This window comes from Panthera uncia, chromosome X, assembly GCF_023721935.1.
Source record: "Panthera uncia isolate 11264 chromosome X, Puncia_PCG_1.0, whole genome shotgun sequence".
NCBI lineage: Eukaryota > Metazoa > Chordata > Mammalia > Carnivora > Felidae > Panthera > Panthera uncia.
Genome location: NC_064817.1, coordinates 113892871 through 113964959, shown reverse-complemented (window position 1 = coordinate 113964959; position 72089 = coordinate 113892871).

The following is a 72089-nucleotide window of genomic DNA, read 5'->3' as shown; positions in this document are numbered from 1 at the left end:
TCAGCTAGAGTTGGAAAGTGGCATTGAATGGGATTCCCTAGCTATGAACCCTATGCGCTCTTCCTTCCGATTCATACCATAACTAAGTAATTGGTCGGACAAAGCACTCGGGATTGCAAGTTAATAAAATTCAAATGAATCGAGGGTATATCTCAAGAAGCAAGTCAGTCTGACACAGAAATTAAGCAGCCCCCGTGTAGTGGTACAGAGATTGATCTTATAAATGACAATCAGAGCAATATTATGAAGTCACAAGGCAGGCCGCTTTCTGCCAACGGAAATGAACAAAATAAAAATTACCATCTATGGCACGGTGATTCCTATCGAATCCCTCAGTTCATGTATGACTTATAATACGACTTGGAACTGTCTTCCAGTTTAAAGGAAACATCTTTTGTTGTGGTGGCCTCTGAGAAAACGTGTATCTACCTAGGCGTGTGGGTAGCCAGTCTTGACCAAGAAATGTCAAAACGAATTTACATGTAAATTCAGAACTTTGAATACATATTTCAAAAAGCCACCTGGGTTTATTTGTGACAGAAAATTTCAAAGCGGGGACATTTGAATTACATGTAGGAATCGTTCCGATAAATATATAACCCCTCTCAAAGCTAATTATGCTAGCACTACTGAAGAAAGTGTAAGTCCTATCTTGTCATCGGTGGTAAATAGTCACTTACTGAGCATGTGCAGCATCCGTGTGCCAAGTCTTTCTAGAATAATATTTTTAGAAATACATGAGCGCCATCGTTAGCTAATTTTCATTAATAAAACATGAACCAAGGGGAAATTTTACCACACAAAATAGAACATTTTTTTTCTCGTTTGCATATCTGCTTGAAGAATATCATCATTCTTAATTTAATATTTCAGAACCCACTCAGGATGTGTGATGGTACTATTAAAGTAGCACATCATTTATTACTAATTACCTTCACTACTTGGTAACTTTACTGAGTTCCTAGGAAGTTAAGTCAGTCCCTCAAATACTCTAATACATTGCAGCAAATTGAGAATTCAGCATGAAAGGGATTCTGCGCTCACTTGCTCTGTCTTAAAAGTGCTTCATGAAATGAACACATACCTGCTCTCTGATTCAGTACTTTCTAGAATTTTTCCCTGACCTGGTCAGAAGATAGATGTTTTTAGTACCTCTTCTGTAATTTACTAGCTAGATGACAGCTTTTCTGGGACACAGTTTTTAATTCTGTAAACTAGGACTAATAATGGCTGCCTAACTTAGAGCATTGTTTTAGGGCCTCACAATCAATGCAGATGAATATACAATACTTATAAAACAAAGTGCAGCAGGGCTTTGAATTTATAATACAATCGTGATCGATACATTGGCCAAGAAGTGAAATTAACAGATCACTTTCATATAAAGCGTCTCATTTTTTTAAGCCTCACTAAATCCAACGGGAGCCACATAGATCTGCATCCGGCCCCGGCCATCTCGCAGGGTCGTTGGGGAGGTTACATGAGAAAATACTGTACTATAAATACAATGCGTTATTGGTCTATAACATATTTTATGAACTGTTTGTTTACAGCTTCAAAGATGTTTTCTCCTTTCCTTTTTTTTTTTTTTTTTTTTTTTTTATTTTATTTTTGGGACAGAGAGAGACAGAGCATGAACGGGGGAGGGGCAGAGAGAGAGGGAGTCACAGAATCGGAAACAGGCTCCAGGCTCCGAGCCGTCAGCCCAGAGCCTGACGCGGGGCTCGAACTCACGGACCGCGAGATCGTGACCTGGCTGAAGTCGGACGCTTAACCGACTGCGCCACCCAGGCGCCCCTCCTTTCCTTTTTAACAAAATTGCTACAAAGTCTATTTATGGGAAATGCCAGAAATTTTCTGTTCCTTCCCTTTTCTGAGAACAGCGACCACTGAAGACAAACCTACATCAGCCCTCTTCTCCCTTCTTCCTATGCCAGGTGCCAACAGTTGAGTAATTAACACATTCTCCCCCTCTATTGACTAAGCCACCGTCCTGAATCAGTCCATTTCTTGCAAAGAGGTGGTTTTCACAGGTAGGTTACCTGTGGGCTCAAAGCCAAAACACATAGATTCAACAAGCGTTGTTGAGAAAGAGAAAGAATGTGCAAGATGTCATTGTTTTACATTTTCAAGACCTTGTGTTTTTGTCAAGAATACAGTATTTTTGGGGGGTGCCTTGGTGGCTCAGTCACTTAAGTGTCAGACTCCTGGTTTCGGCTCAGGTCATGATCCCAGGGTCATAGGATTGAGCCCCACATCGGGCTCTGTTGGTGGGATCGAGCCCCGCATCCAACTCTGTGCTGACAGCTGGGAGTCGGCTTGGGATTCTCTCTCTCCCTCTCTTCTCTGCCCCTCCCCACTCAAATAAATAAGTAAACATTAAAAAAAAAAAAGACTACAGTATTTTTGTATTAAAAAATTACATAAAAGGTGTTATGAGTATTATGGCTTTGGATGTTTTCACTCGGAGCTGTTTCTAAGATCTACCCAAATGGCTCCAAAAAATCTAATTTACTGCTTTTACTGCTGTATTTATTCCATAGCACGTATCCGCATTTTTTTTAATCCACTCTCTTGGTGATAAACACCTTGGTTGCCTCCACCTTTCAGTACCACAAACAACTCTGTGGTGAATATCCTTGTACATAACCTTTCATTTTTTTCAATTAAAATGTCTTTCATTTTATTTATTTCAGAGTGAGAGCAAGCGAGTGGAGGGCAGGAGCAGAGGGAGAGAGAGAGAGAGAAAGAATCTTAAGCAGGCTCCACACTCAGCATGGAGCCCAATGTGGGGCTCAACCCTATGACCCTGGGATCACAACCTGACTGGAAATCAAGAGGTGGACGCTCAACTGATTGAGCCACTCAGGCGCCCCATCTACATACCCTCTTATGGTCCTGCAACGTGAGTTTCTTTAGAGTGATATTCCAGGAGTGGGGTTTGGCGGATCATGCAGAGCGTATATACTTAATTCCGCTAAGTACTGCCAGATTTTGCTCCCCAGAATGGCCACACGAGAGTACGCTTGGATGCACACGCGAGGGCGTGGTACCTGCCAACGCCTCATATCGGAGTTTCACATTGTTTACGATAGTATGGAGGTCAAAGTGATAGGTCATTGTTTAATTTGCATCTCTTTGGTTAGTGGTGTTGTATATTCAGTTTCGCGTTTCTATAGATTGGTTATTCGTATGTCTGTCCGATTTTCCTATTGGGGTCTCAGATTTTGCTTTGCTGTTAATTGGAATATCTTGCACAGTCTAGATATTAATCCTTGATCGGATTCTGACAATGAACGTTTCATCTCCTAACCGGTTACCCACTTGTTAACTTTGTGCATCTTTTGCTGAACAGAAGTCCCCGTTTTGAGCCATTTTATCAAACAAACGCATCACTAGACGATATTCAAAACACACAAAATAATTTGTTATGCTTTTGTAAATCGTGAAATGTGATGATCAAATGAGCACCCATGAATCCACCACCCAGTTTAAGAACAGGAAATTACCAATAATGTTTAAACTATCTTTATCCTCCGCACCAATTCTGCCCCGCAGCAACCCCTTACCAGGGGTAACTGCTTGATTTTTCTTATGTTTATTTATTTTTGAGAGAGAGACAGAGAGACAGAGAGACAGAGTGTGAGCAGAGGAGGGGCAGAGAGAGAGGGAGACACAAAATCCGAAGCTGGCTCCTGGCCCTGAGCTGTCAGCATAGAGTGTGATGGGCGGCTCCAACTCACGGACTGTGAGATCATGACCTGAGCCGAAGTCAGACACTTAACTGACTGAGCCACCCAGGGGCCACCACAGGTAACTGTTATTTAAAAAAAAAAAAAAAAATTTCTGTATTCTCTTGCATGCTCAATTTTAACCAGTATTTTTTAATTAATTAATTTTGTTTTTGAGAGAGAGAGAGAGAACGCAAAGGTGGGGGAGAGGGGCAGAGGGAGAGAGGAGGGAATCTCAAGCAGGCTCCAGGCTCAGCTTGGAGACTGACGCAGGGCTCAATCCGATGACCCGAGCCGAGGTCAAGAGCCAGACGCTCAACTGACTGACCTACCCAGGCGCCCGTAACAAGTTTTTAGATACATCTGTAAGCAGTGTGTTGTTAATTTTTTCCTGTTTTAAAACTTAATAAAGTGCTGTCAGTCTGTGTCTATTCATGCTTCTGACTGCTACGTCATGTTTCTAACAGTCACCCGTGCCAATGTGTGAAACTGTGGCTCATGCGCTTTCACTGATGTGTGGTATTTCATTCTGAATATTTACCACAATTTATATATGTCTTCTCCTGGTAATGGATATTCAGGGTGCTTCTAGTTTCCCGATTGTGTTGTTGGGGAGGAAGGTAGGGAAAAATGTATGATGCCCCTATGAACGTCTCTGTCTTACATACGTAAGACTTTCTCTAGGCTATATCCTCATGAACTGAATTACTAGATCGTTGGAGATGAGCCAGTATGATTTGAAGGATAATTCCAGGTTGCCTTTTCGTGTGGTTATACCAATGTATAACTGACCACGTCACAAACAATTCGAGTGTTTTCTTACGTAAAGCGTCCCTGCGTTTTTGTTCATTTGTAACTGGGTTGTCATTTTTATTAATTGTCACAACTTTGAAAATATTCCTGACACTAACGTTTTGCTGGTTATATGTGTAGCAACTATATTATTCCAATTGTGATTGTTCTTTTCAGTTGTTTTGTGTGCTTTTTTGAAAACATAAATTCTAAATTTTTTTTAATTAAAAAAATGTTAATGTTTATTTATTTTTGAGAGAGAAAGAGAGAGAGAGAGAGAGAGAGAGAGAGAGAGAGAGAGACAGCACAAACGGGGGAGGGGCAGAGAGAGAAGGAGACACAGAATCCGAAGCAGGCTCCAGGCTCCAAGCTGTCAGCACAGAGCCTGACACGGGGCTCGAACTCACCAGCCGTGAGACCATGACCTGAGCCAAAGTCAGACGTTTAACCGACTGAGCCACCCAGGCGCCCCCCCCCATAAATTCTAAATTTTAATGTAATTTAATTTAGCACGCTTACCTTTGTGAATATTGTTTTCTGCCTGGTTTTAGAAAAATTTCCCTACCCAAGTTATGAAATGAAGTACATATTTAATTCAAAGATAGAGTTGTACATTTCATACTTAGGTATTTCATATGTCTTAAGTGGATTTTTATATGTGGTTTGAGGTAGTGCTCCATTTGCATTTCTTTGATGTGGATAAACAGCTGTTCCAGCGAAGTGTATTATAATTATTTTCGTGGTTTTCCCACTGATCTGCAATGTCACCTTTGTCATCTATCAAATTTTTATATATGTTCGGGCCTAGGTTTGGCCCCCCACCCCCACCCCGTGCCGCTGTGTCGCAGGCAGGCAGCCCCAGGTAACCACAAGGGCATGCTCTGGCACTACATTCTGGCCCCTGGCACTGGGTTTTGCTTTTTGTATTTCAGCTAAACCTTATCACTGCACCCATATCATTCATTTACCCATTCGTTCCTTCAACCCATACTAAGAATCCATCACGTGCCAAGTACTTTCCTAGACCATCGGATTCTATCAACGAACACAAGAGTACCTGGCCTTCTAGCGCTTCTAGTCTAGTGGAGGAGAGCATCAATCGAGTTATAAATAACTCAGAGGTATAAGCGTATCAAATGTCGACACGTGCCGTGGAGCAAAATAGAGCAGACAGAGGATAGGGCGTGTCAGTTGGCTCGAGGACTGCCATTTAGAGGAGAGTCTAGGAAAGGCTCACTGAGCTTAGTGGAGACCTAAAAAAGGTGACCAGGTGAGTCACACAGATATCTGAGGATACAAAATACCAGGTAGGTAGGGACAGCAAGTGCCAAAGCGTGAAGGGGGTGACCGTGCGAAGAGGCCGGTATAGCTGGGGGTGGAACGCACCGATGGGAGAGCGATTCAGAGAGATTGCGGTGGGGCCAGAACAATTATTACACCCCACTGTTTTAATTACTGAAATATGGTAGGGGCGCCTGGGTGGCTCAGTCGGTTAAGCGTCGTACTTCGGCTCAGGTCATGGTCTCAGGGTCCATGAGTTCCAGCTCCGTGTCGGGCTCTGTGCTGGCAGCTCAGAGCCTGGAGCCTCCTTCGGATTCTGTGTCTCCCTCTCTCTCTGCCCTCCCCCACTCATGCTCTGTCTCTTAAAGATAAAAAAAAAACATGAAAAAATTTAAATATTATAAAAATCTTGGTGTTTTATAGATCACATCCACCCACCTTATCCTTTTACAGGAATATCTGGGTGACTCGGTGCTCCCAATATCGCCGTTTCTCTAAATAAAATTTAGAATCCACCTACCAAGTTCCTATAAAAGCCTGTCGAAATTTCAGTGGCATTACACTGAAACTCCGTATGAGTTTGGGAAAATGTGCTATCCTTTTCTTCTGTTAGCGAGAAACATGGCATCCTTTCATTTACTTACGTCTTCTTTTGTGTGTGTTTGGGAGTGCTTTACTAGTTTTCCCATCAAGTCGTGTACATCCATCGTTCATGGAAAAATCTGCACACGAGGCCTATTTGCCCCTTCCCTCACCCCCTGGTCTACACTATTTTCACCATCCTGCTCTTCCGTCTGTCCCTCAAGCACTCGAAGCACATTTGTACCTCAGGATGTTGGCCCTTGGTGCATCCTCTTCCTCCAGATCGCACCCTCACCATGCTCAGTTTCTCATCAAATGTTACTGGATCAGTGGGGCTTTCCTGGACCGCCCAACTGGAAATAGAGCCGTCCCCACATCTGCTATCTCCCTTTTCTCCATTTAGTTTCATTTTTATGGTATTTTTAGACTCATCAATATCTATTCAAGGTGTATGTTTCCCCCCCATAATTGTTCAGTTTGTGCAACAGATATAAAAATTCTTAGAAATTATCTGAGATGATCTGTGGGATAAAGCCATTGTTAGCAGTAAATGGAGACAGAGGAGTGAATAAATACAGTCCGTAGACTGAGTGGCTTCTGAATCACTGCTCTCCAAGAGAGCAAATCTAACAAGTTCTTCCCTCTCTCGGTCCAGTTTGGAGAAGCAAGCAAGTGCTTAGAGAACAAGGAGCCGGAAAATGAAAATTTCCACTGCTGCACATTGGGTGTTCTTTATGGCTGATTCAAGTTCACAGGATATCACCGATCTCTGGCCAGGGTTTTCATCACATTAGTGGAGGATGTTACTACATTGTATTCAAATATCTCCGTCATTTAGGGATTGCTTGGAAACTTCACCCTTTAACATAGTGTTCAATGGATCTATATCTATATCTATATCTATATCTATATCTATATCTGTATCTTTCTATCTATATATGTATTATATCTATATCTAACTAGTGAATATATATTCACTGGTGCGACATCTATTTGTAATATTGATCACTGAGATGTGAAAAGATTCCTTATTATAAGTGACAGTCTAAGAAGAAAGGATCTGAAGCAGAAAAATTCCCATCACATGTAGAAAGCATGAAATATTCAGTATCCTCTGATATATATTGATATCGAAACAGATTCTTCTGAGCAGATTCACCTTAAGTTGCATTGAGCAGTATTCATCATGGAAACATCTCAGGCAAAAATGCCCAGGACTTGAATTTTGGCATTTAGAGAAGGAAACATAATTGCCAAATGAGGGTAATAAATAGCAATATTGATAACATCACTACCTTTTCCTGAGTGCCTACTATGTGCCAAGACCGATGCTAGAAATTATGACGCATTATGTCATGCAATCGTCAAACAAGTCTGGGAAGTAGGTAATATTGTTTTTATCATACTAATAAGTAACTTGAAGCTCAGAAAGCTGAAGTGACCTGCCTGTGGTCACAGTCACATGGCAGAGAGAGGAGTAGCTCAGATTCCAACCCAGGGGTCTGGATCTGAAAACTACACTTTTGTCTACATCATGTTGTGGGCTACATCGAAGGCCGAAGAAACAGACCATTTATAACTATAAATATAGAATCACACTTTCACATCCAGACCACACATCTTCCTTGTAGGCCATATCAGGCAATCAGCTCACTGAGGGCCATGTGGAGAGGGTAGCTAAGGAAGTAATTTTTTATATGTATTTATCTCAATAATTTACAAAGTGTTGTTTCACATTATCTTCTTGTACTCATTATAATGGCAGGTATAACTTCCATTTTCCAACTGGTGTGGTGCAGAGAGATTCTTATTTGCCTGGAGCCATGTAGAAGCCAGGACCCCAGCCCAGATTTTCTGGCTTTCAAAGATGTGTTCCTGGGGTGCCTGCCTGTCAGTGGAGTGTGCGATTCTTGGTCTTGGGGTCGTAGGTTTGAGGCCCACATTGGGTGCAGAGATAACTTAAAAATAAAAAGAAAGTGAAACGTTTCAAAAGAAAGATGTACATGTTCCTGCTATCTGGTGTTCACTTGTTCTTTCTCCTCTGATATACACATTGGATGGGGAAAAAAAGAGTTTAAACCTTATTCTGAATTATTTAAATGGTTAGATAATTTAAAACTATTAAATCGATTTGTGTACGTAAAATTAATTACTGTTTGCCTTTTTCTATTAAAATTCTGTGTGTGTGTCTGTTAGCCATCTGGATGTCTTCTTTGGAGAAGTGTCTATTCATGTCTTTTGCCCATTTCTTCATTGGATTATTTGTTTTCTGGGTGTTGAGTTTGATAAATTCTTTATAGATTTTGGATACTGACCCTTTAATATGTCATTTGCAAATATCTTCTCCCATTCTGTCGGTTGCCTTTTAGCTTTGCTGATGGTTTCCTTCACTGTGCAGAAGCTTTTTATTGTGATGAGGTCCCAATAGTTCACTTTTGCTTTTGTTTCCCTTGCCTCTGGGGATGTGTTGAGTAAGAAGTTGATGCAGCCAAGGTCAAAGAGGTTTTTGCCTGCTTTCTCCTCAAGGATTTTGATGGCTTCCTGTCTTACGTTTAGGTCTTCCACACTCTTTGAGTTTATTTTTGTGGATGGTGTAAGAAAGTGGTCCAGGTTCATTCTTCTACATATCACTGTCCAGTTTTCCCAGCACCACTTGCTGAACAGACTGTCTTTATTCCATTGGATATTCTTTCCTGCTTTGTCAAAGATGAGTTGGCCATACGTTTGTGGGTCCATTTCTGGGTTCTCCATTCTGTTCCATTGATCTGAGTGTCTGTTCTTGTGCCAGTACCATACTGTCTTGATGATTACAGCTTTGTAATACAGCTTGAAGTCTGGGATTGTGATGCCTCCAGCTTTGGTTTTCTTTTTCAAGATCGCTTTGGCTATTTGGGGTCTTTTCTGGTTCCATACAAATTTTAGGATTGTTTGTTCTAGCTCTGTGAAGAATGCTGGTGTTATTTTGGTAGGGATTGCATTGAATATGAGGATTGCTTTGGGTAGTGTCGACTTTTTAACAATGTTTGTTCTTCCAGTCCATGAGCATGGAATCTTTTCCCATTTTTTGGTGTCTTCTTCAATTTCTTTCATAAGCTTTCTATAGTTTTCAGTGTATAGATTTTTCACCTCTTTGGTTGTGTTTATTCCTAGGTATTTTATGGATTTTGGTGCAATTGGAAATGGGATCGATTCCTTGATTTCTCTTTCTGTTGCTTCATTATTGGTGTATAGGAATGCAACCGATTTCTGTGCATTGATTTTATACCCTGCAACTTTGCTGAATTCATGAATCAGTTCTAGCAGTTTTTTGGTGGAATCTTTTGGGTTTTCCATATAGAGTATCATGTCATCTGTGAAGAGTGAAAGTTTGACTTCCTTCTGGCTGATTTGGATGCCTCTTATTTCTTTGTGTTGTCTGACTATAGAGGCTAAGACTTCCAATACTATGTTGAATAACAGTGGCGAGAGTGGACATCTCTGTCTTGTTCCTGACCTTAGGGGGGAAAGCTCTCAGTTTTTCCCCATTGAGGATGATATTAGGGGTGGGTCTTTCATATATGGCTTTTATGATCTTGAGGTATGATCCTTCTATCCCTACTTTCTTGACGGTTTTTATCAAGAAAAGATACTGTATTTTGTCAAATGCTTTTCCTGCATGTATTGACGGGATCATGTGGTTCTTGTCCTTTCTTTTACTGATGTGATGAATCACATTGATTGTTTTGCGGATATTGAATCAGTCCTGCAGCCCAGCCCTGCAGCCCAGCTATAAATTCCGCTTGGTCATGGTGAATAATTCTTTTAATGTATTGTTGGATCCGGTTGGCTAGTATCTTGTTGAGGATTTTTGCATCCATGTTCCTCAGGGAAATTGGTCTGTAGTTCTCCTTTTTAGTGGGGTCTTTGTCTGGTTTTGGAATCAAGGTAATTCTGGCTTCATAGAATGAGTTTGGAAGTTTTCCTTCCATTTCTATTGTTTGGAACAGCTTCAAAAGGATAGGTGTTAATGCTTCTTTAAATATTTGGTAGAATTACCCTGGAAAGCAGGCAACAACCAACAGATGTTAGCGAGGATGCGGAGAAAGAGGATCTCTTGCACTGCTGGTGGGAATGCAAACTGTTGTAGCCACTCTGGAAAACAGTATGAAAGCTCTCCCAAGAAATAAAAAAAAAAAAAACAAAAACTACCCCACAACCCAGCAATTACACTACTAGGTATTTATCTAAAGGATACAAAAATGCTGATTCGAAGGGGCACATGCACCCCAATATTTATAGCAGCACTATCGACAATAGCCGAAGTATGGAAAGAGCCCAAATGTCCATTGGCAGATAAATGGATAAAGAAGATGTGGTATATATACAATGAAGTATTACTTGGCAATCAAAAAAAAAAAAATTAAATCTTGCCATTTGCACCTACATGGATGGAACTGGAGGGTATTATGCTAAGCGAAATTGTATCATATGACTTCATTCATATGAGGAATTTAAGATACTAAACAGATGAGCATGGGGAAGAGAAGCAAAAATAATATAAAAATAGGGAGGGCAACAAAACATAAGAGACTCTTAAATAGAGGGAACAAACAGACGGTTGCTGGAGGGGTTGTGGGAGGGGGGATGGGCTAAATGGGTAAGGGGCATTAAGGTATCTATTCTTTAAATCATTGTTGCACCATATGCTAACTAACTTGGATGTAAATTAAACGATAAATAAAATAATTAAGAAAATAACTCTGTGTGTGTGTGTGTGTGTGTGTATGGGTACATATGTATGTATGTATCTATTTATTAAAAGTTCTTTAATCAAAGGGAAAGTATAGTCTTCTGGTTTAAACTTGTTAAGTTATAATAACAGTGGTAGGAGGGGGCACCACAGTGAAAATATAACATGCCGTCTCTGTTGCCATTCTTAAACACATCTCCTTATTTTTAAAATGTAGTTATGAAAAGCATTGTGTTAAATCTGCAACATATGGCACACATTAAAGATAATACATGTTTGATAGTGAAAATCGTACATTTTATTATTCAATGTGATTTCTATTTTATTATTTATTGTCTGCAGTTAGAAAAAATGCAATTATCTTATCTCTAGGCAATTGTTCTTTGCTTTAAGGAGACGAGGTTGCCTGTTGCCAACTTCATACATCTTTGGAATAGCTATTTTATATTCGTTCAATCTTAACATCTAGATCACAGCATGTATAATGTAGTGTAATGTCATTAGAAGCTCTAGAAATAAATGGTTTCTAAGAATATGAAAATATAAAACAAATAGAACAAGGGACCATACTAGTGGCAGATTTCAATGACATATTACTTTTATCATACCTTTCCCCACATTTCATGTTATAAAAAGATGTGTCATAAAAAGAATTTCTTGGGGCGCCTGGGTGGCGCAGTCGGTTAAGCCTCCGACTTCAGCCAGGTCACGATCTCGCGGTCCGTGAGTTCGAGCCCCACGTCGGGCTCTGGGCTGATGGCTCGGAGCCTGGAGCCTGTTTCCGATTCTGTGTCTCCCTCTCTCTCTGCCCCTCCCCCGTTCATGCTCTGTCTCTCTCTGTCCCAAAAATAAATAAAAAAAAAAACATTGAAAAAAAAAAATTTTTAAAAAAAAGAATTTCTTGAATTCTTGTTTTCCACTGCTATGGGCATAGCAAACAATATGTTTAATCACTGTTAATGTTTCCTCTCAGATTTTATTACTTTCCACCTAATTCATCATCTCATCATGCCCGTCGCTGCTTTCTGTTTACTTCAGTTTGCACATGTAGAAAGTGGGAATTCTGCAGTGTACTCTGATAAATATTAATAGCAAAGAAATTCTTCTGAGCAGATTCACCTTAGGTTATATCGAGCAGTATTCATTATGAAAAACTATCTTGTTGAAATGACAGTAACAACAAATTATTCTCTGATTGTGTTATGTCATGACTGATTAAAACCAAAAACATAACTCTGACCTCAGCATAATTTAATGTTCTCCTGCTGTTTCCCTGGACTTTTGACCATTTTCTCTAATGCATGGGGAAAAAAAAAAACAGTAATATTTTTTTCTTGTGGATATAGGTGTTCCAAGATACATTGACTTTACAATTTCAGAGATAATTGAAATAAAATATATAATCAAAGTCAAATTAAGTATAACTATATAGCCAAGCTATAATTCTTTTCTTATCAAAAGGAATTCCATTCTTAGGGCACCTGGCTGGCTCAGTCGGTAGAGCATGCGATTGTTCTCAGGTTGTGAGTTCCCACACTGGGTGTAGGGATTACTTAAAAATAGAAAAAAAAAATCTTTTAAAAAAATCTTAAAAGAAGAAGGATATCCATTCTCAGTAACCAGGGCAGTTTTTCAGAGGTATAATCAAGTGTGTGTGTGTGTGTGTGTGTGTATATGTGTGTGTGTTTACGTGTAAGGACTAAGATTGCTTAGAATTCAGTTCTGGTTCTGCTACTACTTGGTATGGCCGTGGGCAAGTCATCTCACTGTTCTAGCCTCCTTTTTTATCATCTGCAGCGTAAAGGAATTTGGCCTTCCTGATCACTAAGCTGTTTCCAATGTTGCATTTTCTTTGGTAGCCTATGTCAATTTCCATAGGTGGACTTGAACAGAAAAACAAGACACAGCTTTGACATACGATAGGTCCCAAAATATTTGTTGAATTAAATAGAAATAAATGCTGAAAATGGGGTGACCAGCCTGAGTTCTCTGCTCAGAACTGATTTGCCATTGGAAGCTTCCAGGTAGAGAGAGTAGTGTCGATTAACCGCTGAACAGGTGCTCATGACTGGCCATTATTTACTTTCTGATTTGGCTTGACTGAACCAGTTAGTCCTCCCCATAGGCTCCTGAAATTTGACTCCCGGGAAGCTTAAGGAGGCACCAAGGGATAATATATTCCCTCTTAACAGTTCTTTCTGAGAATTGAGAATTGGTTGACCACAGATTTCCTGATTTTTCCAATCTGCTCTCTCCCACCACTTGCCCTTCTCCACAAAGTTCCTTTTAGCTCTGCCCGCTCCTCCTTAGATAAGAAAAACCTTTCTCTGTTTGCTTTTGACTCTTGCAGATCCTGAGGTTGGGGTATTGTCCCTACTGTAATAGTCTCTTTCAATACAGTCTCTCCTTGCTTAGATTCAGGTTTGTTTCTGTTGGATTCTGGACAGGTGCCCTGATCGCCATAGTTAGGTTCAGCCTAATTCATACAATTAAGCATAAAGATGAAGCTATGAAGGGTCTCTTCCTGTATTTGAATTTCTCTGTTGCGGCCTCCGTCCTCTGACCTCACTGAAACCCTGCTTTGAATATCTTGTCTTCCTCCGGGTCAAACGTAGAATCGGGTCTACGCTATATTTTCCTTTCAGTATCTATAAAACTTAGATGCTTCTGACACATTCCTCTCACATGATCCTTTAACTTATATTTTCAGGATCTGTGTTTTCATTCTTTCCCCGTCATCTGGTTCTTGGAATTTGAATATATGTATCTAAGTACCTTGTTTTAAGCTTTCCTTTTTTAACTATTACAGTTTTGTTGTTTTTTTTTTTTTAGTTACTCTCATGGCTTAAGGATGCTTGCAATGATATATTTCCCATCCCTAAGCAGTGTATTTATTTCTATTTTCCCATGTTCTGGATTTTTTAAGTGAACAAAAATAGAAAAGGGTCGGATCTCTTTGTGGCCTAGTTGGGGCCTGTAGGACAATGAGAAGCCTCAGTGAGATCCGTCCACTTTGTGAGTGGGATTGGTTGAGAACTTCGAATTGAGACCTTCCCCAGCCCCTTGGTGTTTCCAGAAATTTCTGTAACTAAGTCGTGTGCTTGTTGACAGCTAATGAGATGCTCTTAGTAGGCCACAGCCCAGTATAAAACATAGTCACTGTCCCTCAATGGGCTTGTCTTCGTCCTCATTTCATCCGGGCTTGCACAGCCTTTGCCTTCACGGTTCACATGCATTGACCACTAACCAGTCACTTCACTGACCAGCAGGCATCTGAGCACTAGAGTAAACCTTGTCTTACTTTTTTTTTAAATGTTTATTTATTTTGAGAGAGAGTGCAGGTGCACAAGCAGGGGAGGGGCAGAAGTAGATGGAGAGAGAGCACAGGAGAGCACAGAGCCTGACGTGGGGCTCGAACTCATGAACCATGAGATCATGACCTGAGCCACTCAGGCTCTCTTGTTACTTAAATCTGTTAGACCTAACATTATTTTTTTTAATGGGGGAGAAACACCGCAGGGAAAGTGTGAAAGCGTATGTGAGAGAAAAGTGACGGAAAATAATACTGGAGAGAATGCCAACAAAACTAGGGCAAACCTAAGGTAGTGAAGGAACATAATGCAAGGCAGGAGAAAACACAGAAGAAAATACAAAAATGAAGTATAAACTGTGCTAATGCAGAAAGCAAGAGTGAGTGAAAACGAGAGACTGAGAAAATAGAAATTTATGAACAGGCAAGAGAGGCCAAAAGAATATGTGAAAATGAGAGAACATGAGAGCAAGCTTCGTGTGGGAGAGATGAGCCACTGAAATGAAATCTGAGAAGGAACAAATACTAGACAGCAAGAGAAACGTAGGGACGCCTGGGCGGCTCAGTCAGTTAAGAGACCGGCTTCGGCTTAGGTCATGATCTGGCGGTTCACGGGTTCGGGGCTCCACGCTGAGAGACGGAAGCCTGCTTGGGATTCTCTCTCTCTCTCTCTCTCTCTCTCTCTCTCTCTCTGCACCTCCCCCGCTGCTCTCGCCTTCTCTCTCGCAAAAATAAATACATAGACTTAAAAAGAGAGAAATGTAGAGGATAGGCTGAACATGTGACTTTAAACAGAACGTAAAATAACGCACAAGGACATTTACGGGGAGAAAAAAGGGAGGAAGCGAGGGATAGCAATAAACCAAGAGGCTTTGGTCGGACACAGGCAAATAAGAGAGCGAGGTAAGAAAAGAATCGGGAGCAAGAATGAGAAACCGGAATGGCAGAGAACTGGAACAAACGGAGAAGCATGAGATGCCCGGGGAAGAGACGCTGAGCCAGGCTGAGCGAACAGAGGGAGCGCTCGCGCGGAGACGGGAGGATCGGCGCCCCGCGACCTCGGCGCAGGCGCAGACTCACTCGGGGCGGGGCGGGGCCGGGCCGGGGCGGGGCCGGGGCGGGGCGGGGCCGGGTTCGAGGTCCGGAGCGAGGTCAGGATTGCGGTTCAGACGCGGGGCGCCGCGCGTGGCCAGACCTCAAGTCTCTCGGAGTCAGGTCAGAGAGGCAGCGGGGCGGGCTGCCCAGGAGGCTCCAGAACGTTCAGAATGGAGTGGGCAAAGCGGGGCAGGGCTGGGTGAAATTTGCCACTTGCCTGGAGCCTGGCGATTTTAGCTTTGGGTGCGTGGCGGGTGGGCGGAGAGAGGAGTGTGCAAACATTTCTTTCCTCTGAAGTTTGAATTTGTTAGACTTGGGCTGGCCTCTAGAGTCTCGCGGTTTGAGCTTTCAGAATCCAGTATCATTTCTTTCCCCTCACCTTGACGTTGGATTTCGTTTCCTGGGTTGTAGCTAATGGGCGGGAGAAGAGGCTTGTACTTGGTAAACGCCGGTCTGGTCTCGTCGCTTGCTGTACTGACATGGAGGCACTGTTGTGACCTAGACAGGGTTATTTTTCGGACACTTGGGTGTCCTGGCACTAGGGGAGGTCCCTTCCGTTCGGCGCGTGAGGGCTCCAGAAACTCTCAAAATTCCTGGTCGGTTGCCCTCCCTGTGTTTTGCACTATTTTAGGGTTGGGTCAAGTCTTTATTCGTCATTGCTTTAAAAGAACGCATTCTTTGTTTGCTTTATGCAATTGTTGGAAATCACTGCTAATCCCACTCTCAAAGGAATGTCTCAGTGGTCGTGTATTTAAATTCTATTTTAATGGCAAAGAGTAATGGCTTTTTTTTTTTTTAAGTTTCTTTATTTATTTGAGAGGGGGGAGGGGCAGAGACAGAGGGAGAGAGAGAATCAATCCCAAGCAGGCCCCATGCACGGCTTGAACTCACGAAGATCATGTCCTGAGCCAGAATCAAGAGTCGGGCACTTAACCTGCTGAGCCACCCAGGCGCCCTCCAAACAGTACTGATTTTTAGGGAAGGGGACAGAGCTGGTTCATCTTTACTGTGCTAAATTCAGAGGTGACTTTGGATCTTGAGCTAAGGATAAATCTTGTGTTCTAGGAAATGTCCGTAGTCTTGTGAGTTTTGAGATGTGAAACAGGTTATTAAAATTTCATATAAGCCACTTTTCAGAGAATATTCTGTATTCTCTTTTCAGAAGTTTTATGTGCTGAATGAATGAAAGTGAATTAGAAGGTTCTAGGAATTAGGCACGTGCCCGAACAAGTGAACAAAAGAGAATTTTTTTCTCCTAAACAAATGTGTACTCATGGTTACCATCTAAGCTAGGAATTTGCCGAGGGAAAAAAAATGCCTCAGGATGATTCAGCAAATCCTTTTACCATGCAGATTTTCCTCCATGAAAATTTCAGTTTCTTCATAGGGGAAAAAAAAAGTTACCTTGATGGGGGAATATATATATTTTTCTTGCAAAGACTAGAAAATTCAATGTGTAGTAGTAAGATCTATGAGGAACTGCTACTTCTAGCCAGGGGCTGGTTCTTGGCATCGCTGAGACACTTGGATCTGAGAGTTCTCTTAGCAAGTTAAATTCATTTTTTCCACCAATGCTTCCTTCTCCCATACAACCCATTCTTTTTTTTTTTTTTTTTTCCTATTAAGCATTAAAAAAAAGTCATTGTCAGTATATGGTGTATTTTCAAAACGAGTCACTTGCCTTCACATGCTGTCTTGGTTTCTAAAGTCTGCTCTTGGAAATTTTCTGTTAAAAGATTCCAACATGTTTCACATGGCAATCTTTCAAGATCTTGCTCTACTGGAAGAAGTATATATGCAGTTCAAGAAAATGCCTCTCCTCTGAATATCTTATGGATAATCATTTTTACATAATAATTCCCAGATAGGTAATATGTTTCTAAATTATTATATTTAATAAGCTAGTTTTGTTTCTACATTTCATTTTTTTAATGTTTTTGTTTATTTTTGAGAGAGAGAGTACAAGCGAGGGAGGGACAGAGAGAGAGGGAGACACAGAATCCGAAACAGGCTCACGGGGCTCGCTGGGCTCGAACCCGCCGACTGTGAGATCATGGCCTGGACCGAAGTCAGCCGCTTAACCCACTGAGCCACCCAGGCGCCCCTCTATGTTTTTTCTCATTGTAATTTAACTTGTAGATCTATTATTTGTTTGTCTGTTGATTCCTGTTCATTTTTACTCTTCAGACTTTTGGCTTATCAGAGAACGTTTGCATTAATATTCCTCTAAATTAATAGTAGGGGTTTTACAAACTACAAAACGCAAAGAGAGCAAATTATCCTTCAAATTGGACAATCCAAGGATTATTTAAAAGATGTTTGCCTTGTAAATGCAACGAAAGAATGTGGCAATTAGAATTGAACCATATAAATGTGGACTCCAACTGTGAACCCTAGAAAGGTGACAGTGTAATGAGATTTGACAGCGTGTAGAAAGGTGAAAACTCATTAGCAAGCTAGGATCTGCATGAAAAAAAAAATTGATTAGCATTTTTGTATTATGTAAGGAGGTTGCTTAGCATTTCGGGAGGAGGACAGCAGTTGTGTGGCATTTAAATCTACTCTGAATTAAAAATGATCAGTTTAAAAAAATTATAGAAAATTCTTATGCAAATGAAATGTAATCAAGCCATGCTTCAGACTCATTATGCATGATGGATATGCACTGTAACTTGCTTACTAATTCAAGGAGCAGTGGAATTGCAGTTATATTGTTTATCCAGTGCTGTGCCACACTGCTGGAAGTGATACTAAATTGATTACGATAAACGGTGTAAACCAACAAGATGGGTTTTCATCCAACTTGACGTTTATTTTATATGAAATGATGACACTCTCTTACCATCCTGAAAACCTCAGCTTCGTCGCTAATGGTGAAATCTTTCCGAAGTTCCTAAGGACATGGAAAATGAGCAGGATGAGAGAGAATCTAGAGCGGAGAGAACAACGCTTCGTAGTGCCTTTAGTAGAAGACATTTGCTTGTTGACCTAAAGGTCTGTTTGTACATTCGTGGTGTGTAATTAGAGATTTCCTTGAAGTATTTCTTTAGTGAGTTCATGTCTAGATGCGAGAATGTTTGGTGATGAAATGGCAAATTGGGCTAACCTTGGGAAGCTATGAAGTTCACCTGCCCACCTTGGTCACAGCTTCCAAGATGCCAACGATTCGTAAGTGTATCACAACCTACCAAATCCATACCGGTCCATTTCAGCAATTCTTAGCATAATTTGAGGAATTTGACAATACTGATTTGTTCAGAATAAAAGCTACAGTTGATATCTCAAAAGTGTTTGCATTTTTAAGTTTTGAGAAGACAGATTTAAAAAAAAATTTTTAATGTTTATTTATTTGAGAAAGAGAGCAAAAAGAGAGGGAGAGAGAGAATCCCAAGCATGCTCCACACTGACAGCACAGAGCCTGATGCAGGGCTGGAACTCATGAACTGCGAGATCATGACCTGAGTCGAAGTCAAGAGTTGGACGCTTAACAGAATGAGGCACCAAGGTGCCCCTCTTTTTCAAAATTTTAAGTGATCTGTACACCCCATGTGTGGCTTGAACTCATGTCCCTGAGATTGAGTTGCATGCTCTACTGGCTGAGCCAGCCAGGCACCCCCACCCCCGCTGCTTAATAAGACAGATTTAAAAATTTTATTTTAACATTTTATTTATTTTTCAGAGACAGAGCACGAGTGAGGGAGGGGCAGAGAGAGAGAGAGAGAGACACAGAATCCGCAGCAGGCTCCAGGCTCTGAGCTGCCAGCCCAGAGCCCAACGTGGGGCTCGAACCCACGAACTGTGAGATCATGACCTGAGCCAAAGTCGGATGCTTAACCGACTGAGCCACCCAGGTGCCCCAATAAGACAGATTTTAAATGCTCTTGTTGCTACTGTTTGCAAATTGAGTTAACCTTGGAAATCTATGATGTCAACAAGCTCAAATTTCTCACAGTTCAGAGTTTTAAAAATTAACTTTTGGTCGGGCGCCTGGGTGGCTCAGTCGGTTAAGCGTCCGACTTCAGCTCAGGTCATGATCTCAACAGTTTGTGGGTTCGAGCCCCGCGTCAGGCTCTGTGCTGACAGCTCAGAGCCTGGAGCGGCTTCAGATTCTGTGTCTCCCTCTCTCTCTCTCTGCCCCTTCCCTGCTCTCTCTCTCTCTCTCTCTCTCTCTCTCTCAAAAATAAGTAAACATTAAAAAATTAACTTTTAGTCAGTGGTTCAGGACAAAAGCCTATGTTGGCATATCAGAAGTGTATCTTATTTTGTAAGTTTTATGTGACAGATTTTAAGATATCTTTTTCATATTAATAACTTGTGATTTCTGATGATAAAAGTTTTTGCTGTTGGTAGTATTTTTATTGGTGTTTTCAATGATATTTAATTTTTAAGATTTTAATAGTAACGTATTTTCATTGTAGAAAATTTGAAAAACAAACTTATGAAGCAAGCAAAATCATGAAAATCATACTGAAAGGGAGAAGAATGTGTCAGTCCAAAATACGCTCTTTAGTATAAGGATTATTTTGAGCTGAGTACTTTTTTAAGAACCAGCAGACAAGGAAAAGTTCTGAAAATGAATAGTAGAAGTTACTCTTTTGTAAGAGACATTTACATTTATAAGCGAAGTCTCCATTTCTAAGGATGCCTTCCTCCCTGTACCTGGAAGAGGAAATGACCCTACATCTCTAGAAACCCTTTATCAAGGGGAAGGCAAGGACTTAAATCTATATCACGACCTCACCCTTGTTTACTGTGCTTTGTCTGGTCCCCTCCCATAGCTGGCTCTCTCCCCTCACTCTTCTTTTGTCTTTGGCTGGAAATGATATTTAGGTTGGTATCTTGGTTCATTTCTTGGAGTTATTCAGTTTTCCTGGGTGTTTAGCATGTAAAGAGGAGGTATCCATGTTATTAAATTTTGTTTTTCTCCTGTTAATCTATCTTTTATTACAGAGGATCTCAGCCAAGAACCTCCAAGAGTGGAGGGAAATTATTTTTCCTCCCCTGCAATATGTAATACTATAGCTTAGGGGTAACTGTGGTTAGCATTTATTTTATTTTCTTCCACTCTTTCTACTATGAGGGTTCTCCAGTATATATTAAAACCCACCATAAACATTTAAATGTTTAAATATTAGGAAACATAACTGAGACCTCAGTGTTGAAACCGAAGACATCTTATTTTTGATTTGAAATGTTTTGTAATACTCACACTAAAACTTTTTTGTTTCTGTATCTTGTTGTTTGTTAAGTAAGCTCATCCAGAAGGAGAGAAGATTTTTCCCTGGTTTCTGCTGGAAGTTGTTAGAAATGTGTGAGGTCAGAGATGTTTAGTATGGGGTGATAACCTCTAGAGCACAGTTTCTCAAACTCAGCACTGTTGACTTTTTGCTCCAGATTATTCTCTGGAATAATTCCAGAGAATTATTATCCCCTCCAGTTGGGGGGAACTGTCCCTACTACATTGTAGGATACTGTTGTTAACCTTGATGGAACAGAGATCAGTAGCACTGTTGTGGCTCGTTGTGACAACAGAAATGTCTCTAGGCGTTGAAAATTTCCCTGAAGCAAAAACATCTAGGCAAAGCATCTAGGTTGGGAACCATTGGGTTAGGTGGAGAATACTGGTAGGAAGGCAGAAGGGGGTGAAGAATAGTGAAAGTGCGTGCACAGGAAGAGAGAGCTTGCAAGAGGGAAGCACGGGGTGTAAGAGGGGTGGAGAACACAGGAGGGAGGGGAGGAAAGTGCAGGAGAGAGATGAGGAGGACTGAGATTGCTAGAAGCAAGGCGGGAGATTGCAAGGGAGAGCTTACAAGGATCCAGCAGCTAAGCTGAAGGAGTGTGCTAGGCCTGTCAACTTTATTGCAGGGAGTGTCAGGGTTTGTGGTGAGTTATTAAACGCACGATCCACTGGAGGGGCCACTCGTCCGCTGTTTCTCCCAGTTGTCCCTGTGTGGAAAGGCTGGCCGGGGGTACTGGATCCCCTTTTTTTCTAGGGAGACCAAAGATCTCTTTTGATTTAAAAATTGCAATATTTTAAGTGAAACCTCTGTTTTTAATTTCAGGCAAGTCAACTGGACATGTACAAAGTCAAGCGAATTGTACAAGGTCGGTCCTCTCAGATGTGGTAGGGCCCAAAATAGAGTTTCAGTTGTTCTGATCTCACTGCACCATGTGGTGATACGTGTGTGCACTTGTGTACGCGTGTGTGTAAGTGTGCTTGTGTGAAAGTGTGTGTTTGTATTTTGTTCTGTAGCTGAGCAGCAGTTAGATATTTTCCTTTTTATTTTTTTCTCTCTCACAGACAACCATATGTGTTTAGAATGGAGCACGCTTTATCTTTAAAGTGATATTATCTATTAGTAAAGAATACCAAACTGATGAAAGGAACAATACATGACCCAGCTGAAGAAATTACTGGGTGAAAGTAATCACACACACACACACACACACACACACACACACACACACACAGAAAGTAATCACCCAGCTGAAGAAATAAAACATCACTATAAAGTTAAAGCCTTTTATGTGCCCTTCCTGATCCCATATTTTTCTCTGCCCTTATAGGCTATAACGCATTTTTAGGGCCCACATATTTTTAAATGAGTACTTTTATCAAGTAGTAGCAGTTTAGATCGTGTCTAAGAATAATTGCATATATATATATATATCTGTATATATATATATCTGTGTATGTTCAGGTATACGTATATATGTATATAAACGTAAGCTTGATATTTCAGAAATTGATTTGCTATAATCTTTATTTTTTTTAACATTTTTCTAATATTTAATGTTTATTTTTGAGAGAGGGAGCAAGAGTGAGGGAAGGGCAGAGAGAGAGGGAGGCACAGAATCCGAAGCAGGCTCCAGGCTCTGAGCTGTCAGCGCAGAGCCCGACGCGGGGCTCGAACTCACGAACCGCGAGATCATGACCTCAGCCAAAGTTGGACGCTTAACCGACTGAGCCACCCAGGCGCCCCTATAATCTTTATTAAGATGAATAATAATATATTACATTTCTATAGCAATTTACATGTACATAGTAAGTTGAAATATTTCATCGCATTTTACTTTTATTAATTGACATTTGTACCTTAATCCTTTGGACTCGCAAAGTCTCTGAAAGTCAAATGGATATGCATGTGTGAGCCTGGTTAATGCAAGGTAATCACTTTCGATATTCTATATCCTACCCACTGTACATCTGCTAGAGAATAATGCTTCAGAATTCTGTTTTCTGAATAGGCATTAATGTGAAACAATTGGGTATTATGCCACTTTTGAGTTGTAATCAAATGTACCATCTATGTGCGTAAATGCATTTCAATTCACGCCACATTATTAGATATAAAACATGACATGTATTTGACTGAGAGCAACACCTGTAGGTTTCTTGGAGCGTCTTGACATTCTTTATTGACAGTTGTCATAGATCAAATTTTCTCCTATGGTTCCTTTCTTCTTTAGGGTTAGATAGAGCTGGATGACTGGCCTCCCTCTGTTTCATTCCTTAGCTTTTCCAGAGCCACGTTTTGCAGTGGAAAGGGGGAAGAAAAGTCGACTTATTTTCTTCTCAGACTCAGAATGGCTGCAGTAATTTTCTATAATATATTTTGGCCGTTATTCTCATCTTCCAAAGCAATTTATCATCTTTAACCCGTTTTTTTTTTCCCTAAGGCTAAATCATCATTTTCACGATAGGGATAACATGGCTGCTGGGGGAATGTATAAAGGCCCGAGGAATAGTTGAATTGGAAGGAAAGCAAAGTTGACTCTTAGCCAGGCAGCATATGCTAAGTAATGTAAGGAAATGAATGGAATAGAGTTGTGGCCCCAGAATCGCACGGGGTGGAAGGCAATCCAACCGTATTGTGTATTAGCAGAATCTACTGGACCTCAACAGAGAATTTAGTCTTGAGAACGTGGGGAATAATGACAGGTCCTGGATGAAGGCCTAATCCTGATAATCTGGTTTTGTTGCCTCGATTTCTTACGTTCCCAAGTGCAATACTTATGGTAATTATTATTTTTTGAAGAACTGATTACATCCATGAACCTCAGAGAGATGGTTCTGTTAGTCAAGAAGCACCAAACTGGTAAAAGGAGTAATACAGTGATTACCTGCGTACACATCACCCAGCTGAAGAAATTGAACATTACTTACAGTTCAAGGCTTTGACTCACCATTTCTGCCCTTTGGAAATCTGAAAATCTTGCATTTGGACTAAATTAACTCTCGCAGGGAATTGAGGCTATGAAAGAGATGATTTGTTCCACAGTGACTGCATGCTGTTGGGAAAGGCAGTGTTTCATATTCTGTGGATTCCTGAAGTTCCAAAGTAAGTAGAAGGCGCTCGAAGAGTGAGGGTAGCTCCAGTCCAGGCTGCTGTAGCTTAAACACTTCCGAACTTGAACGCACGCCATGAACTTGTCGAGAAAGCTAGTTGTGAAATTTTAAATTGAGCTGTCCACTTTGCATTGAATATTTGGCTTAAAGCTAGCTGACATACAAACTAAAAGATATTTCATTGATAGCTGCCAAAGAGAGTAAAGGGTAAGTTTATCACATGATAGTAGGATAAGGAAAGCATATTAAAGAAAGATTATAAATGAACTAGGTGTCCCATTGTGATTAAGAAAACGTAGTCTCCTCCCAGTGATAGAACCTGCTAACATGGAATTATTTTGGCCTCGTAACACGGCAGAAGACTTGAATATATTACCACGTAATCATTCTGTAGGAGATTGGGCTTGGCTAAGCCTCGACTGGCAACACGGTGGCTGGTATAAATTGTAGTTCGGCTGACTACTTAGCACTGAAAGCTAGAATAAACGTGTAATTCCTGAAAACAAGGGATACATAAACATTTTCTGCGTTAGGAAAAAAAAAAGCTTTATGAAATTCAAGAGGGTTTTGTTTTTAAGACATTACTTACTAATTGCATTTAGGCGTCAAAGTAACTCCGAAGGTTTTCTCTCAGTCTGCTCCATACTGTTGCACATACAGTATTTAATTAGATGATTCATTAAATGTATGAATGTTTTCAACGCGCGTTCGGTATAACTTATTAAGTGTTCATTTTAAGTGGCAGTGTGATAACCCCTTTCCGAGTCGCCCTGCTTAGGCTGGCAGTGACTACGGACATTGACATGTTTTCGTCTGCAGCTGGAGGCGCCCGCCCGCCTGCAGCAACGGGACAGCTGTCCCTCCTGCTGCTCTTTTCCTGCCTTCGGCCCCGCGTGTAACCTACCAGCCTTCCTTGGGGGCTCTGCCCCGTGATCTGCACATGCCAGGCATTCGACAAATGCCGAGTGAGAAGAACGTTCCTGTCTGAGCACCCAGTGAAATAAAATGGAATGATGGCAAGATTTTAAAAAGCCAGGTGTCCCAGGGGCATCTGGGTGGCTCAGTGGGTTAAGCATCGGACTCTCGAGCTCAGCTCAGGTCGTGCCCCCAGGATTTGTGAGTTGGAGCCCCACGTTGGGCTCTGCGCTGGCAGTGCGGATTTTGCTGGGGATTCTCTTTCCCTTTCTCTCTGCCCCTCCCCCACTCACACTCTCTCTCCCTCTCTCTCAATCCCTCAAAATAAGCGAACAAACAAACCAAAAACTTAAAAAGCCAGGTGTCCCATCACTGTCTATAAGTGTCCGTGCAGTTTTGATCCATCCGTTGAGCCCTCTGGGCCTTAGTTTTCTTAACCTGTCATCTGACTGGCTTAGATCCAATGATTTCCAAAGACCAGCCCTCGATTCACCTTCTCTTATTCATTGGCTCCCTCCTCTGTGATTCTGCCTACTGTCTTCCGTTCCATCTGTACGTCTGGTGGAGAGGATACTGTGTAAGTTACCATACACCTAAGTATTTGTTGTGCTTTCGGTTTTTCAGATTCATCAATAACTTCTGCCCTTCGGAGAGAAATAAACATAGCCTTTTCCCTGTAAACTGAGAACATGGCTACATATTTGAAATCTGTATTGTCAACCTTAACACTCTTCTGATGGGGAATGGCCTTTGCCTTCCTACCCTTGAATTTCCTCCAAGAACACTTTCTGGCTGCTCCCATTTAGTGCTTTGATGGGGGGTCAGGAGGACTAGATGCCAGATCTCCATCCGCTCCCAAATCCCTGTGTCACGGAGGGCCACTCATTTCCCCAAGTGTAAAATTAGGGAGCTTTATTTGATGATATCTAGAATCTGTTATAAGTCTCATTCTATATGAATCTGTGTTTGGGGATGCCCATCGTTTATATACGAGGCAAGTCAAAAGAACTTTTAATGAGCACCTACTATGTGCCAAAATGATAGATATATTTTAAGACTAAGGAAACTGAGGACCAGAGAGGTTAAATAGCATGCCTAATCACTAATAAGCCAACAAAGCTGCAAGTGACAGAATCAGGACTTGAATCTGTGTCTACCTGGTTCCACAAGCCATACCAGTTGGAGAGGTTTGTTAGATCTGTTTTATTAATTTTATTTGATAGGTGATGGGGAACAAGTTTTTGAGCAAGGGTTAGTGTAATAAAAGGCCTTATTTATTTGTTTGTTTATTTTTGGTGTTGTTAACATTTATTTCTATTTTTTTAATTTTAATTTTTTAAAATTTACATCCAAATTAGTTAGCATCTAGTGCAACAATGATTTCAGGAGTAGATTCCTTAGTGCCCCTTCCCCATTTAGCCCATCCCCCCTCCCCAACCCCTCCAGCAACCCTCTGTTTGTTCTCCAGAGCCTCTTACGTGTTGTCCCACTCTCTGTTTTTATATTATTTTTGTTTCCCTTCCCTTATGTGCATATGTTTTGTCTCTTAAAGTCCTCATATGAGTGAAGTCGTATGATATTTGTCTTTCTACGTGTCTATCCACGTAGTTGCAAACGGCAAGATTTCATTCTTTTTGGTTGCCGAGTAATACTCCATTGTGTGTGTGTGTATATATATATATATATATATATATATATATATATATATATATATATACCACATCTTCTTTATCCATTCATGCATCGATGGACATTTGGACTCTTTCCATACTTTGGCTATTGTTGATAGTGCTGCTATAAACATGGGGGTGCATCTGTCCCTTTGAGACAGCACACCTGTATCCTGTGGATAAATACCTAGTAGTGCAATTGCTGGGTCGTAGGGTAGTTCCATTTTTAGTTTTTTGAGGAACCTCCACACTGTTTTCCAGAGTGGCTGCACCAGCTTGCATTCCCACCAGCAGTGCAAAAGAGATCCTCTTTTTCCGCATCCTCGCCAACATCTGTTGTTGCCTGAGTCGTTAATGTTAGCCATTCTGACAGGTGTAAGGTGGCATCTCATTGTGGTTTTGAGTTGTATTTCCCTGATGGTGAGTGATGTGGAGCATTTTTCCATGTGTCGGTTGGCCATCTGGATGTCTTCTTTGGAGAAGTGTCTATTCGTGTCTTTTGCCCATTTCTTCACTGGATTCTTTGTTTTCTGGGTGTTGAGTTTGAGAAGTTCTTTAGAGATTTTGGATACTAACCCTTTATCTGATACGTCATTTGCAAATATCTTCTCCCATTCTGTCGGTTGCCTTTTAGTTTTGCTGATTGTTTCCTTCACTGTGCAGAAGCTTTTTATTGTGATGAGGTCTCAGTAGTTCATTTTTTGCTTTTGTTTCCCTTGCCTCCAGAGATGTGTTGAGTAACAAGTTGCTGCCTCCAAGATCAAAGAGGTTTTTGCCTGCTTTCTCCTCAAGGATTTTGATGGCTTCCTGTCTCACATTTAGGTTAAAAGGCCTAATTTTAAAAGGTCAGCATCAGTGCAGAGCCTGCTTGAGATTCTCTCTCTCCCCCTCTCTCTCTGCCCCTCCCCCGTGCACTCTCTCTCTTTCTCTCTCTCAGAATAAATAAATAAAAACTTTAAAAATAAAAAGATCAGCATGATGGTATTCATGGAAGATAGCAGCCCTATTTAATTGATCCTTTTATTTTCTTTTTTTTGTTTGTTTGTTTTTTTTTTAATTTATTTTTGGGACAGAGAGAGACAGAGCATGAATGGGGGAGGGGCAGAGAGAGAGGGAGACACAGAATCGGAAACAGGCTCCAGGCTCTGAGCCATCAGCCCAGAGCCTGACGCGGGGCTCGAACTCACGGACCACGAGATCGTGACCTGGCTGAAGTCGGACGCTTAACCGACTGCGCCACCCAGGCGCCCCTGATCCTTTTATTTTCAACATCGAACGCAGTATTTAGCAAATGTTAGATCTATAATTGATTTTTACTGAATGAATGCATGGATGGATGGATGAATGAATGATGCTGCTGAATAGGTCATGAGATCAGAGAAAGGAGAAATACTAGTGATAATGCTACTGTGGTGGTCCGAGCATGAAGTAATAAAACATTGAACTAGAGCGGTGGCAGTGTGGAAGGACACAAGCAAACAGGAAACATGGACTGGACCTGGGAACAAATTAGATGTGGGCATGAGAGAAGCCACAAATGACCCCAAAGCTTTGAAGCCTTATTGATTGCCCTGATGGTTTGATACCATTCTCCGAATTCTGGAGGTCACCTTGTAGTTTAACATCTATTACCAATTTCACTGAAAGCCTGCAGACAACGGAGTACAAGAGGAACACATTACCATCTGAATGAACTGTAAACCAAACCCGTTTATGTGTGAGTTTGACCCACATAAGGATTGAAATACGGTGAAGGAAAAGTAGTGGAGAACATAGAGGGTATGTCTCCTTTAAACTATTTTCCGCCTCGTTCCCCCCTTTTCTTTCTTTAATCAAGACCTGCCAATGGGTATTGAACTGGGTTCCACTTATTCACGCGTAGGGGTCTTCCAGCACAGAAAAGTAGAGATCATTGCCAATGACCAAGGCACACGTACCAGTCCAAACGATGTGGCTTTCACAGAGTGATCACCTCATCAATGAGGTTGCTAAGAGCCAAGAGATGATGAACTTCGCTACCGTCTTTGATGCCAGTAGGCTGATTGGTCGTAAGTTTGGTGATGCCAGAGTTCAGTCGCAGTGAAGCACTGGCCTTTGCAAATGATTTGTGAAAAGGGAAAACCCAAAGTAATTGTAGAATATAAAGGAAAAAATGTTTTTTCCCCAGAGGAGATCTCTTCCGTGGTTCTAAGCAAGATGAAAGAGTTTGCTGCAGCCTCCTTGGGTGGAAAAAAAGCCAGAAAATACAGTAATTACTGTTCTAACCTACTTAAATGATTTACAGTGTCAGGCCACAAAGAATGCACGGACCCTCCCTGATCTTAATATCCTGGAAATCGTTAATGAGTCTACTGCAGCAACCATAGTTTATGGCCTGGATTTAAAAACAACAACAACAAATGAAGCTTTAAAAGAGAGAAACATGCCGATCTTTGACTTAGGTAGTGGCACCTTTGGTGTATCCATCCTAAACATCCAGGATGACATCTTTGAAGGAAAATCCACAGCTGGTAACACCCACCTGGATGGGGAACTTTTTGATAGTTGTATGTTGAGCTACCTGATGGAAGAGGCCAAATGCAAGCACAGGAAGGATGTAACCTACCACAAGCAGGCAGTACGCTGCCTCCAGACTGCCTGTGAGAAGGCACAATGTATCTTGGGTTTCTTTGCTCCTGCCAGGATTGAAATTGATTTATTCTATACGGACATGGGTTTCTACACTTCTGTTTCCTGAGCCCAGCTGAGTGCTGATGTCTTCTGTGGTGCCCTAAAGCTAGTAGAGGAGTCTCTGAAGGATGCCAAACTCGACAAGAGCCACGTTAATGAAACTGAGATAGTCAGTGATTCCACTTGTACCCCAAAGTTTCAGAAATTGCTTCCAAATTCTTGAGTGGAGAGGAGCTCAACAAAATCATCAGCCCTCATGAGGAGTAGCTGCACAGTGCGGAAGATCTACTGCTCCTTGATGATACCCCTTCTCTTTGGGCATCGAAACAACAAGGAGGTCATGGCATGTCTAAGAGAGACCCCACCATTCCTACAAAGCAAACCCAGATGCTCACTGCTTCCTCTGCCACCCAGGCCACTGCTTAGTGACAGCGTAGGAGGGAGAAAGGGCTTTAACTAAAAAAAGTAAACTGCTTGGCAAGTTTTGCTCTCCGGGATCCTCTAGCCTCCCGGAGCATTCCTAAAATCTAGGTGACCTTTGACATAGACACCAGGATCAATCGCAATGTAACGGCTTCACACAAAAGTACCAGTAGGAAGAACAAAATCAACATTACTGATGACAAAGGCCATCTCAGTAAAGATGATATCGATCAGATTCTAGAAAAGCAGGAAAATAGAGATTGGAAGATGAAGTTAATGGAGATCGGGTAACAGCCAGAAATACTATAGAAGCCTAACCTTGAGTGGCATGCAAACAGTTGAAAATAACACTCTGAGACCCGTGTTCAGTAGAGAAAATGAAAGGAAGGCTCTTGAAAGGTGTCGGGAAGCGTTCAGCTGCCTCAAGTACCAGCACACGGCTGAAAGGGAAGAGTGTGAGTGTAAGAGACTTTGAGAGTCTTCAGTCCAAGTGTCGTGAGGCTTTACCGGGCAGTAGGATCTGGCGGCTGTGGGCTTCCACAACTGAGAGGAGCCTAGGTCTGGTGCTGATCAAGCGGACGAAACGGTCATTCTTTGGAATGAGTCTGTTCTCTGCCGCCACTTGTGCAGTTTCTATTTCAGTATTTCATGCTTAGTTTGCATCCTCAGCGTGCATGAAAGAGGAAAGATTCAAAACCTACTTTGACGATACAAATTTGTGAGCTTATTCAGCGTCATAATACGAATGCTCCTACGTCTTGTGGGTTTACGATCTTCACATTTTTCAGCACCTGCAGTTTATGGATGAGGACTTGTTTGGAAACGATCACTTATGAAATATTTCAGCGCTTCCCTTTGGTAATAAGAAACGGGCTCTGTTACCATCCCACAGTCTCACCCCTTAAATAACAGTTACTAGTTGTGAGCAAGTGTTGTGGCTGCAAACCTGGATCAACATTTTATTCTACTCATCTCTATACTACGTTAGAATTTACTGCTTTCAGTCACATTTCTGTGTATTTTCTAAAACGTCTTCATGACCCACTGATGTCTGCATCTCTCGATTTACAGAAAAATTACAGTCCTTCCCAGGTCCAAGTTGCCATCGGAGATTTTCACTCTTCTCATTGTATGTTGCTGAACGAGGTACCACGTGTTTGGCTGATTGTTCATGCCTTGACTTCTCAGCTACATATGTAAAAACATCCATTGATTTAAGAGGGAAAGACCTACTTCTTGATCTTCTTAAGCTCAACACATTTTCCATGAAAATATGGTTGTAATTGTAGCTTATCGATGAGTTCTATGGCATTTGTGAGTCAAAGAAAAGGAAGATTTCTTTATGCATCACAATTATGGTACTGTGGTTTTACTGTCATCCTTCAGGGCTGGTGTGTATTTTGTTCACTTACAAAAGAGGAAGCATATTAAGGGGGGGAGACTGACATTAGGAACAGTTACAATAGAATTTAAAGGAAACAAAGACAAATATTCATTTTGGTTAGGTGAGATCTCTGACTTTCTTGAGTAGTTCAGGCCTTCCTTTCTTTCACGGATTTAGAATACTGAAGGCAGGTCGAAGCAGGTCAATACCTGGCAATGAACCAAACATATAAACCGAGGACAGAAATCTCCTATTTAGGGTACTGTTTTTAAGTTTATTTATTTATTTTCAGAGAGAGAGAGAGAGAGAGAGAGCGCAAACACAAGCAGGGGAGGAGCAGAGGGAGAGGAAGAGAGAATCCCAAGTAGGCTCTGAGCTGTCAGCACAGAGCCCGATGTGGGGCTTGAACTCACAAACCGTGAGATCGTGACCTGAGCCAGAATCAAGAGTCAAGACACATAACCCTCCTGTGCCACCCAGCCGCCCTGGGGTAATATGGACATTTTAACAGTGTTTGTTCTTCCAGTGCATGAATGTGGAACGTCTTATGACGTCTTTGTGTCGTCTTCAATTTCTTTCGCCAGTGTTTGATAGTTTGCAGGGGACAGGTCTGTCACCTCTTTGGCTGAGTTTTACTTCTTTACTGATTTGGATGCCTAGACTCAGTTTTCTGGTATCTTCATTATACATGTTCATTTACAGTATTGAATTAACCACAGCAGTCTCTGAATGAGATCAGTTCCCAACAGCTCAATTATCAAACCATTATTGGACATGGTACATTTCAAATACCTGAATTAAAGCACTGTGTTGACCCACAGGAACCCACATTTCAGTGAAGCAGTGAGGTCAAAAGGAGAGAGCTGAACACGTGAAGGTTCAAGATGATCCAGAGCAGCTGAGGGTATCATACTGGCTTAAAATTTTTTTTTTAATGTTTATTTATATTAGAGAGAGAGAGAGAGAGAGAGAGAGAGAGGGAGAGGGAGGGGCAGAGAGAAAGGGAGACACAGAATCCGAAGCGGGCTCCAGGCTCCGAGCTGTCAGCACACAGCCCGAGGCGGGACTCGAACTCACAAATGGTGAGATCTTGACCTGAGCCGTAGTCAGACGCTTAACTGACCGAGCCAGCCAGGCGTCCCTCGTATCGGCTTTCGAGGAGCCGGATGAGGGGAACACGGCAGACCTCGCAGAAGACCTGCCAATAGGAGTTCTGCTTCACGAACAGCAGTTACCTTTCTCCTTTCCGAGGTTGGGAATGGGATGGGCACTTTTAGGGCCTTAAAACTGGGTATTTCAGGAAGAGAAGGTTGTGAGAAGTGGTAGGTCAGGGGCCAAATGATCGTACTGCTGGTGGAGGAGGAGTGGATAAATACCACAGGGCAAAATTAAGGTCGAATTTCTCAAGATCATGCAAACAGCAACTAGGGAGCTTCCATGAAAGGAACGGCCAGGCCAGGCGAGGCTTGAGTTCGATGACCTGGCCAAATGTAGACGAAGCCCACTGAAAATTAGGGAACGGGTAACACCACGAGCCAGAGGAAGTGCTGTATGACTTTACTCGCATTGCCATAACAAAGTACCATAGACGGCATGGCCTAAACAACAGAAGTGCATTTTCTCACAACTCTGGAAGTCAGAAGTCTGAAATCAAGGTGTTGGCAGACTTATTTTTTGTCCTGAGAGCTATGAAGGAAGGATCTGTACCAGGCCTCTCTCCTTGGCTTATGGATGATCTTCTCCTTATGTCTTTACGTGGTCTTCCTTCTGAAAGTGTCTGTGTTCTAGTCTCTTCTCTATAAGGACACCAGCCATATTGGATTAGCACCCACCCTAATGACTTCATTTTAACTTCATGCCATTAAGATCCTATGTCCAGTGGGGCGCCTGGGTGGCGCAGTCGGTTAAGCGTCCGACTTCAGCCAGGTCACGATCTCGCGGTCCGTGAGTTCGAGCCCCGCGTCAGGCTCTGGGCTGACGGCTCGGAGCCTGGAGCCTGTTTCCGATTCTGTGTCTCCCTCTCTCTCTGCCCCTCCCCCGTTCATGCTCTGTCTCTCTCTGTCCCAAAAATAAATAAAAAACGTTGAAAAAAAATTTAAAAAAATAAAAATAAAAAATTAAAAAAAAGATCCTATGTCCAGATATGGTCCCATCCTGAGGTAGTGGGGGTTAGGACTTTATCAGATGGACTGTGGGGGAAGACACAGTTATAACAGATGCCTTGTTATAAGCTCTTCTGTACGTGACTGCTGGGCTCTGAGCCAGATGAAACAGCTGAACAAGACAGCCCTCGGTCTTAGAATGCTCACTATCTATCGCGATAGGTGTTTGGGTGTTTATTCTTCCTTGACCTCTGAATAAAGGTTCACAGAACTTGACAACTGGAGCGAGGATTTGGAGAGAGTGTAAGGAACAACGACGTGGGTGAGAGCAGGTGCAGAATTTCGGCACCATCAGTGGTAGAATCATACAAGCCTAAGAAATATTAATATGGAGATATCTCAAATATAAATGTAGCTATATAATTTGCACCACTTTCAGTGAAAACGATCCTTTGTTTTGGTTTTGTTTTTGTAAAAACATTCAGACACACTGCCTCGACGACAGCTTCTTGTGGGGACATGAAATATAAACAAAACTGACAGGACACTAGTTTATCCATCTGCCTGATGTGAAGTTGGTGGTGTTTAGAACTAAACGACTTTCTAGAATCTCATAATAGGAATATCGTTTTTCTAAATTTTGTTCAAGAGGCAGGAATGAATAACTTCTGGGGTGTTCCATAGAATAAGGCCTGAAACAGTATTTTGAAGCTATTGACAGTTATTTTTGTATTGGGAGAAAAAGATATTATGTGGGACATAATAGTTGCTCAATAAAATAGCTTGTTGACTAATAAATTCTGGGACTTAATAGCCTTTAAAATCAAAATTATATACTCCTGGTAGATTTCCAGTGGTATTACATTGAAAGCCTAAAGGCCAGTACTTACAAAAGATCATTAGATTTAGTTAATCAAACATAGATTATGTTTTCTAAGATAAATTATGTCTGCATACTTAATACATGCTTTCATATAGCAATATAATGCTGATTTATCTCTCTCACACTCATAAAATCGGTGTGTCAAATAAGGGCCACGCGGAATTGTTTTCACTGTTCTGTCCCTCTGTTGGCGTCTTGTAACAAAAGATTCAGCAAACACAGTAGACATTAAAACGTTTAAAACCTGGCTCAGTGATGCCTTCAGACCCTTCCAGTAATTACCCCTGAGCTTCCTCTGTTTGTACTTTGTGACTTGCCTCAAATAAATCAAAGTGAGTGAGTCCTAAAGGAGAAGAACTGTTTTTAGCATTAAGGCCAATTCTTCAGGCAAAGAATTTGGGGTAGAGCCTTTTTCTTGTGACTCACCTGTGGCCTGTTTATATTTTGGGGATGCTCATCCTCCCTGCTTAGTCATTTCCCCCCTACGCTCTGTGGGCTGACGGCTGCGGTGTAATTACCCTAACACGGTTTCAGGAAGACCCAGAGAATCAAAACAACGGTGTCGATATCATTGTTGGTTTTACCTCCTAAACATGCTGTTCATTGAGCTCCTGGTTTAATAAAGAACACTGAGCTCTTTCCAGTTCTTGCAAGTTGGGAGCCAGTTCCATCAGGAGGTACCAAAGGGGACTTGTCAAGAGTCAAGAATATTTGAGAAGAAGAGACATACCACGAGAGAAGACGTTTTACAGTAACATGCAAACGGAAGCAGGTCACTTGTAGGCATTCAGCATGTAAACCTTAGGGAAGCGAGAGGAAGGAGGGGAGTTGGTGACGGAAGGTGCTCTGGGCTCAGCTGATCCCATGCAGAGATTCTGTCTTAGCCTATTTGCTCTGATCCCGAGGAAGCCATGTATACAGCACATCCTTCTATAGATAGCACTGTGTGCCAAGCACTACTTTTACACACACACACACACACACACACACACACACACACCAATTTGATCCTTATTTTTTTTAATGGTTCTTTATTTTTGAGAGAGAGAGACAGAGAGAGTGAACACAAGCAGGGGAGGGGCAGAGAGAGAGGGAGAATCCGAAGCAGGCTCCAGGCTCCGAGCTGTCAGCACAGAGCCCGGCATGGGGCTCGAACTCAGGAACCGTGAGGTCATAACCTGAGCCAAAGTCGGAGGCTTCACAGACTGAGCCACCCGGGTGCCCCAAGACTGGCAATTGTAAAAGTGACTCATGTTGAATATTATTTCCATATCAAGAGTTGACTTCCTTTCCCATTTCTTAAGTACTGATTCATTTCCATCTATTGAGTAAAATAATAAAAAAAAAAAATAAAACGTAACATTTCCACTTCACTGTCCTTAGAAATGGCTTTAAAATTTTATGGTTGGTTATATTTCAGTACCTTCCCTTAAATTCTGGGAATGCAGCCTTTCACAGCCCATATTACAGCGTTAAGGCCTACCTTACTTACAGATACTGGGTAGAAAATTGATCTTACCAAACTATTTGACTGTATGTCCCTATGCTCTTTCTGGGTTTTGATGATTTTAATCCCAGGAGAGTTATTAACATACCTTGTTATATTAGTTTCAGGTGTTCAATATAATGATTCAAAATTCTATACATTCCTCAGTGCTCATCAAGATGAGTACACTCTTTGGTCCCCATCACCGATGTCCCCCATCCCTCCACCCACCTCCCCTCTGGTAGCCACCAGTTCTCTATACTTGAGTGTGTTGGGGCACCTGGGTGGCTTACTCGGTTAAGTGACTGACTCTTGATTTCTGCTCAGGTCATGATCTCACAGTTTGTGAGATCGAGCCCCACGTCAGGCTCTGTGCTGACGGCATGGAACCTGCCTGGGATTCTCTCTCCCTCTCTCTCTGCCCCTCCCCCTCCCCTGCTCATGCTCTGTCTCTCTCAAAATAAATAAATAAATATTTAAAAAAAAAAGAGAGAGAGTGTATTTCTTGGTTTGTGTCTTCCTCCCTCTTTCTCTTTTTTTTTTCCTGTGCTTGTTTTTGTTCTTAAGATTCCATATATGGGGGCACCTGGGTGGCTCAGTGGTTGAGCGTCCAACTCTTGGCTTTGGCTCAGGTCACGGTCTCATGGTTTGGGAATTCAAGCCCTGCGTTGTGGGGGAGGGGGGGGTTCTCTTTCCTTGGTATTCTCTCACTCTCAAACTAATAAACTTAAAAAAAATTCCACATATGAGTGAAATCAGACAGTTTTTGTCTTTCTCTCACTGACTTATTTCATTTGCCATTAATATACTCGACATCCATCCATATTGTTGCACATTCTATCGGCTGACGCTTGGGCTGCTTCCATAGGTTGGCTATCGTAAATAATGCTACGATAAACAGAGGGGTGTTTTCTTTTTGAATTCGTGTTTTTGTGTTCTTTGGGTAAATACCTAGTAGTGCAATTGCTGGGTCGTAGCGTAGTTCTATTTTTCATTTTTTGAGGAACCTCCCTACTGTTTTCCACAGTGCCTGCACCAGTGTGCATTCCCACTAACAAGAGCGTTTCTCCACATCCTCACCAACACCTGTTGTTTCTTGTGTTATTGATTTTAGCCATTCAGACAGATGTGAGGTGATAACCTCATTGTGGTTTTGATTTGCATTTCTCTGATGATGAGTGATGTTGAATATCTTCTCATGTGTCTGTTGGCCATCTGTGTATCTTCTTTGGAGAAAAGTCTGTTCATGTCTTCTGTCCATTTTTTAATTGAATTGTTTGTGCATTTTTTTGGTGTTGAGATGTAGAAGTTCTTTATATATTTTGGGTACCAACCCTCTATTAGATATTTCTTTTCAAAGTATCTGCTCCCATTCAGTAGGTTGCATTTTAGTTTTGTTGATCATTTCCTTTGCTGTGCAGAAGCTTTTTTATTTTGATGTAGTCCCAATGGTTTATTTTTGCTTTTGTTTCCCTTGCCTCAGGAGACTTATAGAGAAACATGTTGTTATGGCTGATGTCAGAGAAATTATTGTCTGTGCTCTCTTCTAGGATTTTTATGGTTTCAGGTCTCACATTTAGGTCCTTGATATATTTTGAGTTTATTTTTGTGTATGGCGTAAGAAAGTGGTCCAGGCTGATTCTTTAGCGTGAAGCTGTCCAGTTTTCCCAACACCATTTGTTGAAGAGACTTTTTTTCATTGCATATTCCTTCTTTGTTGAAGATTAATCGACCGTGTAATCATTGGTCTATTTCTGGGCTCTCCATTCTGTTCCGTTGATCTATGGGTCCTGTTTTGTGCCAGTATCGTTACCGTTTTGATTACTGCAGCTTTGTAGTGTATCTTGAACTCTGGAATTGCAATACCTCCAGTTTTGTTCTTCTTTGATTGCTTCGGCTCTTCGAGGCCTTGTATGATTTCATGCACATTTTAGGATTGGTTCCCGTTCTGTGGAAAATGATGTTGGTAGGGATTGCGCTAAATTTGTAGATTGCTGTGGGTACTGTGGACATTTTAATAATATTTGTTCTTCCAGTCCATGAGCATGGCATGTCTTTCCATTTATTTCTGTCGTCTTCAATTTCTTTGATCAACATTGTATAGTTTTCAGAGTACAGGTCTTTCACTTCCTTTGTTAAGTTTATTCCTATGTATATTATTATTTTCGGTGCAGTTGTAAATGGGATTTCTTAAAAATTTTCTTTTCTGCTACTTCATTATTAGTCTATAGAAGCACAATGGACTTCTGTATATTGATTTTGTATCCTGTGACCTTACTGAATTCCTTGATGTTATGGTAGTTTACTGGTGGAGTCTTGAGGGTTCTCTCTATGTAGTATCATGTCATCTGCAAATAGTGAAAGTGTTACTTCCTCCTTACCAATTTAGATGCCTGTTATGTTTTCTTCTTGTCTGGTTTCTGTGGCTAGGGCTTCCAGTAATGTATTGAATAAAAGTGATGAGAGTGGACATCCTTGTCTTGTTCCTGATATCAGGGGTAAAGCTCTCAGTTCTTTACCATTGAGTATGATGTTAGTTGTGGGTTTTTCACATATGGCCTTTATTATGTTGAAGTATGTTCCCTCTAAACCTACTTTGTTGAGGATTTTTATCATGAATGTTGTACTTTGTGAAATGCATTTTCTGCACTATTGAAATAATCCCGTGGTTTTTATCCTGTGTCTTGTTGATGGAATGTGTTATGTTGAATGATTTATAAATATTGACCCATCCTTGCATCCCAGGAATAAATCCCATTTGATCGTGGTGAATGATTTTTTTAAATTTATTTTGAGAGAGACAGAGGCAGCACAAACAGAGGAGGGACAGAGAGAGAGAGAGAGAGAGAGAGAGAGGGAGAGAGAATCCCAATTAGGCTCCACACTGTCAGTTCAGAGCCTGATGTGGGGCTTGAACTCACCAGTGGTGAGATCATGACCTGAGCTGAAACCAAGAGTCAGACGCTTAACTGACTGAGCCACCCAGGCGCCCAGTGAATGATTTTTTTTAATGTATTGTTGGATTCATTTTCTTGAAGATTGTTGAGGATTTTTGCATCGCTGTTCATTAGAGTCATGAGCCTATAGTTCTCTCTCTCTTTTTTTTTTTTTTGTAGTGTCTTTTTCTGGTTTTGGTATCAGGGTAATGCTGGCCTCATAGAATGAATTTGGAAGCTTTCCTTTCTCTTCTGTTTTTTGGAATTGTTTGACAGGAATAAGTATCAACTCTTTTTTAAAGGGTATAATTCATCTGTAAAGCTGTCTGGTCTTGGACTTTTGTTTTTTGGGAGGTTTTTTTTTTTTTTTTTATCACTAATTCTATTTCATTGCTGGTAATTGGCCTGTTCAAATATTCCATTTCTCCCTGACTCAGATTTATACTCAAGTTATATGTTATATGTTTCTAGGTTATATGTTTCTTGGTTGTTGTCCAATATATTGGCATATAATTTTTCATACGATTCTCTTATAATTCTTTGTATTTCAGTGGTGTCAGTTGTTACTTTTCTCGTTGCAGATTTTGTTTATTTGAGTCTTTTCTCTCTCTCTCTCCCTCCCTCTCTCTCTCTCTTTTTTTTTTTTTTTTTTTTTTTTTTTGATGAGTCCAGCTAAAGGTTCATCAGCTTTGTTGACTTTTTCAAAACCATCTCCGGGTTTCATTGGTCTGTTTTATTTTATTTTTCAGTGTCAATTTCATTCACTTCTGTGTTAATCTTTGTTATTTCCTCCTTTCTACTGGTATGAATTTTGTTTGTTGTTCTGTCTCTAGCTCCTTTAGCTATAGGGTTAGGCTGTTTATTTGAAATTTTTCTTGCTTGTTGAGGTAGACCTGTATTGCTCTCTACTTCCCTCTTCAAGTAGTGGCCTCGTGAGGAAGAGTGCCTCTAGTGCCCTGTAATGCAGTATCACCTGTTCACCAGAACCTGGTGCTCGAGTGGTGCCTTCTGTGTGTATTGCCTGTGCCTTCCTACTGTGGCTGTCCTGGGTTCGCCTCCAGTCCAGTTGTTGGCGGTGGCTCTCTTTGTCTGCTGTGGGCAGAATTCGGTCCCTGTGCTGCTAGTGGGTGCGTGTGCGGCCGCCTTGGGTCTGTGTCGAGTGAGACCAGCTGTTGGGTAGAGATGGAGTAGCCCCGAGTTGCAGGGTGCTCCCCCCGTGTTCTGCCCTGAGAAGCTTTTGTTGGCCTTGCCTTCAGACCAGATGTCTGACCCCAGCCCCCCACTGGGTGCTCCGCCAGACTTGTGTGCGTGGGTATCTTCCCGTCTCCCCAGGGTAGGAGTTACCTCGGAGCGGGCCGGCCCTGCCGGGGCTGCTCGCACACCGCCAGGCTTGTGGCCCTGCTTTGGATGGGCTCCGGCCAAGAGCCTGTTGGAGGGGGCGGGTCCGCAGGAGAGTGTGGGGGTAGGGTATGCTGTTAGCAAGTTAGGTGGAGAGTGTTCGTGCGCTGCTGGTTCCCGCAGGTGTCCGTGTGTCCAGGCTAGGGGGTAGGGGAGGGTAGTGGCCCCCGTCAGCTCCTTTGTTCCTCGAGAAGTCCCCTAAAGATCCCTGCCCCTCCAGCACACACTCAGATTAGTGAATAAATCTCCCTCCCGTACATCCCACCCGGTTTTCAAACTGCTGCATCTGTGCTGTATCTCTGTGGGGCTGCTTGTTGTGCTTTTCTTTTTAAAGGGTGGGAACTCTGTTTTCTCTCACCCTCCTGTCTCTCCCACAGCCCAGCATGCTGAGGTAAAATTTCTTGCTTATTTATTTTCAGAGAAAGAGAGAGCAAGCACGAACAGGGGAAGGGCAGAGAGGGAGAGGGAGAGAATCCCAAGCAGGCTCCACACTCAGCGAGGAGCCTGCCGTGGGGCTCAATCTCATGACGGTGAGATCAGGACCTGAGCCAGTGCCAAGAGTCGAACGCTTAACTGACGGAGCCACCCAGGTGCCCCAGTCTCTGATTTTTAAAGTTTCGGGTTTTAAGGGACGCCTGGGTGGCTTAGTCAGTTGAGCGTCCCAACTTTGGCCCAGGTCATGATCTCACAGTCCGTGGGTTCGAGCCCCGCCTCGGGCTGTGTGCCGACAGCTCAGAGCCTGGAGCCTGCTTCGGATTCTCTGTCTCCTTCTCTCTCTGCCCCTCCCCCACTTGCGCTCTGTCTCTCTCTCTCTCTGTCTGTCTCTCTCTCAGATAAACATTAAAGGCTCAGGTGTTAAGCCCTGCCGTGTGCATAAAGTTAGTCCCCTCTGGTTTTCAAAGGCAAATGTTAGGGGGATTCGTCTTCCTCATGCAGGTTCGTGTGCCTGCGGTGCTTGGTATGAGGGTCTGTTTCTGTACCCTCTCTGCACCCATGGCATCCCTCCCTCTTGTGGACAGTCCCATGGGTCCGTTTAGCTTCTGACGGCATCTCTGCCCTTCCTACCCTCTTCGATGAGGCCTCTTCTCTATATTTAGCTGTGGAGAGTCTGCTCCGCCAGTGTTTGGGTCATTTTCTGGGTTATTTGCACCGATGTGGGTGTTATCGCGTATCCATGGGACAAGGTGAGTTAGTTTACCATTTAGAAATGTGGTATTTCTAAATTCCATTTCTAAATGGAATAAATGGTATTCCAGTCAGAATGACTAGTATGGCAGTTTTAAGACAAAGAAGGAAAAACATTCTGTAAGGTCTTCTTCTCACAGTTCATTGAGAGCAGTGGCCTCTGTGAGAAAGCATGTTGAAGTAGAGAATGGTGTTCAAAGGACTTAGCCCATATCTTAGCCCTTCTGTTATTGGGATGTTTGACTTAATGCTCTGGACCACTTAGCATCTTGCAGCCATAGACAACTTACGTATAAAAGGTAGGTTTTGGAATAGTTTTCCCAACTAATAAGTTGCATCAGTTAAACTAGTGAAACCAAAATCTGATATTGGCAAAATTGTGCTGAAACACGTATATATTACTGATGATGTTAAAATTGACCCGTTTGGGGGCACCTGGGTGGCTCAGTCGGTTGAGCGTCCGACTCCAGCTCAGGTCATGACCTCACTGTTCGTGAGTTCGAGCCCCACATCGGGCTCTGTGCTGTCACTGCAGAGTCCACATCGGATCCTCTGTTCCCCTCTTTTTCTGCCCTTCCTGTGCTCACACTCCCTCTCTCAAAAAAAAAAAAAAATTAAAAAAAATTGACCCATTTAGAGCAGTTTGGCAGAATATAAATATCAACAGCATTTGGCCTAGTCATTGGATTACTCACACTTAAATTTATGTTAAGAAAACTAATCAAAACCGAGCAAAACTATCACTAAAATACTCTTTTATAATAGTACATTATTTAACACCCATCCACAGAAAGGAAAAAAAAAACCTAAATGCTCAGCAGTAGAGTCAGACTCAATTAAGTTAGTGTCTCCATTAGATAGAACATTATGTGGCTATTAAAAATGGTGATTATGGAGCCCATTTTACTACAAGAGTCAGCAAACTATGGCCAAGTTAGACCAAATCCATCCCACTGCCCATTTTTATAATAGATTTTGATAAACCTACTTTATTATTTACGTTTTATTTTTTTTAAGCTTTTAAATTTTGCAGGGGGCACCTGGGTGGCTCATTCGGTTAAGTGGCCGACCCTTGGCTTCGGCTCAGGTCATGATCTCACGGTTTCATGAGTTCAAGGCCCACATCGGGCTCCTCACTGACAGTGCGGTGCCTGCTTGGGATTCTCTGTCTCCCTCTCACTCTGCCCCTCCCCCACTCGTGCTGTCTCTCAAAATAAATAAACTTTAAAAAATTAAGAAAAAAGAATTTTAATAAAAAAAATTTTTTTTAGGGGCACCTGGGTGGCTCAGTCGGTTAAGTGTCCGACTTTGGCTCAGGTCATGATCTCGCGGTTCGTGAGTTCGAGCCCCACGTCGGGCTCTGTGCTGATGGCTCAGAGCCTGGAGCCTGCTTCAGATTCTGTGTCTCCCTCTGTCTCTGCCCCTTGCCTGCTCACACTCTCTCTCTCTCTCTCAAAAATAATCATTAAAAAAAAAAATTTTTTTTTAAATTTTTAATGTTTTATTTATTTTTCAGAGAGACAGAGAGAGAGAGAAAGAGAGAGAATAGGGGAGGGGCAGAGAGAAAGGGAGACACAGAGTCTGAAACAGGCTCCTGGCTCTGAGCTGTCAGCACAGAGCCCGACGTGGGGCTCGAACCCACCAACCATGAGATCATGACCTGAGCCGAAGTCAGACACTTAACTGACTGAGCCACCCAAGTGCCCCAAGATTTTTAATTTTTTTAAACTCATCTCTACATCTAAAGCAGGGCCCAAACTTACAACGCTAAGATCAAAATTTACATAATACTCCACTACCTGAGCCAGCCAGGCGCCCCTGTAAGTAACTGTTTATGGGACGACAGTGATGCCATTGCTCTCTGTATCTTCTTTGGTTGCTTTTATGCTGCAGTTGCTGTGACAGAGCCTGTGTGGTTGCACAATCTACAAGATTTACTTTATGTACCTTTACAGCAAGAGTTTGCTAACTCCAGACTTGGGAGATACTAACATCAAAAGGAAAGTGAAACCTTAATTTGCACGTACAGCGACAGTAACGGTAAAGTTTATTCTGTGCGCCCACCGAATATACATGTCCTGGCATCATGCAGATAAATAGACCCAACATTGATGTGGCTGGACTCTAGAGGTGAAATGAAAGTATTTATTTTTCTAAATCCGTTTGCTGTTCCTGTTTTATTTGTTCTATTCTTAAAATTATTTGTATATTTATTTAGAGAGAGGAGAGCAGGGGAGGGACAGAGAGAGAGAATCCCAAACGGGCTCTGCCTTGTCAGTGCAGAGCCCAACGCGGGGCTGTAACTCAGGAGCCACGAAATCACGACCTGAGCTGAGGGCAGACGCTTAACGCAGGTGCCCCTTTGCTGTTCCTGTTTTAAATGAACAAACCAACATTTTAATCGTGGCCTGGGTGCTGCGGCAAGAGGAGTGCCAGTATGGCGGCCTGTGGGAAGTACGCAGGGAGCGGCCATTGCTGTTTGGGCCGGTGACCTAACCTTCCATGTGGCCCAGGTAGGACATGCTCACGTTGACAGTGTTGCTTACCTGCCTTCAGGAGGTAGATATTTCTTTCCTCTGCTGCATCCCTAGACTATAAGCAGTTGAAGGGTCCAGTAAAGCCCTGCTGACAGGAAGATCATGCTGTAACCCTGTCATCCAGACAGCCTGGCAGTAATGAGAGGAGCGAGATCATTTATTTGACTTTGCACTGCATCGAGGCTTAAAAAGGGGTGCTTGCTCTTGGAACCTCTCAAAGCTTGGGCCAGTCTGCAAATTGGAGAAACCAAACTCGTAGGGAGTGTGTTAATCTTTATTATTTTTTTCAAGTTTACTTATTTATTTTGAGGGGGAGTTGGAGAGGCAGAGAGAGAGAGAGAGAGAGAGAGAGAGAATCCCAAGCAGGCTCTGCATTGTCAGCAGTGAACCTGATGTGGGACTCGAACTCAAAAACCTATCACATTTATAATTTTCAATTTTTGTACATATGTGGCTAATGTCTGGCTCTTTGGCTAAAGTGCAGGCTTCACGTAAGCCTTCAAATATATTTATCGATTGAATGAGTGAATGAATAAATACTTAAATATTTTCGTATTGTAAAATACATCAAAATGTATACAGGGTTTTTCTTTGTTTTTAAAGTTTACTTATTTTGAGAGGGAGAGATTGCACGAGCAGGGGAGGGGCAGAGAGAGAGGGAGAGAGAGAGCATCCCAAGCAGGCTCCGCGCTGTGAGCACAGAGCCCCCTGTGGGGCTCGAACTCACAGACCGTGAGATCATGACCTGAGCTAAAACCAAGAGCCGGACACTTAACCGACTGGGCCACCCAAGCACCCGTGGAGTGTGTTAATGTTTAAAGCGGATGGCTCAAAAGCAAGTCAGCAGAGTAGTTACCACCAGTGACGTGGGCAAGTTTCCTTTTAATCTCAGGGTAATACTGTGCTCTCTGTTACCAGCAGGAGGATTCTAGAGTCGTAAGGTTCCAAAGTGAGGAGGGACCTTCACCAAATCTGCCATTTCCTAGACCTCCGTTTCCCATCTGGAAAAATGAGGTCTGCATCAGAGGCAGGCGCTCACCTGTGGCCAAAGGAGAATCACTTGAGAGTCAGAATTGTGGGGGGTTGGAGGCAGGAAGGAGGAACTGGGACACCTTTTAAAACCACAGATTCTTGGGGCGCCTGGGTGGCGCAGTCGGTTAAGCGCCCAACTTCAGCCAGGTCACGATCTCGCGGTCCGTGAGTTCGAGCCCCGCGTCAGGCTCTGGGCTGATGGCTCGGAGCCTGGAGCCTGTTTCCGATTCTGCGTCTCCCTCTCTCTCTGACCCTCCCCCGTTCATGCTCTGTCTCTCTCTGTCCCAAAAATAAAATAAAAAACGTTGAAAAAAAAATTAAAAAAAAAAAAAAAACCCACAGATTCTTTAAAATCCGTCTGGATGACTCCGACGTGTATCCAGGGTTGAGGATGTTTGGGTTAAATGGTTTCTCAATTTCTTTGCGCTTGTGTTTTAGAATATACGCATGTGTGCACACGTTGTGGGGGTATTAGTTTTATTTTGTCATCAAATGGCATACCCATGAATATGATTTTTGGAAAGCAATAAAATAATGTGAGTATTCACTGAATACTTCCTATGTGCTAGAGACTCTTCATAAATATACGCTCATTTACTCTTCCTAGCAACCCTGTTTGGTCGGTGCTGTCATTCATATTACAGATGAGGAAACTGAGGCTCAGAGGCCGCACAGGTAGAAAACTAGGTCTGTCTGACTCTTATGATGTGTTTTTTTTCCCTTAGGCCACGCTGTGTGCCAGTAACTTCATTCGTTATTTTGTTGTGCAAAAAGAAAGTCCTCCTATTTAGTAGCCAAGCTCATGTGCTTATCATTTAAAACTGTGCAACTACAGATTATTTCAAACTTGCCAAACACTGTCGCTTGTCACGTATTTGGCTAACAGATTTTCCTATGGAGCCCTTCTTAGTTGATAAAAGAAATAATCATTCTTGGGGTACCCGGGTGGCTCAGCTATCAAGCCCCCCCCCCCCCCATCGGACTCTGAGCTGACAGTGCAGTCTGCTTGGAATTCTTTCTCTCTCCCTCTGTCTCTGCCCCTCCCCTACACACGTGTACTCGCTCTCTCTCAAAATAAATGAACGTGGAAAAAAAGAAAAAGAAAAAGAATCATTCTCATGCCTGCTTTTAGAGATCTGTATTAAAAATGAGTGGGTGGCCCATTGCCTTTCTAGATGTCAGGTACGAGAGTACCGTATCAGGGATTTTCCCTCTCGTGAATAGCGTGCTTTTTATTTGCGTATCTGCTGCAGTTGGCCAAGGATCAGGGGCACATGGTTGCTTCGATTGATCTTTTCTTTCTTTTTTTTTTTTTAACGTTTATTTATTTTTGAGAGCGAGAGACAGATGGAGCACGAATGGGGGAGGGGCAGAGAGACAGAGACCCAGAATCCGAAGCAGGCTCCAGGTTCTGAGCCGTCGGCACAGACTTGACGCGGGGCTCCAACTCACAGACCGTGAGATCACGACCGGAGCCGAAGTTGGACGCTCAACCGACTGAGCCACCCAGGGGCCCTGACCATATGCTTTTTCAATTGTGTTTCTTGTGAGACTCCTTCCTCGTATGATCTATCTTTTCACGTTAAGAAAGCAGCGAAAAATGGTTTTAAAGGTATGAAAATGGACTTTGTCATTTGTACATTTGAATCAGATATGCATCAAGTGACATCTAGGTGACTCCATGATGGGACCAGTGGGGTAAAATGAAAACGAGATACAAAATTTTGCCAGCTCCTGCTGCTGTAAAGGAACCTTAAAGAGTACACCTGGGACAATGATCAGGTGACCGTGTAATTTATCCTCCTGGATGAGATCCTTTCAAAAGTGAAAGTGGGGCCTCATAATAATTCCCATTTGCTGTATCAGAATTCTAATGCTAAGTTAACGTGTACCTAAGGCGTCATGTCTTTTAGTTCCAATTCAACCAACATTTATTAATTATCTATGCTGTGCTAGGTTCTGTGATGGGTGTTGTATACAGTATTGGAGTATCGGTCCAGTACTAGAAGGTAAACACCGCTGGATGGACATCGACATAAGTATCCACTCCTGTTGTAATTTGGATGGTAGTAAAGATACGAGAGCTCTCTGGGAGTATAACGAAGGTAATAAATTGTGATCCAAATGTGGAATGGAGGAGGAGAGGGTTATGAAAGATTTGAAATGGTTCAGCTGAATCTTGAAGGATGAAGGTTTGGCTGAAAATAGGACATTTATGGGCACCTGAGTGGCTCAGTGGGTTGAGCATCCGAGTATTGATTTCGGCTCAGGTCATGATCTCGTGGTTCATGAGTTCGACCCCTGCGTCGGGCTCTGTGCTGACAGCACAGAACCTGCTTGGGCTTCTGTCTCCCTCTCTCTTCACCTCCCCCACCTCTTAAAAATAGATAAACATTTAAAAAAAAAAGAAGGGACCTTTAAGACAGTGAGCAAAGCATATGTGACGGCACTTGGGTGTGAAGGTACGTGGGAATTAGGGTGCATTTGTGTGGCTGGAATATGGAGAGCATAGGAAAACAGAGTGACAAATGAGGCCCGAGAAGTTGGTTATGAGCAAGATTGTGAGGGCTTTTTCAGCTTAAGGGCCTCTCCATGAGAAGAAAAAACAGAATACTCCTCATACAAGTCACTCAAAAAGAGAACCGGATAATAACATGAGCAAAGTAAATTTCAGTGCTTTCCCCAAGCAACAAATCGTCACCTACTTTTTTTCATTTATGAAACCCATATGACTCATATTGTGGTCCTCTGACCAGCAGTGGACGCTTCACTCGCAGGCTTCTTAGCAATGCCAGTTCCTGGCCCCCAGTCTCAGCTGTCATATCCAGATCTCTGGTGATGGGATCCAAGAAACTGCTTTCAGTAGCTCTCCAAGGGCATTCTTACGCATATTAGAGCGTGAGAGCCACTGCATTCCAGCTGGAGTTGAGTTGAATTAGGTACAGTCTCAACACTTGATGGCTGAAACTAACATCTAAATGAAAACTCCTCTCTGCGAATCAAGCCACAAACTGATGCCACCGTCAGCTAAGGTGAATGCTTTGCTGCTAAGTGTTCCATGACTTGAATACTAAGAATTTAAGATATGTTCCAAAGTTTTCCAGAGAAACATGGGACCTGCTTCTTAGCATCTAAAGCAAACATTTGTTTCATTGTGTGTAGGTTTTCAGTACAGCTTGAGTTTGTCTCCAAATCCTAGCGAGGATTTGGAAGAAAGCTATACTTATGTAGGTTTTATCTTTTTAATACCCTGGTTTACATTTTCTGCCTTTGTGATATGTTCATCCATTCGGAAACATTTAAGCACTTGATAATTAATCCTCAGCCATGGGCAGTTATTATTTTTTATCATGAAATAGTTCAAATGTACTGAAATACCCATGCAGATATAACCTGTTGTCATTTTGTTGTAAGAAATATTTTAATGTATATCAAGTCAGACACCAAGAAGTAAAGAATAGAAAGGATAGAAAAGGAGTAATTTTTGAGGCTCTAAGGCCTGAATATTTTCGAGTACTGCTGAAAGTCATGAATCCTCGGCTGTTGGAGACACAGGAAGACATAGTAGGAGATATAAAAGAAATACACACATTGTTGTGAAAACCAGAGACAAAGATATCAAAATCCACGACCAAGAAAACAAGATGGACTGATGTTTGTGAGAGTTGAGAAAAACCAGTCAACAACACACACCTGTACACGCCTGGTCAAACTGTCTTACGAGAGTGTGGGAAAAATAAAGGCATGTGACATAAAACTGAGAGTATACAAATGGTCTTCATCAAAGAAACTTGTGAGTAATTTATTCAAGCAGAAGACATACTCTGGAAGGAACATCTGAGATGCGAGAAAGAGTAGTGAAGAAGTAAATTATGAGATAAATAGGTAAAACTAAATAAAATGTTTCTGTATGAAATGCCACCAGATATTATATAAAATGTTTTGATATATAGTAATTTTCTTACCATTTGGTTAGAAATCGCATTGTGATTTATCTCAGTAGTTATTTAGGGGTATACACTTATATGTGTATGTTGAACTTCTGTCGTTGATTTCTAATCTAATTGTGTTAGATCTTTTTGTCTGTAGGCTATCAATTCTTTGAAAATTAAAGTCCTTTATGTATCAGTTATGCTTCAGTGGCACTCAAGATCTAGGAAACAGGGGCGCCTGGGAGGCTCAGTCGGTTAAGGGCCCAACTCTTGATTTTCACTCAGGTCATGATCTCACAGTCGTGGGACTGAGCCCTGCACTGGGCTCTGCACTAACAGCACAGAGCCTCCTTGGGATTCTCTCTCTCCCTCTCTTTCTGCCCCTTCCTCCCTCCCTCTCTCTCTGTCTTTCTCAAAATAAATAAAGACACTTAAAAAAAAAAAAAAAGACCTGGAAAACAGAAGGCACGCTCAACTGAGATTTTGACAAAAATTTTCTTGAGTAAGTTGAGAGAGGCCGGGGCACTTGGGGACTATCAACAGTGAGAAGGGACTATCACAGTCTCCGAACTTCATGGGACAAAGGGAGGAAACAAGCATTGCTGGAAACCAGTGAGGTGTAGAGCAGTGGAAATGGGATGGTCGCTGTGAACATACAGGTGCTTTGTAAGAAGCTGAAGTCTTAGAAGGTCACTGCTCCTGCCAGAACTGTGGCACCCACCCAGGCAGAGAGGGGACAGAGGAAAGTTACCGTGATCACTGTCCATGTTCTCTGGTCTCCTGCCAGTACCTCCCATTAGCCATACCTAACTGGGAGCCAGAAGAGCCCAGGTCATGCAGCTTATAGGAGTTACCGCTTAGGGCATACAGCAAAGGAGAGAAAAGCAGAGAATAAGTGGCAGAGAGGAGCAAAGCTCCTCTGGAAAACCAGCAGATTTCGAGATGTGACGTGACATATTCGCGTATGTCCTGTCTCTGGTCAAAAAGGAATATTCGTGTATCAGTCACGGCCCATCTAGGAAAACAGAGATCACTCGAAGTATTTTACAGAGAGCAAATTTAATACAGAGAATTGGTTGGCCAGTGATATCAGTGCAGAGAAACCAAACGGGAAGGGGAAGCAGTTGAGATTAGCAATAGCAGGAGCTGCATCACATTGAGGTCTGGAGAGTCAGAGTAGAATCAGAAACCAGCGACGAGGCCATCTTTACGAAACTAGACTGCTCTGCCGGGGACATAAAGCGTAATGGTTTTAATAATTTTTTTATCTTAATAATTCTTGGTGAATTGTTCCTTTTATCATTATGTTCTGTCTCTGTTTCTGTGAATATCCCTTATGTAAATTATTTGCATTTGGTATTTATATTTTTTATAGCTTTTTTGGTCAGCATTTCCCTTTCATATTTTTGCTTTACTTTTGAACTTTGTGTGACATGTCTGTTTCTTTAAATTATTTTAATCTAATGTGACAGTCTATCTGTCAGTGGGTAAATCCAATCAGTTACATTTGTTTTGATTGCTATTATTTTCAGGTTTTATTCTTAAAAAAATGTTTTTAATGTTTAAAATTTTTGAGAGAGACAGACAGAGCATGAGTGGGGGAGGGGCAGAGAGGGAGGGAGACACAGAATCGGAAGCGGGCTCCAGGCTCTGAGCCGTCAACACAGAGCCCGACGCGGGGCTTGAACTCACCAATGGGCAGATCATGACCTGAGCCAAAGTTGGATGCTCAACCGACCAAGCCACCCAGGTGCCCCTCTCAGGGTCTTTTTCTTATCACAAATTTTATTTGGTCAAATGCAGTGATCACATTCTTTGCATTTTTGTGTCTGACAGAGTATTTAGTGCTGACCTTACCATTCACATGAGGGGCTGTAATTGACATTCTTCAATAAGATCCTGTCTTCATTTAGCATTAAAAGAAAAAGAAAGACAGGGCTCCTGGGTGGCTCCGTGGGTTGAGCATTGTACTCTTTTTTTTTATGTTTTATTTTATATTTGAGAGAGAGAGAAAGAGAGTGAGGGAGAGAGAGAGAGAGAGAGAGAGAGAGAGTGAGCAGGGGAGGGGCAGAGAGATGGAGACAGAATCTGAAGCAGGCTCCAGGCTCCAAGCTGTCAGCACAGAGCCGGACGCAGGGCTTGAACCGATGAGCAGTGAGATCATGACCTCAGCTGAAGTCGGACACTGAAGCGACTGAACCACCCAGGTGCCCCAGCATCAGACTCTTGATTTCAGCTCAGGTCATGATCCCAGGGTCATAGGATTGAGTCCCATGTCGGACTCTACACTGAGAGTAGAGCCTGCTTAACATTCTCTCTCTCTCTCTCTCTCTCTCTCTCTCTGCCCCTCTCCCCACTCACGTTCTCTCTCTCTCTCTCAAATAAAAATAAAATAAAAAGAAAGACCCATAGAAATTGCATCCTAAATCCCTGTTTTCCTTTGATTGGTTGGGGACAATGGTTGATGGTGAATTTGGATTATTCTAAGTGTAGTGGTCATCCAATCAGAATAGTTGAGAATACGGAAATGACATGTTCTAGTTTCAGAGATGAAAGGATCAGTCTGGCTGAAGTGTCAATAGACCATGGGACTAGAGTGAGAAGTAAGGAAACCAGTTATCCCCATGTAAGATGATGGTAGGTTGGGCTAAGGGGAAGGAATGGAAACAGGGAGAGTAGTTAAGAGATTTTTGCGGTAAACCAAACAAGAGATTATGGTGGTTTGGACAAGCAGTTCAAGGTACTGAAAAATTAGAGACGGAAGGAGAAGGAAAGAAAGAGAAATCAGGGATATCTCCAGAGTTTTTGGCCTGAGAAGGATGGAATCCTTGGCCTGCTGGAATCAGAAGACTAGGGATGGAGTAAGTTTTGGTAGAACATCAAAAATTAAGTTGTGACCATGCTCATTTTGAGATGTCAGTTAGACAGCCAGTGAAGATGTTGGTGTAGGAAGTAAAATATCCTAGCATGGAGGTGAGGACAGAAGCGTGGACTGGGGATAGACATTTGGTGTTTAAAGCCAAGGGAAGAGTGGTGATAGCAAAGAGATCAGCTGACTGAGCCCTGGAGCATGACAGTCAAAAAAGTTAAACGAGAAGAAATCAACTGGTAGAGGAAGCTTTGAAGTCAGAGAGGAGAAAAGCCCAGAGTGTCTGCTTCCTGGAGGCCAAGTGAAGAAATAGAGTAAGAGGGGCGCCTGGGTGGCTCAGTCGGTCAAGCATCCAACCTCGGCTCAGGTCATGATCTCTCGCTGTTCGTGAGTTCAAGCCTCCCGTCGGGCTCTGTGCTGACAGCTCGGAGCCTGGAGCCTGCTTCGGGTTCTGTGTCTCCCTCTCTCTCTGCCCCTCCCCTGCTCACACTCTGTCTCTCTCTTTCTCTCAAAAATAAAAACATTTTTAAAAAATCTAAAAAAATAAGTGTAATATGAAAAGGGAGGGGGTGTTTGTTATAATCCAATCTACCTATAGGTCAAATAAGATGACGACTGAAAATTGGTCCTGGGATTTATAACATGAAGGTCATTTTGAACAGGACAAGATCAACTTCGGTGGAGATAGGGGTGAAAGCCTGACTTGTAGGGGGTTTAAGAGGGGAAATCAGAAGATGAATTAGAGGCGGGATGTGTAGAGAAATGTTTCCAAAGGTCTTGCTGCAAATGGAAACATAGAAATGAGGAGATAACTGGCAGGGGAATTAAGGTCAGAAGGTTTGTGTTGTTTATTTTGCAAAATCAGAGAAATGGCAGTATGTTTGATTACGTACTGATGGGAATAGTCTACTAGAAAGGGGAAAGGCAAGAGTAAGAGGGGAGAACTGCTGGAGTGATGTCCTTTAATAGGGAAGAAGGGATGTGATCCAGGGCACTTTTGGAGGTATTGGCCTTCATCGGGGCAAAGATATTGCATCTGTAGCAACGAGGGCTGGTAGACAGCCTGTGAAGATGTGACTAAATCCCTACGTCAATTATAACACCAGAAAGTTCTCAAATGTTTCATCACATGGTCTGCTCTGAAATTCCCCATGCCTACAGTTGATTAGGGAAAGTCTAGCTTTTAGAGACTGTAGCTGGAGGCCTAATTAGCTCCTAAGAACATACTGGGTACCTCATGAGGCTGCTGGTGATTCAAGTGGGCCAGAGTGCAGGAGTGACCCCCCACAACACCCTGCTTTCAGTCTTCGGATTTCAGCTCCTCTGGATTCTTCCTTCTACCCTAGGCGAGGCCAGCAGTGCCGTTATTTTAGAGCATGAATCACTTCAATTAGATGTATTTAATGTTGTATTCAAGAATATCCTTTTAATCCTAACGCTTGCATTTTCAAACGAAAGCCGGTGAAGTATTTTGTGGTTTTTATAGCAAAACCGTATTATTTTTTCCTAGTGAATGAAATGAAATTGCAGGCACATTGTATGTTCCTCTGTTTTTATATTTCCTGTCACAGTATTAGCTCATTTAATTATTCACAAATATAACAATACAGCTATTTTAAACCTTGTAAATCAAACATATAAATGGTCTAAGAGTTATGATCTGACATAGCAATGCTTCTTAGTATAATTTATAATTTGACGGTAATGAAATTCATAAATAGGAATAGCATTGATAAAACAGGCAGGAAAAAAACCTAACTTATAATGGCCAGTTACGATAAGAAAATAGCTCTTTGAGTTGTTAAAAGTTGATAATAGCTTAATTGGAAGCTATTAAATCTGAGAAATAATCTTTCAATCTTCTTAACCTTTACATTAAATATTTCTAATACCAATGCTAGCCTGCCTAGAGTAGTTGTATAATAAGAATTCCAATTATTTTACCATAATAATCCATCTCTCCGCAATAATTGTTTCAAATTGCCATTGTTAAAAGTTTTGGGGGAAAACCAGTAATTCTACTCCTAGGTACATAGCTAAGACAAATGGAATCAGACGTCTGCACTGAAACTTGTATATGAATGTTCATAGAAATATTTTTCATAGTTGCCCCAAAGGAGAAACAACCCAAATTTCCACCAGCTGATGAATGGATGAGCAAATAGGGTCTGTCCAGCGGAATATTACAACAATAAAAAGGAACGGAGTACTGATCCGTGCTACGGTGTGGATGAACCTTGAAAATGTTATGCTAAGTAAGAGAAGCCAGACCCCAAAGGCCACATATTATTTTTTTTTTAATTTTTATTTTTAACGTTTATTTATTTTTGAGACAGAGAGAGACAGAGCATGAACAAGGGAGGGTCAGAGAGAGAGGGAGACACAGAATCTGAAACGGGCTCCGGGCTCTGAGCTGTCAGCCCAGAGCCCGACGCGGGGCTCGAACTCACAGACCGTGAGATCATGACCTGAGCCGAAGTCGGCCGCTTAACCGACTGAGCCACCCAGGCGCCCCAAAGGCCACATATTAGATGACTTTCTTCATTTTCCATTTATTTATTTATTTATTTATTTATTTATTTATTTATTTATTTTTGAGCAAAGAGGAAAGCTTATTAAAGTGAGAGTATGCTCTCCGAGATGTGAGAGGGGGCAAGCTCACGGGAAAGCTGTGCGCCCTGGGGTTTGGGTTTGTTTTATCGACAGCTGTTAACTAGGGGATGGAATATTTATTACTTGGGGAGGAGATTTCTTTTATTAATTAATTAATTGATTTATGTGACATGAATTGATTTTTACTGGATAAATTGGCCCAGAATTTTCTATATACACAAGGGGCATTCCCATTTAATATTAACACATGCTTAGCCATATTTTTTCAAAATTTATTTTCAAGTTAGTTAACATACAGTGTGGTATTGGTTTCAGGAGTAGAACCCAGTGATTCATCACTTACATATAACACCCAGTGCCCGTCCCAAAAAAGTGCCCTCCTTAATGCCCATCGCCCGTTTAGCCCATCCCCCCATCCACCTCCCCTCGAGCAACCCTCCAGTTTGTAATCTGTATTTAAGAGTCTGTTATGGTTTGCCTCCCTCTCTGTTTTTATCTAATTTTTCCTTCCCTTCCCCAGGTGCATCTGTTAAGTTTCTCAAATTCCACATATGAGTGAAATCATATGATCTCTGTCTTTCTCTGACTTATTTCGCCTAGCATCATACACTCTAGTTCAATCCACGTTGTTGCAAATGGCAAGATTTCGTTCTTTTTGATCACCGAGTAGTATTCCATTGTGTGTATATACCACATCTTCTTTATCCATTCATCTGTCAGTAGACATTTGGGCTCTTTCCATACTTTGGCTGCTGTTGATAGTGCTGCTATAAACATGGGGGTGCCTGTGTCCCTTCGAAACAGCACACCTGTATCCGTTGGATAAATACCTAGTAGTGCAATTGCTGGGTCGTAGGGTAGTTCTGTTTTTAGCTTTTTGAGGAACCTCCATACTGTTTTGCAGAGGGGCTGCACCAGTTTGCATTCCCACTAGCAGTGCAAGAGGGTTCCTCTTATATGATTTTCTTCATATGAAATGTCCAAAATAGGCAATGTGTACCGATAGAAAGGAGATTGCACAGTGGTTGCATGTGATGAAGAGAGAGAGGGGACTGGGAATGGGTGGTGACTGCTATTGCGTATGAAGGTTTTTGGGAGAACGATGAAATGTTTTAACATTAGGTATTGGTGACAGTTGCAAAACTCTGTAAATATATTAAAAACCACTAAATTGTAGACTTGAAAGGAGAGAATTTTATGGTATACAAATTATATCTTAATAAAAATTTTTAAAAAATGTTAGCTTAAGGGGTGCCTGTCTAGCCAGTCAGTAGAACATGAGACTCTTGGTCTCGGGGTCATAAGTTTGAGCCCCACGTTGGGCGTAGAGAGTTTACTTTAAAAAATTAGCTTCAAAAGACAGCATGGAAGTTAAATTAGAGTCACTTAAAACCACTTTCCAAGTAAGTTCAGAAGTTTTCTTTCCATTCTACTCTTTAAAAAAACATAGCCAGTGTATGACTCACTGTGAAAAAACAATAATGAGGTAAAAGAATAAGCATTTTCCATCATTTTTCTGTTATACCAAGTAACTACCAAAAGGTTGATTAAAGGTCAAAGGAGCACTGTATTTATAGAAATATTTTTTAAACTGCTTGAAATCCCAGACAATAAGTGTTGATTGTACCAGCAGACCAGCACAGATGGATATGAAAAAGCACCATTGCAATGTCAACTCAATATTTGGAAATTTCTCTGTAGAATAGAGTGATTTCTTCTTCTCGTGTTTAGCCTTTTCTCCAAGTGGAAACAACTATGGGAGCTGTACAGTACGTTCTCTTGTGGGTGCGCCTGTGAGAGCCACAGGGATTGAAGGGGAAATGCTGATGTAATGGTACACAAGTCCGCCAAGCTACTGGTGATCCAGACGAGTGTCTCTGACCAGATGGTTCAACCAAGACATTCCTAAATGTCCTATCTCTATTCCTCCACAGAAGTATTCACATTTCTTGTTTTTAATGTTTATTTATTTTGAGAGAGAGAGAGAGAGAGAGAGAGAGAGAGAGAGAGAGAGAGAAAACATGAGCAGGGGAGGGGCAGAGAGAGGGAGAGAGAGAATACCAAGCAGGCTCCATGCTGTCAGCACAGAGCCCAACGTGGGCTCAGATTCATGAATCGTGAGATCATGACCTGAACTGAAACCAAGAGTTGATGCTTAACTGACTGTGCCCCCGAGGCAGCCAAGAGCTGTCATCCCTTCAATTGAAGAATTCAAGGTATTGAAAAGATAAAGAAGCTGACTGAGTATACCTCTAAAAAGCTGCTTTTTACCTGGATGGTAAATTGTGCTTCCTAGTTTACACAGCACACTCAACAGCCATTACCTTATGAGTCTCTTGACAGACCTTGATTTTGGTAGAATTTGTTCCCTTTTGTCTATTGTGCAGACGTGGAAATAATCTCAGTGGATGGAACTCACTTGGGGTCCCATGTCTCCTGGTGTCTTAGCCCCAAATTGGACCTTTGTGACTGACTCCTTGGCAAGGTTGCTTTCATTGCCCAGGGCTGCCGTCATCACCCAGGGCCTCATGAATAAGCCCTCCAGGACTGCTTGGGTGAGGAAGTTGCTTCTGATCTTCTGCCATCACAGGTCCTGATAGAGCACACATGCTATCAGGCTCAAATGATCCCAATTCCTCCCTCGATCTCTTTGCATGCATATAATTTCTCCAAATATGTATTGTGTGTTGCATGATCGCTCCCACTATTATGATCTCCTATCTACTTAGTACTTCCATCTCTATCCTTCCTCTCCCTAGGGGAGGCATCGAAGCAAAGTAGTCAAAAGCATCGACTCTGACGTCAGGACACCAACTTTATAGCCTGGTTTTGTCACTTAACTAACTCTGTGACCTTGAACACATGACTTAACCTAGTTGGGGCTCACCTTTTTTTTTTTTTTAATTTAAGTTTATTTATTTTTGAGACAGAGAAAGAGAGCATATGTGTGTGAGCGAGTGGGGGAGGGGCAGAGAGAGAGAGGGAGAGGGAGAATCCCAAGCGGGCTCCACACTGCCGGCATACAGCCCGATGTAGGGTTTGAACCCACAAACTATGAGATCGTGACCTGAGCCAAAATCAAGAGTTGGACGCTTAACTGACTGAGCCACCCAGGCATGGGGCTTGGTTTTGTTATATGTCGTATAGAGACAGGAACCCAAGTCCCCATCAAATGTTTGGAATATTTAAATGGAGGGTGGCAGTCTAATTCATCATCCACAGAGGGCCCCAGGTGCAAACGGGATTGCTGTGGGCATCGCTGACATATGGCACCCTACGTAAATGAAACAATGCAGGGAATGGGACTGGCACGCTACGTGGCTCGTACCCAGGCTGTCACGCATGCTGTTGTTCTGTTCTCTCTGATTCAGACGCTCTCCGCCCCGCCCCCCGCCCCCCCTCTTCCCCAGCTGGCCCCTTCTTATTCTTCAGGTCACAGTTTAAATGCCACTTCTTCGGTGAATCTGTCCCTGACCACCCTATCTAGATCATTCTTCACTTTTATAGACCTTATTGCAATTTGAACCTATGCATGTTTGTTGATTGCCTCTTCTTCCTCTTCTGCTGGAAGCTCCATCAGTGCGGAGAGCATATTTTTTTCATTCAACGTTGTATTCCCAGGGGCTAGCTTAATGCTTGGTAGGCATTCAAATAATTTATAAAGTGGATGAATGAATGTGTGATTATTAACTCCTTTTCCGTATACTAGTGGTTCTCAATTAGGTTGATTTTGCCCTCCAGGGAACACTTGGCAATATCCGGAGACATTCTGGGATATCACAACTGGGATGGGGGTGCTCCCGGCACCTAGTGGGTACAGGCCAGTATGCTGCTGAACATCTTACACAACGCACAGGACAGCTTCCCACAGCAAAGAATTACCCAACCCAAAGTGTCAATAGTGGTGAGGTTGAGGAACCCTACCCTATACCTAGTGACATAAGGGCTTTTATGACCCTAGGTGGGTGCCAAAATACTGGCTGTACTGAAAGTTATTTGCATCTTACTCTTAAAGATGCACACCATTAAAATGGTGAAAGAAATCCATTAGACTCATACCTCAAGAATTAAGCAGTAGATGGCACTAGAAGACACTGTAATTTACTCTTAAATCTCTTCATTAGGTGAGTCGTCTTTACGATTTATAATTTATCCTAGTTAATTTCACCCCTTTCCTACACATACTTATTTTTGTACTAAACTAGATGTGTTAAAACTATATAGCAATGTTTCTGCCATTCAGCTCCACACATATTCAGCTGGTGCCTGATATATGCAAGGCACTCTGCTGTGTGTAGAGATAAGTAAGTCACTCACAGGCTTTGTCCTCAATAAGCTTACGCTCCTAAACTGATCCAGTGTGATAAGCATATCATTCTGGCAGTCTCCGACCATTACTTGGAGAAATTTGTCATGATTTCAGGATTTTCTAGGTCCTAGGTAGGTATGTCAGTATAGTAGTGTGATGCATGGCATTGATATGCATAAATGAAGAGAGAATCTTGCCTGGCCTTCTAGAACGTTCCCCAGACTTACCAGACACCTATAGGTTTGATTTCCGCAGAAAAGAAAACCCACATTCTTTTCTTTTCGTGGTATAGTAAACAATGGGTCTGCGCTTCAGTTTAGTTAAAGCACGTATGCCCTAGAAAACATTTCAACTCTTATGGATGATTTTTGCTACAGGAAATCTAGCAGACCAACTTCTTCTTGAACTTGTCAAGTGCTACTTGTGTGTCAGGCCCTGTACTAAGCACTGGGGATAAGAAGATGAATAAAGCAGTTTCTATACAGGAGGAAGAAGTGCTCAGAATGTTCCCTATCTCAGCAGATGGCATCATTCATCCAGTTGTGCAGGCCACAAACCTGGAAATCATTCCTCTTTTTTTTTTTTTTTTTTTTTTTTTTCAAATAGGCTCTATGCGCAGCATGGGGCTCTAACTCATGACCCTGAGATCAAGACTCACATGTTCCACCAACTGAGCCAGTGAAGTGCCCCCTGGGAACCATTCTTGACGTTTTTCTTTCACTCCTGTATACAATCCATCAGCCAATGGTGTTGACTGTATGTGAGATACGTCCATTTCTGCTACAACGACCTCTACCGTCCTGGTCCAAAGCATCGTTATCTCTATCCTGGGCTATTGGAATAGCCTGGTAACGGGCCTCCTGTCTTGTACTCTGTTGATATTGGTTTCTCCACTTAACAAGAGTTGGCCTTGTAAACTGAAAGTCTGATTTGCCATCCCTCTACTGTCTTCCCATTGTCATTAAAATAAAATCTAAACTTCACGTGGTCAAGCCTATGCCAGTCTCTCCGACTACCTCTCCTACTACTTCTACTGTCCCCTTTTCTACAGCTCTAACACCAGTTTCATACCAGCTGGCCCCATCAACTGACATTAACTTAGCACATTAGGTGCTATTAGGCGCTATTAGGGGAATTAATTCAGTTACATGCTGGCTCCACCCTGAAAAAGTTGAGCATCTGTCAGGGCTAGGGGTAGATCAGATGTATATAAGCGATGGGACGCACCGGGTCAATGAGTGCTTTCTCACGATGTGAGGGAGACGCTCTGGAGGAAAAGAACATTAGCTCTCTCTTGGAAAATGAAGGGGGCTACAACAAAGTAGATTTGAGAATAGAGGGATAAATTAACTCGAATATGAACAGAAGTAAAAGGGAGGATGACAAATGAAGACTCCAGGGTGTCTAGGCTGTGACCTAGAGATGTATCGTACAGGCAGATGAAAGGGTTGCAAGAAGATATAGATATTTTTTAACATCTGCATGGCTGTTTCTTTCCAGCAAAATACCGGAAAAATGATCTAAAATTTGTCCTCTATGTGCCTCCTATCAGGCATTATTCTAGTTAGCTGATGTACTGTATCTCATTGGATTCCCATACCACTGATAGGGCATTGGCGGTATAACCCCTTTGGGAAACACAAGAAACTGAGGCACAAAGAAGTTACGTTACATGCCAGGCATCATACGGCGAATAGGTGGCATTTGAGTCAGGGTCGATCTGCTTCCCAAATCTATTTTTTCCTATAGACATATACTACCTCCTTATTGTTGTTAAACTCTTAAATAACATAACGTCCCCCCAGCAATACCATTAGTTGCATGGTGAAAACCTCCTAAGTGACGAGGCAAATGGAAACTACTTTTTGAAACCTTTGAATATGTGTTTGAATCACATCAGGTTTGCTCGAAGAAGGTGTTGTTTTGCCTCCGTGACTCTTCGGAAAAGCATTTTCTACCAGTACAAATGCATTTAATCAGTTAAGACCGTTCCGAATGACTTGCTCATTTGCCTCAACATAAATTTTGTTCGGAAAACACTTGCGAGTGTAGAAGAGCTTTAGTTTAGTTATGGCAGCACTTGAAGTCAGCTTAGTCAGTTGGGAATTTTAATTAAGTTCTGGGAAGCCCCTAAGTATACCATATTCAGAGGCCATTTTTTCCTAGTAGCCATAGAAAATTGGGCATGTGTACAGGAATACTGTTCATGGACATAAATCGTAGCCAGCGGGAAGGTTCGGAGGGTAGAAAGTCGGCTCAGAGCGATGTTCGCAGAAACTTCAAGCCAACTTAACCGTCAGACTTGCGTATTGGTTTCTACTTCTTTTAAAATAACATTTGAGCTTTTTCTTTTGGTTTTGGAAAGCCACCTTATCGCTTACAGTCCTATCTGGCTCATGAATTCATTTTTTCAGAACAGCAGGGAGTGTTCCTGATGCCTAAAGCTCACAAAAATCGCCTGTATTTCTTTTTTAGGGTACAGTCACGTACTTTGATTTTGGTTCTCTTTATGCATATTTCTCCCTCCATTAAATCTCTCCCCTTTAAAAATGTTTCCCCATCTCTGGGTATGGTGACGAAGACAGAATTGGTGATGAAACCATACAGAGAATGGGTAGGCTGAGGCCACTTGCTGCCTCAAGTTCAGTGTTTGTTATTTGTAGTTGTGTCTATCCTTAGGACACTATTGATGAAACTGCTTATTTGGAAAATTGGTGTTCTCAAGTGGAAACTTCAGAATTTTTCTGTTTTGAACAAGACTTAGAACCTGTGCGATGCTTAAAAAGCGACTTTCAACGTGAGGAGAAGGTCGTGAAAATTAAGAATGAATATCTGGGGTCGCCTGGGTGGCTCAGTTGGTTAAACATCTGACTTCGGCTCAGGTCATGAGCTCACAGTTCGTGAGTTCGAGCCCCGCCTCGGGCTCTGTGCTGACAGCTCAGAGCCTGGAGCCTGCTTCTGATTCTGTGTCTCTCTCTCTCTCTCTCTCTCTCTCTCTCTCTTTGCCTCCCCCCTTCTCTCTCTCTCTCTCTCTCTCAGATATAAATAAACGTTTTTTCTGGAAAAAAAAAAAAGAATGAACATCTGTTTTAAAATTCTTTTCCTTTCCTTCTAGAATCTTTACTTTGGATAATGACAATATCATCCTTGCAGTCACCCAGGCTTAAAAGTTCAGTCATCATTTGATTTCTCGTCCTCAAACCTTATATAGCTTTTGCTATAGTTTTTTTTCTACTTAAACATCTGACCCTCATTATTCCTTGCCTAACAGGTAGAAAAACCTAAAGAAAAAAAGAAAAATATGTTAGTTTGTCAGCTCGACTCTACCCTTGCCTCCATTGCAATGACGTCTTTCCGTATCTGTCTCCCTTTCCTAGACCATTAGCTGTTTGATAATGATGCTATCTTATTAGTGCTATCTCTTCAGTACCTGTGACAGTGCCTGCCACACAGTTGTAAATCGTTAACATTTATTCAACAAATGTTTATTGAACGCCTACTCGGTTTTAACCACTGGGACCGTGTAAGCAAATAAGACAGACTTGGCCCTGCCCTCATGCCACCGAAGATCTAGTGGGGAGAGACAGACCAAGGATAAGTAGAAAACAAACAAAAATTAAGTTGTATTGAATGAGCTTAAGAGAACAAGGGAATGAACAGAGAAAAACAAGGGGGTTTCCGCTTTAGGTAGGGTTCACAGAAGCCTGATGGAAGAAATGTAGCAAGCCACATAATGAAAGGGCAGAGAGCATGACAGACAAAAGAAACAGCGTGTGCAAAGGTCCTGAGGTAGGACCTTTGTTCTCTTTGAAGAACCAAAATAAGACCAGTGTGTCTGAAGCCTAGTCTTCACAAAGTATGGTGGGATACCTATACCAACGTCAGGCCCATCAGGGTCACATCATGAGTCTTCATGGAATGGCAAAGGCTTTTAGGAGGAGGATAAGAACCTCAGATAAGCATTTGGAAAGGAAAAGTCGTGCTGCTCTGGGGGTGGGGGGAGCACAAAAGGGGCAGAAAGGCCAGCGGGTACTGTCGTAGGGATCCAGGTCAGAGTTGTTCTCGCCTGAAGAAATTGCCTCTCGTCTACATTTTTTGGATTGCCTTTCGCCTCCGGCGTCCTAAGTCACTTGTGCTCTAGCTTTATTTTTCTGGTGAAGCTTCACTCACGTGTCTGTGTTCTGCATTTTGCGGTACCTGACAATTCCAGCGTAGACTTCCTGGGTACGGAATTGAAGACTTCCCGTGACACTCTTCTGCGCGGGCATACCTCCCATTTCTTTTCCCGGATGTGTCCTGTGCTCAGGCCAAACTGTAGTACTCGCCAGGCCCAGACGTGCCCCTTGCTTTCCTACGCCTACCTATTGAATCAGGTGACTGTCCCGGGAATGCTTCCTTCCTCATTTCTTTCCACGAAGCGTTTGTGCTTCCTTCTGGGACTGCTTCCGGTCTTGACACCTGCAACTTTTTCTGATACCAAGAACCAGAAGTAACGCCTCCCTCATCTGCCTCTGTCCTGACAGCACGCTTTTTCTCTTCTTCCTGCCTCGCTCTTTGCTCCCTTCAATCCGTCTGTGTCATTCTTTTCTAAATCTGCTAGCACCTTGACCATAGCTTGAGCTCAGATTCGATTGAAACGAGTGCCTTTTTGTGTATTGTAGCATCTAACAGAAGACTGTGCGTGTGCATTTAGTGCCCCGTAGCTTAGTAGTTCTTGCGTAATTTTGAGATTATTTTTAACAAAACAGGTTGGCTTCAGAGCTCCGTATTCTTGGACGCGTACTCACTTTGTATCTCTGAACATCTGGTTCTGAGATACAAGCACCTCATGTGCACGTGTTTGCGCCAGAATATCCCGCTACTTCATAAGAACAGTAAGCGCTTGGCATTTGCCTCTAAATCATAATCTTTAATTAATACTGAGATTTCAGGACTTGATAGGTAAAAAGGGACACCAAGAAGAAAGTAGCTGTAATGAAGAAACAGCGCAAGGGAGGAAATTATGTTGGGGTTGGCATTAGCACGAGCAGATATGCCAGGAAAAAGCTGACACGTGATTAGAATCTCAAATGTCAGGAAGAAATGCAGGCCATCAGTAGTAGGAGGTAGGTGATCATATAAGAGAAGCAGACGTTGGTTTGTCAGATGGTTGAATGATTCAGGAGAAACGTCTTCGTGTGTAGCATTTCAGGATTCCACAGTTTGGGATTGTGGATGAAGCATGGGCTGTGGCCTTGGACAGAGTCAGGTTCTACCTTGTGCGTTTCTGATGGGAAATAAATGTCTAGAATTGCAAAGTTGCTTTCAAAATTGTAGAATTGCTTTGAGTGCAATTACAGTACGGTCTGGTTTGTAGCCTCCAGATCTCGGGAGAACTGGGTTCGAATCACGGTATTTGAACTTCCTAGGTTGATGGCTATGGATAAATTAGTTTATCTCTGTAAGCCTCAGCTTTCTCATTTGGAAAATGGCAGTAGCAGTAGTCCTTACCGCCCAGGGTTGAAGATTAAGTGACGAATTTCATGCAGAAAGCACTTAGCGTAGAGTCTGGTACACGGTAAGGTGCTGTCAGTTTCTCTCTCCCTCTCTTTGCCTTTCCAAGAAAACACATGGAGAATTTCATCTGTATGATACCGAGACGTTACGACCCTTTTTAACATGCCCACATCAGGAGGTCAATGAGGACCGATAATCATCGTATTAAGATCTGTACTGATTATGGGGGAAGTAAATATGATCCCTGCGACAAGATTTTCACATTTATCCTGTGGGTAAGCAGGAGAATGAGGGGACTTAATTGCAACACCAGAAGGATCATTCTCAGGCTTTGGGGGTTAAGAATGGATGGAGCTTGGGCAGTTCTGAAGTTAGAAAGACTAGTTAATAGACTGTTGCCTGTTAACAGCAGAGGATGAAATGAGAGGAGACGAACAGGAAGCTTTCACCTGGTTTGCAAACCTATATATTGCGTCACTTGTTACAAAGAACAAGTATTTTTGTTTCGTTTCGTTTTTTATGCTTAAAGATAGTACCCCAAGCAGTGACGGTGGCACCGCCCAGCTCCTTCCTCACAAACTGTACTCAGCCTCTCAGCAGCAAGCCACCAGAGCTTTGAACTGTGTCTGCGAGCACCCGTGCTTTATCTCGATTCATTTTGTGCGTCAGTCAGCAAGATGTGTCCTAAGGTATCCAGGAAAGCCTAAGAGAGGTGATTTTTTTAAGGGGTCTGGGAATGCTCAAAACTTTTTCCATGTAAATTACTGGTAATTGCTTCTTTGCTTTATGCCATTTTGACTTAGGAACGCTCTGCTTTCAGATAGCAGTGGGAGGGGGAGACCTGTAATTTCAAAATTACTTAAGTAGAATTGGCAGGATGTAATTATTGAAAATTGTGTAGGATGGGCAGGAGAGGGCAGAGATCAGGATGATGCACAGGCTTCTCACTGGGATAAGGAGATACTGGGAAGAAAATAAGTACTGCGGAGGGAGGACAGATTTTCCGGTTAGTTTCAACACAGTGAGTTTGAGGTGCATGTGGGTAATTTCACTGGTAATGTCTGGCAGGAGGATGGCTATAAAACTCTGGAAATCAGGACAAAGACGTGGACTGGAGATGCACAATTGATATTTATCAGCATAGAGAAGGTACAAGGCACGGGAATTGATCACTAGTGCCACAGACTAAATGTTTGCGTCCCCCTCCCTCCAACACTTGTATTGAAACCTGTCTTAGCCCATGAGGGTTCCGATAACAAAATACCAGAGACCCGGTAGCTTGTGAACAGCAGAGACATATTTCTTACAGTTCTGGAGGTGGGAAGCCCAAGATCACATGAGAAAGTGCGAATGTGTTACTCAATCAGCGTTCATGTATGAGAATGAGAGAAATAAGGCTAAGGAGGCAGGTATTAGTCTCATGAAGAAAGGTCTGATTGGCTGAAGCAAATTTGCTTAGACTTTATCCAGTAGCCCCCTGGTTCTCAGAACCTATTGTGCGTTAGAATTACCTTGGGAACTGGAACAAGACAGATTCCCATTCCCGTCTTCTTTGTCAGAAGGTCTTAAGTGAGACCCAAATCAAATCAGATCAGATCAGCATGCATTTGATCAGCACACTAGACAGTTCTATTGCAGGCAATGCGGAGTCACATTTTGAGAAACACTGACCTCATCTAGGGTATGAGAGGGTTAACAGTGAGAGTTTTTTGAAACCGGAAGTTCAGCTCTATCAATTTTTATAGTTGAGTGATACTGTCCCTGAGCTGCTGGGTTGCCTTATGTGGTAGAGCAGCTATAGGCATAAAACACAGGCATCTTCCCCAGCATGTAGACGTGGAGAGAGGACCAGGAAGTGGAAATAAGGTCATGCCTTCCATATTGGGAAATGTCCCAATATGAAGCATTGGGATTTCTCATGGGCAGCCATCCGTTTAATAATTATGGTTTTGGTAATTACATTTGTTGGCAATTACATCATTTTACATACATAAAATTTTACTCTTCTACATGGAATTTTGGTTCGCAAAAGCTGTGCTTGCCTCGAAGATCTCAACTTTGAAAGAGAAGGGAACATTTTAAGTCAGACCTAGGACCCAAGGAAACAAAGTAACAAAATATTTGGGCTCCCAAACAAACAGACAGACAGCAGGTAGTTAAGAGGTTTTTAATAAAAGTGTCCTAGGAGCAGGGAAGCCAATAGGAAGGGAACTGTGGCCGGTACTTCCAAAAGTAAAGAAGCCTGATTCACAGATCCGTTTCCCAGCTCAAGAAGTGAGACTTCAAATGCCAGGCTTCCCTGAGGGGCTGGGTGTTCTAATGGCTGGAGGTTTCGCTACTGATTGGTACAGCTTTTAGAGATGAACTCAGTGAACCTTTTTCTCTTGCATTTTCAATGGTCCAGGCTGGAAATGACCTTTTCAGAGAAACTGGAGAAGGAGCTACCAAGACAAGTGTATGTCATGAGGGCAGGTCGGCAAGGGCAGTGCGGGACAATGTAGGAGGGAAGCATAGGCCACAGGGGACACTTGGCATGCCCTTTGGGGAAAGGAAGACAAAGGGCAGGGAAATGACAGGAGTATCAGAAAATAGCGTGGAGAAATGTCTTCTGGCAGAGGTTAAGACTTACCTAACACTTTCTGGGGCCAGAGCCTCTGTGTTTCGCCATTTTAATAAAAAAAAATTTTTTTTTTTTAATGTGTATTTATTTCTGAGACAGAGAGAGACAGAGCATGAGCGGGGGAGGGGCAGAGAGGGAGGGAGACCCAGAATCCGCAGCAGGCTCCGGGCTCCGGGCCGTCGGCCCAGAGCCCAACGCGGGGCTCGAACTCACGGACCGCGAGATGGTGACCTGAGCCGAAATCGGCCGCTCCACGGACTGAGCCCCCCAGGCGCCCCTCTGCGTTTAGCCGTTTTAGAACACATTCCCATCTCTGTGGCCTGATGTACTCGGTTTATCTTCTATATCCCCTCACTAGAATGTTCCCTTAGAGCACGGATGTGTCCCGGTTTACTCAGTCCTGTACCCCCGGCATCAAGACGCGTAGCACGCGTAGCACGTAGGGGTCACTCAGTAAATGTGTTTTCAGGAAACGAATGAATAAATGCTCTTTGGCCTTGAAGATGGTAGAGGTCAATAACTAATGGCAGGAGGTGGCTAGGGGATGGCAGTTTCTAGTCTCGACTGTCCATGGGAAAGCTTACTGCGGCGGGGAGGGAGCTTTTCGAGAAGAAATGGAAAAGGGTAAATTGGGAGAGCAAGTCTAAGGAAGGCGGCAGTAGAGGGCAAGTTGGTTGAGAACCTAAAAAAGAAAACTTTGGAAAATAGCGGAACCCAGGTCTTCCAGGCTTTATCCAACTTTGACCGCAAAATAAGGTCTGTTGGAAACGGTGATGAGATTTGAGAGTAACTGGGTGGTGTTAGGTCAAGAATCCAGGAGCGTTCCAATCCAGCTTAGCGGCCCAGAACTCTTCCTCGTGGTGAGATTCCTGAGAGACAGTCACACAAAAGGAAACGGAAAACGAAACCCCAAGTGCCACTTTGGGATTACGTGAAGAGTGCTGGATGAATTCTCTAATCGGGCACCTCTCTGGGCAACCGTGCGCGTGGCTTATGCTCATGATCTGAAGTGCAGCGTCTGTGAGATACCAGCTAGAATTGGCTCTGCTTCCTTCCTAGTGGCCAGCAGGGGAGGCAGTCGTAGAGGTTGTATAAGGCAGCTCCCCATGTCCCCTTGCCTCGCTGAGTCACGAAGCGAAAATGAAGTGTTAGCACTTGCAAAGGAATAAGCATTACCGGTTGTTGTTTTGTTTTAAGAATCTTACTTGTCGTGTTATCCATTAGAGTGTAGGTTCCATGAGGATAGAGATCCTTTGTTGCTTTCTTTACTGCTCTTGCCTCACTGCCTAGAACAGTGCCCGGCACATAGCTGGTGTTGGGTGGAGAGATGCCAAACGAATGAGCAGATTTGCATTTTCCATCTTTTAAGGACAGAGGAGAGCTGCTAGACTCCCTTGAGAAAATAACTTAAGTGCCAGGGACCGAGTCCCTCTGTCCCAGCCACTAGCAGGTGCTGTGTGTGTTGGGAGGTGCAACATATCAGGAGTTCGTAGGGAGGACGGGAGGGGTGACGGGACACAGACGGCAACGGCATTCAAGTGGCAGTTGCTAGGAAATTGGCCCTTGGACTCCGTCAGATGTTCGAGAGAGGCATGGGGAAATATTGAAATTCTTGTTTGGGATGTATTTCTATTAATTGAAACATCGGTCCACACAAGAGCTACAAAAGTCACAGCTTTATCACGTATACGCCAAGGCTGGGATTACATGAGCTACTAAAGGGCACTGATATTATCTCAACTACTGAAATCGGGTTGCCAGGGTGATTGGCTGACATGGGAAGGCCGACCGTCACCCAGAAGGAAACCGAGAGGAGGCTATAAAATCAACTGTGGAAAACAGGAACTTTGCAGCTAGGAAAGTGTGTACGTGATGCCCAGCAGTGGGAACACTGGCGGTTTTGTTTATCGTGTTTAGACAAGCGTCTCACGTATGCGTCTCAAGATGGCTTGAGACCTAGGCAGACGGGTCTTTGAGGAAGCCTTCCTTCAGAGGAGGGGTCCACACCTTGGGGTGACAGCGTTTCACTGATACTGGATTTGGAAGGCTTTTCCAATTGCCAATAATCCAGCTATGCATCCTTGAAGGGAATTGTGAACTTCGTAATTGAGGAAGACTAACACGAATGTGCTCCTGGCACTGAGATGGCTTCTTCCAGATGGTATCACCAGTAGACTGCGCATGGTCACGCAGTACAGTCCTTATAGCTTCTGTGTGAGGAGACAAAGGAGATCAAGGTCCCTAGGCCTATGCCACTGGCACCCGTTCCTTGCTCAGTGTACCACTGATGACGAGATGTAGAAGAGAAGAAAAAGAGGTTAAGGTGGCCATTCATTCCCCGAGGGTCCAGGCCCAGCTCAGTTTACCAGTCAGCAACTGTGGATGGAAGGGAGGGAAGAAAGAAAACCATATCCACCTGTACAGCTTTCTAACACAGTGACCTGGGCCGTTACTAAAGATGGCCTCGGCAATGGCTCCAACCTTGACATAATCTGATTAGCGACTCATGTTTCTGTGTAGAGAAGCTCTGGGAAAGTAGAGAAGTTTTCTTTCTCCTTGGTCTAAGTTAAGATTCACTTTCTGGTCACGGCATCCAAGAGTGTTAGAGAGTCCTACATATATATATATTTAATGTTGATTTATTTTGCGGGAGAGAGAGAGAGCACATGAGCAGGGGAGGGGCAGAGAGGGAGAGAGAGAATCCCAAGCAGGCTCCTCGCTGTCAGTGCAGAGCCTGACGGGAGGCTCCGTCTCCGTGCATTGTGAGCTCATGACCTGAGCCAAGATCGTGAGTCGGACGCTTAACCAACTAAGCCCCCCCCCCCCAGGTGCTCCAGAGAGTCGTGCTTTTTGAATTCAAATTTGGACAGTGTGAATTTCCACAAAATTGTCATGAAATAATTCTCTTAAAATAAATCCTCCTGTTATCTTGAGGAGTCCATGGTCATGCCTCACATGTATCCGTAGACCGGTCTGGGAGCCTCGGCCTGTTTTGTTGTTCTTCTCCTGCTCTGGTTCCCGCTTGTCCACGTCAGAGCCACTGTTGTCTGCGTCAAAGACACGAGCTTCACCTTCCCCACTGTCCATCATGAGAGTACGAATGCCCATATGAAATGTCCTGTTTCTAGGTGCTCCAGAGGTACCCAGGTTTAAGGGGGCCAGGGCATTGCTGTGGAAAGATCTCTGAGGCGAGGGCTCCAATTCTGGGCCTCCTTTTGGCATTTGGATAGTGAAATAGCTCAGCTCCTGAGCCTGTATCACTGCGTCTCCCTGAAGAATACCGTAAACTTCTGTGCAGAATCTCAATCCTTTCCCAGAGCCTAACAGAGCACCTCATGAAAATCAAATCAGTATGACCTTCGCGCAACCAACTGCAGAAGCACGGAATAAAGACAGAGCCGACTGGGGAAAGATTTGTCGTGATTTTGTTCTGCAAGGGGAGACATTAGGGTTTTAGGAGCTTTGCTCTCGTAGGATATGAAGGCCTGCAAAGATTTCAGTTATGTGATACTTTCGGTAATCCAAGCAGGTGGTTTTTTTTTGTTTGTTTGTTTGTTTGTTTTTTTTTAATTTTTTTTTTTTCAACGTTTTTTTTTTATTTATTTTTGGGACAGAGAGAGACAGAGCATGAACGGGGGAGGGGCAGAGAGAGAGGGAGACACAGAATCGGAAACAGGCTCCAGGCTCCGAGCCATCAGCCCAGAGCCTGACGCGGGGCTCGAACTCACGGACCGCGAGATCGTGACCTGGCTGAAGTCGGACGCTTAACCGACTGCGCCACCCAGGCGCCCCCAAGCAGGTGGTTTTTAGGCCCTGCACCAGAGGCAGGGGAAATGGATGAATTCAAGAAGAAATGGAGAAGAGAACTCAAGGGACTTTAAGCAGATTACATGTGGTGAGCCGGGGTGAAGGGAGCCAAAGAGGGCTCAGTTTTATTCAAGAATGATGGAGAACGATGGCCCCAAGACCATCCGGGCTCTATCTGCCGTCTCCTTCTCAGTCATACATTACAATTTTTCACCTACGCATCCCATATTCCAGTGAAATGAAATTCTTTTCTGCCTCTTACGTGCCTTCACACTTTCCCTTTTATACGCCTTTGCTAATGTTAAAACCTCCACTTGGAATTGCTTGCTGCCAGCCTTATGTTCCAAACCCTACCATTAAGATCAAACGCACGTATTTATTATGTTTACAGAAGCAGGATAGTAGAGGTATTAAGGGCTGAGACTCGGAAGAGAGACTGCCCGAGTTCAACTCTTGGCTCTGATACTTAAGAGCGTGTGACCTTGAGACATTACTCAACCCGTCTGCGGTTCAGTTTCCCGATCTCTGAAATGGAGATAAGCAGGGGGCACTGACCTCGCTGTGCTGCAGAGAAGACTGAACGAGAAGGTCTATGTAAAGCATCTGGGACAGTGCTGTTATTAGTCGACTCGTTATTACCGAGCAGTGATTATGCAACAGACATTAACTCAAAAGATTTTTTCCTTCCCCTGAGCAAACAAGCACAATCAGGAGCCTTTATATTTTTACCATGTGCTGGAATTCTTTATGGAAATGTCTTACCTCCCCAACTAGACCGCAAGCTCCTTGAGAGGAGGCACTGTGTTTTATTGTAGCTCACGATTCCTCAGAAATCCTCTCGGGACTGAGGCGATCCTGAGCCCAGTTTGGCGCACAGGTTCATGTTGTGAAGGCTTGGAGAGCAAAGGATCCTGGCATGCTTTGCGCAGTTCTCTGCTCAGAATTCTTTCGAACCTCCCCCCCCCTCAAATAAATGGTGACCGGCCCCTTTAAGGGTTTCTCTCCCAGGGTCACCAGGGCATCTATTTAAAATCAACAAACAAGGGGCGCCTGGGTGGCTCGGTTGGTTGGGCTTCCGACTTCCGCTCAGGTCATGACCTCATGGTCTGTGAGTTCGAGCCCCGCGTTGGCTCTGTGCTGATAGAGCCCGGAACCTGCTTCGGATTCTGTGTCTCCCTCTCTCTCTGACCCTCCCCCATCCATGCTCTGTCTCAAAAATAAAATAAAACATTAAAAAAAAAATCAACAAGCAAAAGTTACCTGTGGCCGACAAAGTTAAGGCTCAGGGTTCTACATACATAGGTCCAAGGAACAGAGTGGCTATAGTGAGGACATTGTTGCTGGCCCACATCCTGTACAGACTGGTTATAGATGCATAGCTTGGGGGTTCTGGTCCTCAAAGAGGATTTTTTTTTCATACCAGCCTATATATTTTTTTAAGAGAAACACATTCTTTGTAGAAAGAATTGAATGGGAGTCATGCATTAATAAATAGGCATAGATGATGCATTCTTTGACATATACATTTTTTTTTATTCCCAAAGTGTTTTTTGGTTCTTTTTTCTTCATAAAGGGTATGGTGCCGATCTTACTAATTCTTTCTTTTTCTTGTTCTGTGTATTAAGGGATTCTGGGGGAAAAAATTTAAGCTTCCAGTAAAACCTGATTTAAAGTGTCATTTAAAGATGTGGGAAAGCCCCGCTTACTGCATTATTAAATCTTTTCCGGCCTTAATACTGGGAACCGACAGAAACAATATTCTGTTTGTTCAGACTTAGAGAAGAAAGAGGTGGAAATTCAAGCACTCACAGCTTCGTGTATTCTGAAGCTTCAAATTTTCTGTGTGTTATGTTCTCATTGTGAGTTACATATGCTTAAAAATGAGGGGAGATGCAGCCTGTACTCAGATGTTATCACTTGGCTTTTATTCATTGTTGATTTACGGTTTGGAA